This window comes from Astatotilapia calliptera, chromosome 12 (genome assembly GCF_964374335.1).
Source record: "Astatotilapia calliptera chromosome 12, fAstCal68.1, whole genome shotgun sequence".
Lineage (NCBI taxonomy): Eukaryota > Metazoa > Chordata > Actinopteri > Cichliformes > Cichlidae > Astatotilapia > Astatotilapia calliptera.
In genome coordinates this window covers 32,200,663-32,272,751 of record NC_137433.1, presented here as the reverse complement: position 1 = coordinate 32,272,751, position 72,089 = coordinate 32,200,663, and the positions used below count along the sequence as shown (strand labels likewise).

General features: G+C 39.3%; 1 protein-coding gene across 1 annotated transcript; it reads left to right on the top strand.

Annotated features, from left to right (window-relative positions):
- Positions 1-22,009: 22,009 nt before the first annotated feature.
- rtn4r (reticulon 4 receptor) lies at positions 22,010-68,013 on the top strand. The gene is made up of 2 exons (XM_026187261.2): positions 22,010-22,566; positions 65,930-68,013. Exons 1-2 carry the CDS (start codon positions 22,545-22,547, stop codon positions 67,309-67,311), a joined length of 1,404 nt encoding a protein of 467 aa, XP_026043046.2. The 5' UTR covers positions 22,010-22,544; the 3' UTR covers positions 67,312-68,013.
- Positions 68,014-72,089: the final 4,076 nt, after the last annotated feature.

The following is a 72,089-nucleotide window of genomic DNA, read 5'->3' as shown; positions in this document are numbered from 1 at the left end:
TTAGATTAACTGGTGATTCTAAATTCCTCATAGGAGTGATTGTGAGTGTGACTTGTTGTCTGTCTTTCTGTGTTTGGACTGCAACAGACTGGCAGCGTGGCCAGGGTACACCCTGTTTCTCATCATATCAAAGCTGGGACTGGCCAGATCCCCACTGTAACCCTACCAGAACAAAAATGGATGGATGGATTAATAATTTGAATTTTGAATTTTGAATTTAAGGCATCAAATCAACTATAAATCCTGGTGAGAGTCAATGACTAAAAACATCTTTTGCAACAACCAAGTCTAACTTATAAGACATTAAATAATAAAATGCCAGAAGGCTTTCTGGAGAATGAACAAGCATAACAAAGCACCTTGTTCAAGGGTACATTAGAGAGTTTTCATGGGCTAAAATGCAGTAAGCTTTCAGCCAACCTGCAGTCCTGTATTAATTAGAACTGTAAGGATGTGAGGATCACTGCAGTAATCTCATAATATACATACTCTACCCACACACAGAGAAAATCAACAGCAACCCCAGCAGTGACTAATGACTAACACCCACTTGCTTGGTCTAAAGAACACAGTAGCCACTTTAATTCAATGGATATGGTGCACTAATGCGCATTGCTTTGTTGAGTGCTGAAAAAAGACAGGCTGAACACTGGAAAATAGCTGAGCTTCTTAGACCAGAAACCTAAAGCTTTCAAATGCTGATAAGCATTCACTAAGTAGTGTCATATCAGTGGGGACCTCAGACCTGTCACTCATGTTTTTACCATCACATTGATTTTGTCTGACACATTTTCATCTAGGTACCCACAATTACAGTTAATAATGCAGGGTTCAATAACTGGACAGAGTTCAAAGTATTGCATAGTTTTAGCACAAGACTAGTGGATTAGAAGTTAGGCAAAAGTTGTAATCGTAAGCTACATTATATTGCCAAAAGTATTCACTCACCCATCCAACTCATTGAATTCAGGTGTTCCAATCCCTTCATGGCCAAGGGTGTATAAAATCAAGCATCTAGGCATGCAGACTGGTACTGGGATAAGATACCACCTGTTTAACAAGTCTAGTCATAAAATTTCCTCACTACTAAATATTCCACAGTCCCACAGAGTTGGAACAGAGCTTCCACAGAGTGGGAACAACAGCAACTCAGGTACAAAATGGTAGGCTACGTAAAATCACAGAGTGGAGGTTGGTGAATGTGCCACCAGTGGACTCTAGAAGAGTGGAGATGTGTTCTCTCTCTCTCCTCCCCCCTTTTTTTTCTTTTCTTTTGTTCTCACCAGTGAAAATTCTCGATTCCATATCTGTCAGTCCAACGTATGAGTCTGTTTGGTGGTTGCAAGGAGAGTGGCACTTGTCTGACAGCATTGTGCCAAGTTTGAGTCCAGGTTTTGGTCCAAGTCTGCCCCTTAGTTCCAGTGAAAGGAATTCTTAATGCTTCAGCATACCAAGACATTGTGGAAAATTTTATGCTCACAACTTTGTGGAAACAGTTTGGGGATGACTCCTTCCTGTTCTAACATGACTGTGCACCAAGTACACAAAGCAAAGTCCATAAAGACATGCATGAGTTATTTAGTTGTGGAAGAACTTAATTGACCTGGACAGAGTCCTGACCTCAACCCGACAGAGCACCTTTGGGATGAATTAGAGCAGAGACTGCCAGGCCTTCTTGTCCAACATCGGTGTCTGACCTTTTGAATGCACTTCTGGAAGAAAATTCCCATAAAGACTCCTAAACCTTGTTAAAAGCCTTTTCAGAAGGGTTGAAGCTGTTATTGCTAAGAGTGGCCTGACATCATATTAAGCCTATGGAATAAGAATGGGATGTCACTCAAGTCCATATGCATGTGAGGGTATGAGCAAAAACTTTTGCATATCTGGGTTGCGAACGAGAAAAAGCAATGACTGCTAGTACATATGTGTCTTAAATGTTTTGGGGTTTTTTTGGGTTTTTTTGTATTTACCACTGCAAAAATACATCCAAGTGAGGCCCTAAACCTCTGACTGCTGGATTTGAACAGTCACATTAGCTTGTGTTCAAGCGTCTGCTAACTCTTAACAAAATTTAAGTGTGTAATTAATATACTGAAAAATAAATCCAGGCTCTTAATAAGGCTGTCTCAAAGAAATAAAGGTTCAAAGTGGAATATAAAATTGCAGGGACTTTTGACTTTTCTAACTATATTCTTCTAACCTCAGAAAAGGTCCTTTGCCATTACAGCGTTCCGGATTTGATGTGCAATGTAAAAATGACATTAAAATTGTTTAAAAAGGAAGTTATTCAACATTTGACCCTCACCTCTTAAATTATGTGAGAAATGATGCACATGCACACGAATCATTCGATATGAAGGTGAGTTGCTTGGAAAACAGCAACACTTACGGTAAGACACAAAGTGTTCTCAGATGTGTTTGTGGTTAATAAACTTAACAAGCGAATGTAGGAAGACACACATTGTGCATTTACATACATAAAGCAAGTACTGTATGTTAGTTGTATGAAATGCATTTAAAACATCAAAGCGATTACATTGACTTTGTTTAGGAAAGAGCAATTGGGTCTGAGAGTATTGACTAATGCCTGCATTACGGATAGTTGATGCACCAGCTTTAGCGGTCAAAGGTGAACTTGCCCTCCTGCCCAAACCCTCCGTTTCCTTTTTCTGCTTGAGAACCATGCATCCATTTGTCTATCATGAGCAAATGTTTAAAGAGATAGAACCACTGCATTGAGTCAGCTAGTCCAGACAAAATTTGACAGCTATTTCTACCCTTTCTCTAAAGCAGTTCAGCTTGTTAAAAGTATTAAACTACGCTGATATATTTTGATGCAAGGATAATAAAAAGCTTCGTTTGTTTGCAGAAATTTACCTTATATTACCTTGTAATTAATTAATTTAAAGTTAAAATGTTCCACTTAAAGAGCATAAATTTCTGCCTGACTAAGCAGCTGCATTATGTTGTATAAATTAAACTTGATGAAAGGAAGATGATTCACAGTCATTCACAAACACGTGTTCAAATATTCTAGTTGTTCCATTTGTGCAGCGTGTTCTTTGATCTCATGAAAATAGATCACAAAGCTAAGACTGTTGTTTACTAGCATTAACAATTAGATGGAAATACGCCTCCTCCATGTGTAAAAAAAAAAAAAAAGGAGAGGTGGAATTGCCATTTTGCGTACTATCACTGTGAAAAAAACAACAACAACCAAAAACTGCTAATACAAATAACAACGCTATGGTACATAAGGGTGTATACATTAAGGTATTCTGCAAAACATTTCTTTGATGAAAAAACATGAGTAGTAATTGTCCTGTTTGTGGTTTCGTCCAAAAGATTGATTCTAAAACTTCAGTGTTGTGCTATTGTATGTATAACGACTTCTAAGCTGTACATTACCCTGTTTAGCTGGTGTGAATCACGCCTGAAATAACCTCTTTCATTATCACAGCATAATTGCAGTCAACAACATGGCATGATTAATCAAAGTGTTTCTCTGAACCAGCTGGAATTGCCTCTCTCTCATTTAGAGGAGCACATCCAATCATGACATCACAGGCACATCACAACAAATTAGACGAGGAGGTTTCCATCTAATGATGTTTATCGCTTGATGTGTAGATGTAGGGACTTAATCACATTTCCTTCACTTGGTGTGAAACTAAGTGTTTATCCTTGAGCTGGGCTAATACAATTGGTTTTAGGGATGCTGTTAGTGAATCATGAGTGGAAACTTATCTACAGAGAATGTTCAATTACATCCTGACAAGTAGGGAGGTTTCTCAAACTCCACGCAATGCTTTTCTCCTTTAACCCAATTAAAGGATTTGACGAAAACACCACTTTCATTATTCATCATAAAGCATGTCAGCCTTGTCAAGTAGGACTGCTCACAACCTGATCTAAGTGCTGTTAAACAAAACATCACTGTGAACAGTGAAACATGTTAGATACACAGATATTGGCCGCGGGTGCTGCCGGCTTGTTTTTCCCCCAACTCCTTCCAAGGATTTAACCCTGTGAAGATGGCCTGCTGAGATGACGGTAATTAAACTCCACATTTCCATTGATCTCCTTCATCTCTTCCTATATCCTCCCTACCTCCTCCCTCATTCCAGCTCACATCCCAAGGAAGGATCCTGAATAAGTAATGGCTCTTTCCGAGTGTGGGTGTGTTAATTGGCCTGTCTTTATGAGCGCTGAGTGTTCGTGCTGACCTTTTTCAGAGATAGCCTTTAGCCCAGGGCCATAGGCTTACAGAGAGACAAAGTGAAAGCTGTTAGCCATGGGATTACATCGAGGTGGTAGCACTCTACTCACTGGGGAAGAAGTCCGACCTTTGAGCTTGTTGTGTTTAGCAAACATCAAACAACCAATAATAGCTTAGTTTAATTTGTTTTTGATCAGGACAACAAATGATCACATCCATTATTGCATGTATGTGCTTGCTCACTGAGTTGATTATTTATACTACGTGAAAATACTAATGCTATTGCTACAAAGTTATCAAAATGCTAAGAAATTACTTCCTATTGGTTGGCATGACTCTATAAATGAGGAAAAGCCGTGATTGTAAGATACATGAAGGGTTTAACATGATGACATGTGAGAGATAGTTTTTAAATGATTTTGACTCACACACAGAGGAATATATCACTCCTTGACAGAAGGCAATTTGGACCATTTGTCAGTTTATTTTTGGGCTAAATTTGTACAAAAATATTTGCGCTTATGTGCCAACCGATAGCTCAGAGTACCCAGCCTTCTTGGAGTCACTGACTGGGGTGCTTGAGGGTTCTCCACCTCATCATCCTATTGGGCATCAGATTGTATCATATCATCAGATCTGCAGCCTTAATGTTCTGAAAACTCTGGTAAAGAGAGGACCTGAGCTATCCATTGATCACCACCTGGTGGTGAGTTGGATCAAGTAGAGGGGGAGAATGCTGGATAGACCTAGCAGATGCAAACGTATTTTAAGGGTGTGGCGGGAACACCTGGCAGAGGCCTGGGTCCAGGAGATCTTCAGCAACTGCACTTGGTGCCTGTTGTGGTAATCCCTAAATATATGTATACCAGAGGTGAAGGAAGTCATCAAGCTGAAGAAAGAATCCTACTGGGCTTGGTTACCCTGTGAGACTTTTGTAAACAGCTGATGGGTACTTGCAGGTCAAGTGGAATGCAGCTTGGGTGGTAGCTATAGCAAAAATTCAGGTGTGGGGGGAATTCAGGGAGGCCATTGGGCAAGACTTCTGCCTTGATGCAATTCAGGAAAACCGTCAGGTGACTCAGGAGGGGAAAGTGATACATGTGTGATACATGGTGTATTGTGAGGGTGGAGTGCTGCTGACCTCAGCTGAGGATATAGTTAGGTGGTAGAAGGAATGCTCTGAGGACCTCTTTAATCTAGCTTGACAAGCCTTCTATAGATGAAGCGGAGTCTGGAGATGAGGGGAATGATTTGCCCATTACTGACTGTGAGGTCAACGCATACCAGCTACCTCCTGTGTTCACTGAGATATTCAACATCTCTTTATCTCAGTCGGTGATCCCCACATGCTTCAAAGAGTCCATCATTGTTCCTGTCCCGAAGAAACCCCACCCTGCTTCTCTCAATGACTACCACCCTGTAGCCCTCACCTCAGTAGTGATGAAGTGTTTTGAACGCCTGGTCAGAGACTTCATCATTTCTTCACTACCAGACACACTGGACCCACTACAGTTCGCTTACCGTCCAAATCGTTCCACAGACGATGCCATCTCTCATCTCCTCCACACATCACTCACTCACTTGGACACTAGAAGGGGGAATTACTGTATGTTAAAATGCTCTTCATAGACTACAGCTCTGCATTTAACACCATAATTCCCTCCACACTCACCACCAAGCTGGAGCATCTGGGACTCAGCTCATCTATGTGTCAGTGGATCTCCAACTTCCTAACTGGCAGACCACAGGCAGTAAGGATGGGCGGACATGTCTCAGCCTCCACCACTCTCAGCACTGGAGCCCCCCAGGGGTGTGTTCTGAGCCCCCTGCTGTACTCTTTGTACACATACGACTGTGTGGCCACTACCAGCTCCACCACCATCATCAAGTTTGCTGACGACACTGTCGTGGTGGGTCTGATCTCTGATAACAACGAGACGGCCTACCTGAAGGAGATTAGGAATCTGGAGAACTGGTGCCAGAGGAACAACCTCCTTCTAAACGTCAGTAAGACAAAGGAGCTGATAGTGGACTTCAGCACTAAGCAGGAGAGGAACTACCAGACCCCCGTCATCAACGAGTGCCCAGTGGAGAGAGTGGACAGCTTCAAATACCTCGGAGTTCACATCACGCAGGACCTGTCATGGTCCTGTCACATCAACACCGTGGTGAAAAAGGCCCGACAGCATCTCTACCACCTCAGACGCTTGAGAGACTTCCAACTGCCCTCCAAGGTGCTCAGGAACTTTTACTCGTGCACCATAGAGAGCATCCTGGCGGGAAACATCTTAACCTGGTTCGGGAACAGCACCATGCAGGACAGACGAGCTCTACAGAGGGTTGTGCGGTCAGCTGAGCGCACCATCCGCTCCGAGCTCCCTGACCTGCACTCAATCTACAGCAGGCGGTGCTGGACCAAGGCCAGGAAGATTGTGAAGGACCTCAGCCATCCCAACAACAGACTGTTCTCTCTGTTGAGGTCAGGAAAGCGATTCCGTTCCCTGAAGACCAACACAGAGAGACTGAGGAGGAGCTTCTTCCCGCAGGCGATACGGTCTCTCAATCACACCACCACACAGTACTGACCCACACATATAGTTCTTACACACACACTGGACATTCTGGACATTGTTTTCACTTCATCACTTAAATCACTTTAAGCATATTTGCACTGCACAAGACATAATGTGGATTGCACAACACTGGTCACTATATTCTTCATTTCCAGTTAATACTTGTACAGCTGCTGTTATTGTGTATATATTTATTTATATTTCTTCATACATCCTTATATAGTTCTATACTGTGTATTGTGTATTTTGTTGTACAGTTATTTTATTTTCAACTTTAATTTATATATTTTATCTTATTCTTTCCCAGTTAAATTTGCCCTTCATTCTAATTTGTGTTGTACAGTTATTTCATTTTTAACCTTAATTTATATTTTATTCCTTCCTAATTAAATTTACCCTTTTTAATTTTTCATATTTATTTCCTATCTTATTCATAGCCTTTTCCTTTTTTTTTTTCTCTTTAGGTCACGAGCAGTTGTCTAAGCATTTCACTGCATATCGTACTGTGTATGACTGTGTACGTGACAAATAAAATTTGAATTTGAATTTATCAAACAATTTCTTTATGACCAGGTACCTGGGGTGGACAAGGTTTGCCTGGAGTTACTGAGAGGTCTGGATAGCGTAGGGCTGTGTTGGGTAAAATGACTTTGCAACATCATGTGGAGATGTTGGGTGATGCCTCTGGATTGGCCTTCCTGGGGAAAGACCATGCCAACGTACTGGAAAGGAGAGTTTATCTGTTAGTTGGCCCTTGGATGCAATAGGAACAATACGGTTTTTATCCTGGTAATAGAGCACTGAATCCAGTTTTTGGCCTCTCAAAGATATTTTAGGGTACGTGGGAGTTATCCCAATCAGTATACATGTGTTTTGTGGATATTCATCTGCATCTCTTGGCTTCTTGCTATGTGCCTTTCAGGCTCTGTACAACCATTGCAAGAGATTGGTCCGCATTTCCAGAAATAATTCAGACTCATTTCTGGTGGGTCTGTTCTAGAGCTGGGCGATATGAGATTTTTTCATATCACGATATGTTTTTTTTTTCATTTCAGGCGATAACGATATCTATCACGATATAAGCCAAATAACTATATTTGTAAGATTTAAATATGCGGTTGCTCACAAGTAAAATGTGAAATAATCAGCAGCTTGTTTTTATTTAAATATTTATTTCCCATAATAAGTTCAACAGGGTAGATGTACTTAAGGAACATGAGACTTTTTCAGATAAATAAAGGCAAATATTGCAAACTACACAAAAGGCAGCCACTAAAGCGTTTAAGTTTCAAAATAGAACAAACAAAACAGACTAAATTGTCAATTCCACTTAGAAACAAAATATTAATTCTAAAAATAAATCTTAGTTTGTTTTACAGAAGAACAGACAAAACTGACTAACTTTTGTCAATATCAAATAAACTGAGAACTAAAAGGAAATTCTCAATCTCTCCTTGTTGTATAGCTTAGCTTTTCAAACACTTTTAACAGTTACTTTAGTCTGACAAAAGCCGAATGACAAATTAGCGCTTCCAGTCAGAGACTGAGGCTACGTCCACGGGTACACGGGTATTTTTGAAAACGGAGATTTTCCGTTTTCGTTGTAAAAAATAATCCCGTCCACACATAAAGGCAGAAATGAAGGAAAACGCTGCTATGAACATGCCAAAGCAGCAGGTGGAGCTAGATTCCTAACCGTGCCGAAATGTTGGCCAATCAGAAGTCTAGAAGCCTCGGTGGGAAAAAGTAAACAAAGCTGCGGCATAGAAGCAGAACCGAGTCGTATGTGTGGAGGGACAGTAACTGTGTGTATATGTAAGCATTTAAACACTGCAGAGAGTAGAATTAACAGTAACAGTATTGTAGAAATTCATTTCACCGAAACAATAACGTGGCGCAGTGTGACGCATGCACCAGTTTATTGTATTTCCAGACTTGCTTTCGGCACAATTTACAGTGCACGCTACTCTGTTTCTTGTCAGACTTGAAATAGCCGAAATACCTTCACACTACGGAACTTCTATGGCTCTTCCGTTCGACAATCTCTCCGGCATTGGAACCATCATCTGTTTTCTCTTCGGTCACGCTCGGTTGATTTTTCTAGTCGGCACACTCATTTCCTCCATTACGCGCTGGCTCCATTACCCGCTGGCTGCTTCCCAAACAAACACACGTGCGGCTTGGCACTTGTGCTGTACGTAACAAGTCACGCGGACGTGACGCTGCGGCTGTGATTGGTTCGGCTCTGCGCTACTTAATTTGGATTGGCTGACCTTTTTTTTTTTTTTTTTTTGAGGACAAGAGCGGCGAAGTCTATCGCGATAGCTTAATTTCTCAATCGAGTAAAAGTTATATCGCGATACATATCGTTATCGTTCTATCGCCCAGCTCTAGTCTGTTCATAATTTTTATGGACAGAATTTCTAGACATAGCCAGGTGGAAGTTGGAAAAGGTTTCCACTTTGGTGGTCTCAGAATTTCAGCTCTTGCTCGTAGGGTGTCATCTTATTGTTGGGGTTTCTCTGTATTGTTGTAGGGTCCTTACCTTACAACATTAAGTGCCTCCAGGCAACTGTTGTTGTTTTTTTGAACTTGTAAATAAAATGGAATTAAATGGATGGATGGAAATTTGTTCAGTTCATAAATTTGTCTATAGTCTTTTTTTGTTGGCTGTTATCAGCAATGCAGATTAAAATTCAAGCACTAAGCTCATTGGTGCTCTTTGTTTAGAATATTAGAAGACCAGTTGCTCATTCAGAGATTATGTTAGTGTGAGTAAAAGTCCCTATTTCTCTTAGATAACTACATTGTATATTGTATTTGTATTGTCTGTTGTAAAATGCCAGCTGGCGTCACTAACATTTTAAATCTCTTCTATAAAAAATATCCTAAACTCACCCTCTTCGTAGAGTGTACCACTTCTTGGATAACCAAATTGAGATCCCTGGGGCTAAACCCCTTGTGACTTTCTATCAATTTCATAGGCAAAGCTGGAAAAGTGGGCAGATGTGTCATGCCATGCTCAGGGCTACCCAGCTTCCTCTTTCATTTCCTGCTGAGGGCTACTTTGAAGCGGCTTGTAGATGTGCAAGTTCCTTCAAATGAATTTGACTGCCTTATCTGAAATTCATTTGGACAGAGTACCTGTAAAATGGATAAGGAAGATCTGCACTGTATTTCTGGGGGGGAACAAAAGACATATATTTATATGTTCCAGTAAGAGGCTTTTCTCTTTTTTGATTGGAAGAGAAGATTTCTGAAGGAAATGAATAGTTTAGCCTAGACTGTAGATTACAAACAATCCGAGAAATACAGCATGTTTTGTTTTATTTTTTTATTTTTTAGGTTAATCGTTGTACAAGGGCCATTCTTTCATGGGCCAGCAATTTTAATGCTCGTGTATTATCTTTAAGCTTAAAGAAGAAAGATCTTGATTCTATCTAAGATTGATTATACTCTTTCACAAACTTTCAATATCCTACAGAAAACTGTTATTGTGAAAAAATTATAAACAGACCAGATTTAAACTGGAACATGCCACATTGGACACGCCATCAGGCAATCAATCTAGGTCTGGACCACACATTACTGATGCTGTACTATGATACCATCTATATATATCTAGAGTAAAAAGATCTCATTATATGATTTCACATTATAAACGTAGTAACTGAGTAACACACAAATTTTAATTTTCGACTGAGATGGATTGAGAGATTTTGACTGATAAAGCATACTGAAATAACTTTGTGGTATATTGTGTTACATTTACTGAAAAGAAATGACTTTAGATGGTAATTGTCTTGAGAAATACATGAAATCTGATTGTGCTGGAAAAAGCACTGCATCATTGTACTGCTTGTGGTGCTTTTCCTCAGACAAATGCAATGAGAGAGAAGAGAGAGAGAAAGAAAAGATTAAGGTCCTAATCCAATCTAATTCAGACAATGACATCTCAGCTTGTGAACAACAGAAGCTTCAAAACCGCTTGGAATTTAGTGGCAAATCTGAACACCCTTAATATTTTGATATGGAAATGAGTTAACCATTGTGTCTTACCCATTTCCTCTATGCTAGCTGTGGTAGAATCTTAGTGGGATTTACACATTTAAAAAAGAAAGGTGTCTTAGTTACCTAAAATGCCAAAACCTGAACATGTCATAAACAGTTTCTGGGGTTCAGGATAGGTTACATGCAATAGAAGCAGGAAGCAGTTGACATAATGCTGGTAACAGAGATTCCACTGAGGGAAATGAGGCAAATTGCTTAATTCAATTAAGAGATTTGTCTAATTGACTTTATCTATCCTGGAATCATATCAGATTTAGAAATAATAAGGAATGAGGGGGACTTTAAAAAAGAATTAAGAAAGCTTGTTTGTCAGCTGACCTTGTAGTTTTTTTTTAATCCAACCTATATTTACTCGCAATCCAAAGGAGAACAATGTGGCATATTTATGTAAGACTGACTTGCTGCTTTTCCAGGGCAAGTCAGGACAATTTGTCCTGCTGAGTGACTGTTATACAGTAAAACAAAAAGGCAACATAAAAAGACAGGTGTTTGATCTCAAGGGTGGTTGAGTAGGTTGTATGCAGTGACCCTGTACTGTTATATATGACTAAGAATAAATCTCTGTCCTTTATGAAATATTATGCTGAATAAGTCAGCCTGAGACAACGTTCTAAGTAAGTACAGGACAGAGCTACTGTATGTGCTCATGTACATTTAGGAGTGACGGCAATTAAAAAAACAACATTTAATTGTACACCTTCCTTTTTGGATAACACATTACAAGGTGAATGAGTCATTCAACGACATTTACAGTGAGACGCACAGAGATTTTTTGAGTGAAGTCCTTTAAACCTTATTGGATGGATTTTCATACAATTTAATACATTTATGATAAGTGCAAGAATATTAGTTACACCTGAATTTTCTAATAGTAAAATCACCAGTTCACAATTATTTCTTCCAGTCCTTTGATTCATGACTCACTACCTACAACATTTATGACACTTCCACCTGCTTCAGTTGCACATTGGTAGTAATAAGCAAATACTAGCATGTTAACATTTCCTCATAGTCCCACCTCTGTGAGCTCTGAGGGAGTGTTACATATTCAATCTTTTCTTTGCTATCAAAGCTATATGCCCGATCTGTGTCTTTTTTGCTGGCTTTCTGCCTTTGATAAAAGGAGGTGTCTTCTGTGAGCTGCTGCTGTGAACACTTTCTCACTACTGACTGCCTTTGTGTTGCAAAGTTGTTACCTCTCAGGACCGTGAGCAGCATGTTTTCCAAGTACCCCAACATCTCATGGAGAGCTGGTAGTTCTGAAGGCAGAAAAGTGCCAATTTCACACCCATTTTGTCTTCCCAAAAGGTTACATTTGCTAAAGGTGAAGCGAGGATAGATCCTATCAAATTCCTGCCAGTAAGAGATTGAACCCACTCCCTGAGCTGGAAGGAGCCATAGTGGGCCCTTAGATTTTCAAACTTTTATAGCAGCCAGGCTACAGCAAGGTATCGTGACTTCTGATAGTTCTTACCTTGAGCTTTAAGTGGTCCTATGAGGTTGGATCTCATTTCTTCAGAGCCCATCCTGAATTCTACTAACACCTCTTACCAGTTTGCAGTTAAGTTTGATACTTTACCCAGAGTCATATCATGATATTGGGAACAGAGATTGACATAAGCAGCTTTGATTAGATGGGCCTGACCATTGTTTTATTGTTTTATTGTGTGAAGGAAACAGGAACCTTGAAGGAACCTTATTAGGATGTCTAAAAGATTTTAGTATAAACTTGGTACTTTACTATAGGCCTACCTCAAAGAATGGTAAGCCAGACAGGCAAAGAATGATGAGCATATACATATATATTTTTAAATGTTGGCTATGCAACCTTTGATATAGAAAGTCTTAGAGTCACCTTTAGCAGTCAAACTCGGGCAACAACCCCCCCGACACATTATTTTTGGAACTTTCCAAAAGGTCCTGTGCTGGAGGGGTAGAACACAACAAAGGTTACCTGTCACCCTGGGATACATTGTGTACCTTTCCTGGTGGCTGACAATGGAGCGGGACACCAGAGCGTTTGTCACAGCCTAGTGACCCATTCAAACTAACGCTGCCTTACCTTTCCCCTTGTGAAAAAAGTAGTACATCACTGTTTGTGACCAGCTTTCCAGTAACTGATAGACAAGTTTTCTAATTATGCTCAGTGTATTCTTCATTCTATACTGCACTAAGGTAATGACATAGCTGAAGTTCGGATCAGAAGAGGTGCTCTGGCTTCATGTCCTGGCAGCTGCAATGCTGTGGGCTTCAGCTTATCTCTCCTTTTTTTTCTGTGAAGGGTCTTCTGTCCACCCATCGGTTCATGCACTCTGTATGGGAATTTCTTTTATTTATGTATTATTCACATTATTTTATTGTATAATGCCTTGGTGCCACTGGATTTTAACATGTCTCACACTCATACAGTTAGACAGATGGTGGGGGTCTGGTAAGGAAGTTGGGGGGAAGCAGACAGGTCCACAGGAAGAGTCTTTTGTCTCTTCGAGGACTCTGGGAGGTAGCAAGGGAGTGCGAACCTTAAGGTGTGAAACAGCTGTGTACTGCCTTTTGTTCCTGGAGAAGGTATTTAACTGAGAGCCATGTTAGGCTCAGTGAGACTCTGCTGACCGTCTGCCCCACGATCATGCAGGCTCTCCACCAAGCTTGGTTTTCTGTTCTTTGTTTTGATTAAACAATGTTAGCTACTGCTCACTGCTTGTCTGCAGGCTTTATTTAAATGGAAAACTTCCACAACAACTTACAGACTTATGTACAGCCTGAGAGGGAATACAAACTGGATTCTACTCCATGGTGTTTTGTCTCCCAGACTCTTGTATATATTCCACATGCTTGGAGTAGGCCCACATTGCTCAGCTCTGCTCCTATTGCAGTTATTCTATTGTTATCATTGTCAGGCACCTGTGCCCCTTTCCCAGGAGCATGGTCTGAAAGGCACTAAATTCCTAATCATATATGTGGAGGTGGAATTGTACATGATAATGTGCTAAAATGGCCCTAGCATGAGAGACTTGCCAACCACCATTAATCAGCCACATTTATTTACAAGACTGTCCAAAAGGGACCTACTACTGTGAGTACTGGCTCATTCCCTGTGGTAAAGGTGCTTAACCTTGTGGCTTCCAGTGTCTGCGGGACTATCCTGTGTTCCATGTGTCTTGTGTTGATCCAGTTTTCTGTCATCCACTCATTTTCCTCTTTCTTTACCACCACTTGCACGGATCATTGATGTCGCGCTTTCTTACTTGTACTTTCCTACATCTTTGATGCTCATTTCGGGAAAGAGGTATGCAATGCCCGGAAAAGTTGAAGAGTTATGTTCTAGATGATGTATTCTCATTTTCCCAATGGAACATCTTAAATTCTGCATTTAAATTTTCACCATCCAGTGAAACCTGGCAGGAGCCTAAAGGTGCTGGATATCTGATAGTATTGCACTAAGACAGTGTTTTTCTGTCATCCCAGAATCTTTGTATAAATGCCACATTTTGGATCTCTCATTCTCTCACTCTTACTGCCTAGGGCTGCATACAAACAGCCATTTTTGCTTGAGAAGAATGCTGGCAATAATAAAACCTGGAAATTCTATAAATCCTTGTGAAAGTTGCTTTAGTAACTTCCTTTTTTTCACCTTCCTTAGTGGAGAATTAACTTGAGCATTCTTTATAAAAGGAAAAAAAATAATATTGTCATTTCAGCGTCCTTGAGCCCAGGGTTCAAGTGAGTCTTAGATTTATAATGTTCTCTATTTGGTTCCTGCTTTGTTTATATTTTTCCAGTTTGACTTTTCATTAATATCTTGAACAAGTAATTTTTAGTTCCAGCATTTTTTTTTTTTTGTAATTAGAGTTCCTGAGACTGTGATTAGACTTTATTATTTCCATCTACTTTGTTTTCTTTTTCAGCTACTCCCAGTGTTCTACTGTGTCAAGTTCTTTTTAATTGCTTCCTGATTTACTTTCTTACTTCCTGTTTCTTGGGCCCTAGTTTTATATTTACTTCCTGTCTACCACTGACTCAATTATTTTCACCTATGTTTCATTCCTCTGAATAAACTTCAGTATGACTGTGACCATTTAAAACACTGTCTTCTCTTTGTTCTTTGTTGGAGTATCTGTTTGTCCTCCTTGTTTATTTCGTTTTGCCTTTGTACTGGTTTATTTTATGGATTTATTTAAAACCTAAACAGAGGTTCATTTCCTGTTAATTGACGTTTGGTCTCAGAGTTTGCATTTGGGTCTTCCTTTTAAAATTTATTGCATGCTTACAAAAATATACTGATAGCAATATCTAGGGTGCTACCACAGATTCTTGGAGCATGTGTCAAATTCATACTGATACCACAAAAATACACAATGATTTTCACAGTGTTTTCATGTAGTACACATGTGTTATGATAGAGTTTATCTTGGCTAGTGTGAGAAAGTCATGTCCATTAGCTCATTCAAAAATTGGCCCTCGCTAATTCACGTGCTGCATGCTTACAGTATAATTGACTTTATATTAATGTAATTTCACATATTTGTCAATATGAAAACCATTTCATACCCATTCATACATACCTGCTTAAAATTATTATATAGTATAAATGGTATGCAAGCCAGTCTTGTCGTACTACACATTTATCCTGTAAAGGAATTCATGCTTTTCATCCCATATTTAGTGGTGAGTTAAACAAATTACATCCTGGATACATATTTTGGGGACTGTAAAGTTAATTAGGGGTGACATACATTAATGCAAGACACAAAGACAAACAGAGAATGTAATATCACATTCACAGGGGATGATTAAGACGAAAAGCAAAAGAATTTGGATTTATAATAAATCTTTTTTTTAAAAAAACATTCAGATGCCAACAATCGCTGTATGTGTGACAATGTTTGTGCAAAGTTTCGCTGAGATTGGCTAACTCCTTAAGGAGGAGAAATTTGTGTATTTACTTACAGGTTCCTACAGAAGTGAATAAGGTAATTTCACAAGTGCAAATATAATTAATTAAGCAAAAGCTTCTTTTTTTTCCCATGCCAATGCAGTTACATTACTGTGCATAGAGAAATGCAGGAGGAAAAAGCCATGGCTCACATCTGCTATCTTTGCTTATATCACAGTAGACAAGCTCAAATTCACACGAGAGATGCACCAAGCCTGTGTTCATTCAACCATCACTTTTACTTTCTGTATCTATCCCCCCAACCCCCCTCCTGGCTATCAATTGAAAAAGAGACAAAATCAAGGTCATGCAACGAAGCACGTGGAGTTGTAGGAGAATAAATTTCCACATTCTTATGCTTATGCTGACAGTCTCAAGGAATGTAGCCTTGTCATGCCAGGTAATATATGACTAGTGAAGACACATGGCATGTTTGCACGGAGACCTCCTTCATTTTCACACTCTTTTCTTGTGCATCTCACACATGACACTCAAATAATATTGGAAATGATGAGTCGGTGGGTGCTTAATTCAGGAGTCAAAAGCAAGTCCAAATTGTCAATGTTTGAGCAGAGGAGAATCTAATTAAAACTGAAAATGGAACGAGAAGAAAGAGAGTGACTAAGAGAGGGAGGAAGTGAGTGAATCTGTATAATTACAGCTTAATGCAAACAACTCCACATTGTCTTTATTCCAATGAGTTAATGAGGTTACACACTAAAAAAAAAGAAAAAAAAACCCAATTCCAACACCGCTATTGTCTTCTACAGGCCACCAAGGAAAATGAGCTGTCACTCGATCTTAATGGCAACAGGGTTTTCACTCGGGCCAGAATTAATATCTGACTCTAAGGCCTAATGAGCAAGAGCAGGGGGAGCAGCACAAACTCTTCGTCCTGCAAGTTTGGAGAAGAAAAGAAGAGAAAGCAAAAAAACATAAAAATAAGAAATGAATGGTGCAGAATCTAATGGCAGTAGCGAGGGAATACATCGCTGTGATTGAATTCTTCTCCTCAAGGGCAATTTCAATTCAAATGTGCCTCATCAGCATGAGGATCAGAGAATTAACAGCATTCTCCAGGTGATTCACTTCACACTGTAAAACTGACATAATTATGTGATAGTTGTAATAAAATTGATTACAGTTCATTTCAGTGCTGGTGTCCAGCATCTGTGACTGCTGTCCATCAGTCATGTGTGATGTACAGTACATCATTGTTGACTGTCTTTTGACATTTTAGTAATATATGCTTAAACATATTTCATAGTGATAAACAACTATTGCTTAAGCAAGCATGTATATACTGTGCACACACTAAATAACAACCTTTATTTATGGTTTATGGTTTTGGCATGGTGTCTGCAGACAGCTGTTTCATCTCTGAGCAGCTGGGAATGTAATCTACAAATGTACAACCCCAATTCCAAAAAAGCTGGTAAGCTGTTTAAAATGTAAATAAAAACAGAATGCAATGATTTGGAAATCTCATGTTTTATTCACTGTAGAACACGGAAAACATATCAAATGTTTAAACTTTTACCATTTCATTGTAAAAATGTCAACTGAGCTTCACCAATCAGCAAAACACTGCCCCTACCCATTGTAGAATAATTTAGTAATAGTGTTAGTTAATGTAAAATTGTGAGAACTTTGACTATTTCCCCGTCTACAGTGCATATAGTTGTCAAAGTCTCTTTGTGCAAGGGCAAGCCTGAAAATCAGTATCTGATGCCCTTCAGGCCCTCGGGCAGCACTGCATTAAGAACAGGCATAATTCTGCCGTGGAAATCACTATGAGTGACTGCCATTCACAAATTCAGGTTATAGCTCAATCGTCCAAAGAAAAAACCTTACGTGAATATAATCCAGAAACTGAGGCAAAGTTGAAAACTGTTCTGCTGTTAGACAAAGACAAATTTGAAGTTCTTTGTATGTACGCTGCCTCCTTGACTAATGAGAAGAGACCATCCAGTTTGTCATCCACACTCAGTTTAAAAGTCTGTATCTCTGATTGTACGGGGGTGCATAAGTGCCTGTGGCCTGCAACCATCTGGAAGGGCACCATCATTCCTGAAAAGTATATAGCGCAACATATGCTCCCATCCAGATGATGTCTTTTCAGGGAAGACATCATCTGGATGCTAAATGGCATACTGCATCTATTACAACAGCATGACTACATAATAGAAATTTTCAGGTACTGAACTGACCAGACTTTTCACCAAATGAAAACATTTGGTACATGATGAAACCAAAATACAACAAAGAAGACAAAAGTGTCCCAAAAACCCAACAACTGTTCTCCACAGTTTGTAAGCACTTACAGACTGTGAAGTTAAAAGAAGAGGAGGAGTTATACATTGGTAAACATGGCCTTGTCCCAACTTTTGTGAGATGTGTCTCATTGGCATCAAAGTCAAAATGAGCTAATATATTTAATGAAACAGTAAAATGTCTCAATGTATACATTCAATTGGTTTTCTGCATTCTATAGTGAATAAAATATGAGAATTGGGTCTGTATTTCTTTTATATTATCATCACACAAGCTACCTTGCTTTTATTTCTACTTTTTAGGTTAGTTTTTAATTTGCTAAATAGAGTTCTCTAAATATGTCCGTGAAGGTTCTCAGTCATCCAGGTCATCGTAGTCTAAGGAGCTTGGAAAGAAAAACGTCTGGACTTCTTTGAGTTGCTTGAAGACGTTTCACCTCTCATCCGAGAAGCTTCTTCAGTTCTAAGGTCAAAAGGTGGAGAGTCTCAGATTTAAACCCAGTGGGAGTTTCCCCCCAAAGAGGGACAAAGGACCCCCTGATGATCCTCTACCTAATCACATGAGCCAAGGTGTGAAAGCGGGTGTGGGTCACCAGTTCTCTAAATACATAAAACAAAGTCTGCTGCTATTTCCTATAGTATTTGAAAGAAAGATGTACAAGTAAATCATCTCTTCACAACGTAATTTTTTTTTTAAAAAAGTCAGTATATAAGGTAATTCAAGGGTTCAATTTTATATAACACCAATTCAATCATTTTTCAGAGGAACAAAACCAGAACTTTCTTATTCATATAATATTTTTCACATACCACTTTCCAAAGTTAAAATGTGTATTTTTAATGTGAAATACACCAATGACCAATTTCAGGATTATGAGACACTTAAAATAACTCTCATTCAGCAACTGGTATTTAAAAAAGGCAGAATTGCCTTGGATTTTCTTTACCTATCATATTTCACAGACTCATACTGTGAAACTCAGCCAGCAGGGATTCTCACCCTGAGGAGGATTTACATTTTCATTCCTTTTCTTTACACATTTTATTTCTTTTTTAGTATATCCAAGCATTTTTACCCTTCCTAACCTCTGCTGTTGGTTTGGGAAACTTTTAAAAAGCCTATTGCCTAAAGTGACAAATGTACTAATCCAGCTCACATTTAGACTAGCAATGCACAGATAAGGCAAAGAATATCTCATGAAGGTAACCACCTACATCTTTATAACTATTGTAGAATATTTACATAGTGTTGAAAGTGTGGAAAACATAAGGAAGCGTTATCAGGCAGGGGAATGTATAAGCCATGGGGTGCCCTAAGGAACCTCCGTGACCTTTTTCAAACTCAAACATAACTTAACAAAAGTATCTTCAAACTGTTCATTCTGTAATCCAAAGTGTGTAAAGGGAATATGCTTTAGCTGTCATTCATATACTGTGATTAACACTGGCCCTGCTGTAGTTCCTGTGGCAGTGGAACACAACTAACTTTCCTATTACCAAAGGAAGTCATTTATGCCCCTGTTCTCCTTTTGATCTGTCAGACTTGGGATGAAAAGAATAGTAGAGTCTCAGCCTAGGGATCCACTGCCTTTGAGACTCAACAGCTTGACTCATTTCATTACTGTCATGAATTAAAGATCCCCAATCTCCTTTTTTTTCTATTCGCATGGCAATGATCCACTCTTAGTTAATTTACAGTCACTCGTTGTGCAAGGCCTCCAGCCTCAAAGCTCCCACGACAATTTACCTGCATCCTTTTCACTTGCTGGTGCATATCATTGTGATATACTGTAATAGGGTTGGCAGAGGACTCAGTAGTAAGCGTGCATGTTGTATAATGAGCAGAGGAAGTGAGAATAATCACTTGCATAGCATCCGTAAGTTCGTAGCACGAGAAGACGTCATGACAACTGAACCAAAATAATATTTTTACTGGAAATAAAATTGACTGGGGTTATATTATGGAAATATCTTGTGACCATGTCAACACTAAATGCTGTGACTTAATTAAGATCTCATTTCATATGCAACTCATGTCTGTTTCATGATATTTTGGTTCGAAGACCTAACACACACTCAACATTCTTGCAGTTCCTGTTGCTGTTAATACTGGGAAATGCAACTTTTTGTCTGCTCATCGTGATTAGTATTATTTTTCTGTGAAAAGCTTCCAAAACAGCACATGAAAAAGCAGCACACGAAAAGCATTTTGTTACCATTCACTCAAGGACACAAAAATGCATAACGTAGAAGTGCATGGCAGGATTATCCACAAACATGTGTTTGTCCACATGGATGCATTAGGATAAAGCATGAGAGGCAGAGACGACTGTGAAAGGTGACAGCACTTCCTTTCTGGCAGGGTGACCTGGTTCTCAGCGGGTTGCTGAGGCGGCTTTGGACTGTCTCTACTGGCCATCTGGCCCTGACGGTCTCCACTGTGAGCAAATACCAGGCTAGTGGCTCACCGACATATTCTGATAGTGTGATTCATTATTGGTGGTAGTTGTAAGCTTGGGATTAGCCTGCTGCATTCTCCATTACACTCAGCTAAACCACCCACCTGGCTGCAGTTTCCATTCACCTGCTCCCCATGGTAATCTTGTATCTTTTATGTCCCCATGTACGTACAATATTGTAATATGCAATGTGTTAATCTTGTGCCTGTATGTGCTGCGAATCAACAGTTAAACTGCTTTTCCAAATACAAATCTGAGAATGGTATGTGTAATTTTATCAATGTTAATTCCAGAATTTCTTATTGAAAACTAAATATAAGAAATGTACCTTCCACTTTAATTTCAACAGCTTCTCTGCCTGTGCTTACAAATACATTGCCAGTGTGATTGCTTGCTGTATCTAAGGCGAGGTGGGAGACATCATCTCGAGATGAGGCTTCTCTTTCTCTTTCTCTTTCTGTGATGCTGAAAATCAATTTTTGTGTCTGTCGGTAGGGGGCGTGTGATACCTATAGATAATAGCCCGCTGCTGCTTCTTCAATCCTCCAGGGTTTCAGCAAAACCCATCAAAGGTGCAGGCCAAAGACAAGGTGAATTGGTCTTCGAGCCAATCAGCGTTAACAGTGCAGTAGTTAAGTAGTTTAATCCTTTCGTAAAAATAAAGGTTATCACATCCGATACACTGAAAAGGAATTCATAATGATGGATTCCGTTGAAAGTATAAAGACATGAAAAAATATTTTAATTGTGTTTTCAATAGACATTTTCACCTAGCACAGTTTTGTTTTCATTGTTCTTTTTCTATATACAAAAGAAAACATTTCCAGAAGTAGTTAAGGGTCTCAGGTGAGCCTCAGGATTACAAATGTTATTGTAACGGTTCAGTTAACCAAGTAGAACTGAGATCTTTGTTTCTCACGGCTTTAACAACTACACCTACGTCAGGACAGCCAAACTGAAGTCCCCAGGAGGAAGCTTGGGTCCCTGCAGGAAGCCTGGCTCTCAGCCTGTCTTTTGGGGGTGTTTTCGTATGCATGTGCGTGCCTGGCCATGTCCGATCCAAATAGATTCGCCTCACGTCACCTTCCTACCCACCACCAGCCCACCACCCCTGCACATAAAACATTCATTAGAGCACAGCCTAGCACTGTAAGAAATGTCTCTCCAAATAAGTCATTAAGTATCAGATTCACTCTTTGATTCTAGGAATGACACCAGTTACCTAAAATTATGATTATTATTGTTATTTTCAGTTCAGTTTTGTTTGTGTTCAGTATTTTCTATAAATAGCCTCGGACATAAAATCTAGTCTTTCTTTTATTTGCCATGATTAATAGCCCATGCACTCAGAATTAGGAGGGATATTTTTTGCAGCGTGATACAGACCCATAAAACATTCATCTTCGAATTCTCTCTCTCCCTCTTTCTGTCTCTTTCCGCCAAACGCCCCTTGCCGCCCCGCCCTCCCTTTCCACCTCTCCGTGGTAAACGCACACTGGCGCGCACCAGTGCGACCGACAACCGTGCTCATACCACACACTTTTTTTCAGTGTACTTGGGAAATACAGAGGGGCAAGTAATCAGACTGGATATCTGCTGCGATTTCAAAAGATGGATTCAATACTCGGTTTTCGCCTGTGCCGTTGATTCTCCACTTCTGCGTTAACACTTTGAGCTCTTCTCCCGAGCTGTTTGCGCGTCCTATATTTGGGGAGGTGTCGACTGGTGCGTCGAGTCTACTGATCCCAAATTGGATGTTTATTGCTGACTGTTTTTGAATCTCTCGTCCACATGACTGAGCCAGGGTGCAGCTGGAGACGTGGCTCCCCACTCGGGAAGACCTACGGCTAAAGTTTGAAGGGTGCAGGGGTGCTTTAGTCTGCCTGTTTCCCGTCTTGCACTGGATTTGCAATAACCCATAAATTGCAATAATTAGCGGATTTCCTATCTATCTCCGTATACGTGGGATTCATTCTCGGAATTATAAAGCCTCTGGATTTCACTTTCATCTGAATCATGAAGACCGTTATTATTGATGGTGAGTACACATCAGACAGCTGGACACCTCTGTAAAGTTTTCACATATATCAGACAGTAGGATCCCGCTGGGTTACTGCGCACTGATAAAATCCACAACGGTGCAGTGTCACCGCTCTGTGGAGGACAGACAGAAAGATAAATCAGGTGTCCTAATTGGAGTTGACTCCGTTCAACACCCCCGAGGTTTGATTAAAATAAGGTATGGCTATCAGCATGACAATAAAAAAAGAATCGAAAGAAATCGAAAAATAAAGCCTTTATATACAATCAAATATAATTTTATTGTTGGAACGGAAGGAAAAAAAACTAGAAACAGAAGTGTCGGCTGTAAACGACCTTGAATCAGTGGCTCTTAATTGAGTCATAATTCGGATCTTATCTTGTGCGTGTCTTGCTTTCCCTTTTTGTATGCGTATGTCAGTGAGAGTGCGCACGAGAGAGCGAGAGGCCGTGTACTGTTTGCAGTGGTCAATATGCTCTGCATGATATCGCAACTTAAACCGGGCATCCGCTTCTGCCCGTCTGGACACTGTGGGCTGAGCGTTTGATGAAGTCTGCAGATGGTCCGCTTGGCGGCCCAGTAATACCGCTTCATTCCCCAGCTCCTTGGCTTATAATTGGTGTTTTGGTGGCATCGTCCCACTCAGGGTGCCGCCAAAGTGACGGGAAATTGGGCCTTGTAGCTTTCATGACTGGACTTGGAGCTATTCTAATGAGGGCAAGAATGCTTTCTCAATTCCGCCAGAAATGGTTAAGAATTTAATTTCTTGTCAGTTGTTTGAGTGTGTGTTTGTGTGCGTGAGGACACTCACGGAGAGCTAGAGGGAGGGTGGGAAAGGAAGGAGGATGCAGCACCTGGCGTGTCATTGTGTCTCTTCCTGCACCTGACTGTAACCCTGTGTTTTTTGTTGGTTTTTTTTTTGGCTTTTTTTGTTTGTTTGGTTTTTTTTTAGTGATCTAGTCATGTTTACTGCAGTGCAGAGTGTATAACACAGATATGACATGTGCTGTTTGGTCAGCAGCACCGAGGCTGTAACATCCACTTGGTTCAAATAAGATATTGTGGAAAATCTTAATTTCCACTTTGCCCCACCCGTGCATAGACTGCCCCAGCACTGTCACATGCATACACCACTGCCACAGTGCTTATGCAACATGCTGTACACACTCCATCTTCCTCATGTTCATGACTTGGCTAAAACTGCAGGAATAGGGTAAGAAAGCTGCAGATTATTGTGGGGATACAGAATAACTTTGCTTTTCACAAGTAACAAAATCAAAGAGGCACATCTGCTTGTGCATTCTCTTTGATATGTCACAGGGTGATGCAAATTCAAGTGCACACCCCTTCATTGGCACAGAATGGCTCTGGGTCCCTCAGACCCTACAGGCAACCTTTCATTACCCAACTGCTGGCATGATTTAGCACCACGCGTCTGACACACACCTATGTCTGATTTTTATTCATTTTTTTTTTTTTGTTTCTGCTGCAATTATAATTGGTATCCATCTCTCAGGCTCCTGATTTGGCTGAGAAAATATGGCCTGCCTTTTCTTGTGTTTAAAGTGTCACAATGAGGAGGGACTTTAATTTACACTCTTTTTCACCCAGTCAGCATATGATCAAATGCCTCTGTGGGAAAGCTGTTGCTTGGGGGTGCCGTCGCTCCCTGTCTACTGCCAGGCAAAGCCAATGAAGCCCAAATGAATGGATAAAACCATTATAGTGGAACTGAACGCTTTCTCTTTGAAACCACTACACATTTAGGGCATTTTTTTCCCAATTAGTTAACTCTGTTATTTTTTAGCAATGCCTTGCCAAAAGCTCTGCCCCATTTTCAAAAATAGGCCACAAGATGCATCATCTGAGGTGGCAAGATGATTGTTCTGAATGCATTAAGCTATGAGAAAATGGTGCTAATAAAAGAAAACAAATAAACAATAAAAAAACAAAGCTGATTTGCATTTCAGCATTAGGGGAATCCAACATCATGATATAAACTGACAATAAGGCAAGGCATCTTCCGCACCCTGAAAGGGAATGTGAAATTGATCCATCTTTGTGTTTGTATGGATGTTTATACAAGCGCAGGGGGAGGGCTGGAAGAGATAATGTGTGTGTGGGTGTAGTGTTCAGTTAGTTTATGGGGAGGTCTGGAGAAAGGAGAGGAAGTTAAGAAAATGAAATAAATGTTTTTGGGGGGGTTTTTTGATTTCTTTCATAATGTACTGTATGGATGGCGTGGCAAGTGAGAGAAAAATGATTAGGGATGTTATTTTGAATGCTGTTTACATCCGTGTGAGTTATAGAGTTACAGGTTTGTTTGGTTTTTGTCATATTAGTCATTCATGGTCAGCAATGAAACCAAACAACACTGTTGTTCTCTTGAGGTATTAAATGAGAAATATGCAAAATCACAATACACCCTCTGGTTACATTACTGGTCCACTTTGCTAGTATTGGGTTCTACCCCCCTTTTTTCTTAACAACGTAAGCAGGATGTAGATTCAGCAAGGTGGTGGAAACAGCCACCAGAGATTTTTGGTTGATATTGAATTGATAGCGTCATCCATTTGGTGCAGATTTGTCAGCTGCTCCATGATACAGATGTCCTATTTCACCACTTTCCAAAGATGCTCATTGAATTGAGATGTTGTTTTTAAAGGCCATTTAAGTTAATTTAACTCACTATCGTGTTTAAGAAACTAGTTTGAGATGATTTAAACTTTGTGACACGATGTGTTATCCTGCTGGTCTCCAGAAGGGTACTCTGTAGTCATAAAAGGACAGACGTGGTAAGCAACAATACTCAGGTAGGCTGTGGCATTTAAATGATGTTCATGCCCAAAATGGGAAAACATGACACCACCACTATGACAGGATGGACCCGTGCTTAATGCCAAATCCTGATTCAATGATCTAGATGTCACAGGAGAAATCAAGGCAGTGTTTTTCCCGTCTTTTATTGACCAAATTTAGAGATACAGTCAAAAGTCTCAGATTCCTCTTCTTGGCTAACAGGAGTGGTACCTGGTGTGATCTTCTGCTGCTATAGCCCAGTGTGTTCCAAAGTTCAGAGTCTTGTGCATTCAGCGATGCTCTTCTGTATACCTTGGTTGTAATGAGTGGTTATTTGAGTTATTGTTACTTTCCTATCAATTAGAACCAGTCTGGCCATTCTGACCTCTCACATCAACATGGTGTTTTTGTCAAGATAGCTGCTGCTCACTAGATATTTGTTCTATTTTACAGACTATTCACTCTTTACTCCTAGAGATGTTAATATGGGAAAATCTCATTAGATCAGTAATTTCTAAAATATTCAGATTTATAATTATTAAATATTCTTATTTTGATGTTTTGATGATACACCGGTTCAGAATCTCTCATTTTCGTTCTTTCAGTTGAGATGTGGTGACTGGGATGACCCATAGACAGGGATGATAAGTTAATTCAAACCACTGTAATAGAATGTCCCCCAACAGCATAAAAGAGCCAACTACCCCCTCACTGTAGGCATGAAACATTGAAGGTTTTTTTCCTTGAATTCCTCACCTGTCAGAACAGGAGTCAGAACAGTGATGATTGATCAAGTTTTCATGAATATCTCCACGTCTACAAATTGTTTATGCTCGAAAAGGAGTAGGATGAAGTTTACACTTTTCCTGTTCCTACACCCTTATTTCAAATTCCATTATTTACAAATCAATATTCAGAATTCAACATTATATGATCCATACATTTTAACTATATACAATTCTACACTCATATATAATACACACATAAAACAATTTAAGCTTGTAAACCAAAACAACAGCAAACTACATTTTTACATAAACTAAGCATAACTGGCAAAATCTGAGCTCCTTCAAAATAATCTCACAAAGCTCAGAGATTTTGCCATAATGATGATAATGATGCATGCAAGAAGTCACTGATTTACCTCAACTGAAGGAGGTAAACAGGAGGTGTTCTTGCCACTTATTTCACATAGTGACCTCGGGATTGCCACTGCACACAGGGTTTGTGGTTAAATACACTGGTGTCACCCGTTTAGTGGTTCATGGTTCTATGTATTTTGGTTGCAACCTTTAGTTTCATCACAAACGGATGTTTCATTCAAAGTAAATGAAATTTCAACATTCACCTTTTCAGCCAGATGCATATTTAAATGTCTTAGCAAAATATACTGTTAACTTTTTAATAATAGGTATTTAAATCATGTTGAAAAGACTTTTAATCTCTCTAATTATGACTAAAATTGAGTTGTTCTCTTCATGTAACGCACTGCTGGGTGATGTAATGACATCTTTGGCAGAGTTTTTGAATTAAAATAATAACAAGATTTCCCATGCAATTATAAATTTCTATAAGATCTGAGTTTGTGAAACGTTACAATAGATCAATTTTATCATACAGTTTCTCAACGTCAAAGGATAAAGATGTCAAAGTTTTATGCTACGGAGCTCGGTTGTATTAATGCCTTAGTTACAGTGACAGATTCCAGCAGGCTATCTGAAAGTGGATCTGCGATGTTCACTGCATCCTGATGAGCGTGCTCCTTGAGGGGCTTCTTTTAATTGGCCGCGCCCTTCAAGTAGATCTGCATTTGTTTATACAGTACATGCACACACACATTCAGACTCCCACTGATGCGCACACGGGCATGCTGGCCTAAGATATCCTTGGAACCATCCGCTCTAGGTTATCCCAGTCTCACAGCCTTTCACTTCTAATCAGAAAGACAGAGAAACTAAGTGGATAAATGAGCAAAATTCTATTTGTTTATACAGAGGAAGCTAATGGGCAAAAATATAAAAAAAGCAGTTGAAATGAAATACACTATTCCCCCAGATTACCAGTTCTTAATCCTCTCTGTGGGTTATTATTGTACTGTCAGAATATTTGGAGAGAGAACCAGCAGGAGAAATGCAGTAGTTTTTAACCCCCACTCCCTACAAGTCTTTTTTTTCACATAACAAAAAATAAATTAAAGTGTTGGCCCTTGTCTTGAAGATGGTGTGGGGGAAGAAGGAGGGCCAAATGAATTAATGTTATGCGTGTATATGGTGTTGACGCAGGTGGAGTCTTTATGAAGGGATTTAGTTACATCTTTTTACAAAAAATAGAAATCCACTTTGACACCGTATTATAATCCTTTCAAGGTGCCTACGCATAACAGAGCAGATCACACCTTCCACTTTTACTTTACACAACACTTTATAAAATGACAAGTGAAATTTGCACACAATATTCAGTTGTGTTGACCCAGCAGTGATACATACTGATGGGAACTCTTTTTTCCTAAAGATTATATGGATGAAGGTCCTAGTATGCACAAACTGAGCTGCCTAATTTGTTGAACACAATGCCCATCTCACTCTGCTGCAGTGTCATCTTTCATTCTGTGGTGTCACAGTTGTTTTCGCTGCATCTTTGGAACACACAGTGCCCACTTTTCTGTTTGTGTACTGATGAAAGTTGCATGGATGCGCTAATCCTATTGCAGATGCGAAAGGGTGCGATGAGCTGCTTGAACGTCAGTGACGCTGATTATACCACAATGGGGAGGCTGACTGATGGCCTAGTAAATTGTTAATTAGACAGAGCAGAAGCCGCTCTTAAATTAGACGCATGAATGGAGCCGTTGTCAGCCTTATAAGTCAACCCTGCTCTGCTCCTTTTCTTGCAGGCTACAGTGACATTCAGATAAAGCAGCTGGTTGATCCAAGATGTGAGCAGTGTAAGGCGAAGGGTTAGCATAACAGATCAACACCATAGTGCATATATAGCTAGAATCAGGGTTTTCAGGTTCAATTTTTGAATATCATGGTTTTGAGCTGTAAAAATAACTACAAGGATTGGAGATATAAGTAAAAACATGATAAATCCTATGGCGAGTGATTCCTGCATGCCCAGGTATTGCTAAAGGACAAATTCCAGCTCCTATAGATCAACAGCTGAGAGCTTAATTGCTGCAGAAAAGGAGTTCTATCAGTAGGTATCTTTAGTAAAAACAAACCGACATATAATTAGTAATATTGTGCTTGCATATATGATATGCAATCTGCACACATTCATTACTGGCTGATGTGCATATTCTACAGCAGGACTATAAAATGTAAATGTAAACTCAGTTTTACGATGTAAAAGTTTTAGAGAGAGAAGAGGAACTTCCGATTTCTTTTATCCTGAAAGAATAGCTACATTCTTATTTATCACCATATTCATTTCATAAGCGAGGTCCTTAAATTACCCCTCATTATCCTGATCGAGTCAGCCTGTGTTTGTCATTAGATTGCAAACTTAACAGATGGGAGCTGGTGTTTTGATGCAGTCTTACTGAATGTCTGGTACCACATTGTTGAGATGCTTAAGCCAGCGGGGTCACCTTTCTCTCCCTTTATGCATTGTTGGATTTTGTTCTTCCTTTATTTATCTTCATTCAAAGCAAAGTTCTTAACAATCACTCCAGGGTGTTGTATGTGAAGGACACATACTTTATGTTGAAGACTGCATATATTACCTTTCTAAGGTGTTTTTTAGCAGTAAATACGCACCCTGAGTTGACAGATAGATAGATAGATAGATAGATAGATAGATAGATAGATAGATAGATAGATAGATAGATAGATAGATAGATAGATAGATAGATAGATAGATAGATAGATAGATAGATACTTCTGTTTGAGATAGTGGTAGAACAAAGGCTTTCAGAAATTCTGTGACATATTATTCTTTACCTTATATTGCAAAACCTTCACAACAGCAATGCGTCTGCCTGTGAGCTTGGTAGTTCACCACTGAAATATGTATTGGGAGCCCTTCAAAAGAAATAGGTCATTACTCCCCGACTCAGGGGAAATTGATCTGTTATAGATGTGAAAGCTCATTCTGTAGGTGCTAAACATATATAATGTGTACCTGTTCTGGCAGCTTTATACAAGAATTCCACAGTTTGTTTGTTTTTTTTTCGCGTCTGATAACTTTCTTTCATACACAAATCGGTGTCCTCAATGTCTGGTGGGAGTGAAAGGATTTGTAGAGCAGGAAATGCATAATCCTGCAACTGCGGCAGAAGGAAAGAGTTTCTAAACATACTCACAAGCATAACAGTGGAATCAATGAAGATCCCACTCATCTGCTCCAAGAAGAGTACCCTATAACCTTCACTTAGAAAGAACAACACCACTCTTTATCTGCATGTAATTGAACAGGGCTGACCTCACAAAGCAAACCAAAGTATGATGGAGAGGCACCCCTCTCCAAGCTAAGATGTAAGGTCTGTGTTGAAGAATGTTGACAAAGATTTAGGTTTTGCTCTCAAGTCATTTTAAGTCCAAAGTAGATTATTCTTATTAAAATGCAAATCTTACAAGTGTGCTTCACTTAATCTTTTGTTGTTTAGCATGTGTGCTGAATACATATACCTTCCTATTCCCTTACCTTACGTCTTTCTTTTACTTTTACTTTCTCCCACTTTTCTCGCAGTGTCTTGGTCATTCTTCTGTCTCTACCTCGATGTCTTTACCGCATACACATTGTGGCGTATATTTCTGTCTACACTCTCAGGTGTAAATGCTGATTATCTCGTGTAGATATCAGGCCATGGCAAATTAAATGTGACCGCAGCTGGCCTGCCAGGACATCCATTATAATGATATCTGTAATCTGCTGGGTTCAGGGGAAGCGGTGTCAAGGGGTTGGAAGATAGTGGGATGATGATGGAGGGGGATTCAGTATGGTTCCAATGGCTGGCAGGAAAATAGAGCACATGGATTTCCACCACTGATGAGGTTCAAATTGACCATATGTCATCCATGGGTTTTAAATCCTACGATCAGAATAGCATCCAAGCCTGTAAACACACCGTAAGCTGAGGTTGTGTACAGTATGTTGAATTCATTATACTCCTTTATTTTGTCTACTTGTACCATCTAATATATAAATAAATTGTGGTTTCAACCTTTAACTTTTGAATTTTCTGTCATATCGGTCAAGAGTGTATGGAGCTCTTTGTTTAACCAAGTGGTCCAAATCCTGATAACTTATTGGTTCCTTAGATTATATAAAATACAGCATAAAATCTGCATTCTCTGACAGTCAATAGGGAGCAATACCTAGGGCTGAAAAATAACCAAAAATCTATAAATATCTAAACGTAAACTTCCCTAATGACCTATGATCTCAGTTTCTAATTTCAAGCCTAAGTTAATTCAACATGATGGTTATTTAGTAAATAGATGATAAAACAGGTTATGCCTTAGGGCAGCGGTCCCCAACCCCCGGGCCTCGGACCGGTACCGGGCCGCGAGAGTTGAGGCTCAGGTGTGAAATGTATGGTTTTCAGGGTTTTTATCGGTTTTCAGCGTTATTTTGTTATCGTTTTTATCGCTAACTTTTTTTCCTGGGTCTTTTCACATGTGTTATGAATAAATCTTCTTTTTTTTCAGTACCGGTACTAGTTTTATTTTGTTGTATTTATCCACGACACCTTAAAGACCGGTCCGTGAAAATATTGTCGGGCATAAACCGGTCCGTGGCGCAAAAAAGGTTGGGGACAGCTGCCTTAGGGCATTTCCACTTTGTGACTGAAAAATTGGTAACATCACGAAATTGCCTAACTGGAGTCCAAAAATCAATTGCTTTAAGTAAGTAAATTCATTTTTATGTACATACCATTATTTATTCCAGTTAGAGCTGCTGATAAAATGAAAAAACAAATAAACAAAAAATCCCAAACAAGCACATTTTTTAAAGATTTTAGGACCTGCAAATATTTTCTCTCTACTATATTATCAGTCAGTGAGTTTCCGAATGGAAATTTATCCATTTGAAGGTATTCCTGTTGATCATACTTGGGCACTGTGCAAAATTGAAATAACAGTATTTAAATCCCGCAGTGTTGCATTTTGACACAACTCTAAGTGTAGAATAGAGATTAGATAAGTGTTAAAAAAAAAAAGCATGGAGTCCTTTGACATTGAGCATCAGACAGCCCAAAGCAAGAATTGATTTGATGAGCGAAACAGAGATATGTCACTTTTGCGGTCACATCAGCTTGGCTGGCTTTCCAAACCCTCTAATCTAAAATGGTGCATGTTTTCACATGCCTGTACATGTTCCCAGCAAAGCCTATCATCACAGCAATTATTCCGGGGGGAGAGATGAGAACTGCCAACACTCAATCTCCGAGCTGTAAACAAATTATGCCGAGGGGTCTTGATGATGGCTGTGTGAGAAACAAAATAGTCTAAAACCGATCTTGATGGTCCCACTGTGCCATCTTGGGTCTTCAACCAGCAAGAGTGTGCCATCGCTAGAAGGAAACTGGCTGGTTATAGCACTGCCTTCGGAGGTATGGAGTATCTGTGTAGCATTTTTTTTTTACAATGTATTTTGCATCACTATCAGAAGTACAGCGCCCACTCCACTTGCTTGGATAATGAGTTTTGACAGATCAGTCCTTTCCTTTGTTAACATAAATCAAAGCTTGAAATTTGCACCTAGCACTTTCAAGAAGTAATTAATAGATATACAAATTGCTGTATGCGTCCTTAAACATAATTTATTTTGACACAATGGCAATGAGTCTGCGAAGGCTCACATCATTTTATAATTAGTTAAACAGGTGGTGCCTTGTATTTTGACCTGTCATGTTTAAGCTCTTTTGTCATGTGGAATTTTCTGGTTTTCAATAAATCTTCCTGTGGTTTTGCTATAGGTAATTGACAAGTTATGTTTTCTCCCCCTCCAAAGCTCCCTAGGAAGGCATTAGCATATTGAGTTTCGTGCCTGACTATGAAGTGATTCCCACCATGCCTTTAAAAGGCATCGCATGAACAGGCAGCACATTATACCAAAGAGAAATATGAGACAAGAGAGAGAGCATGCTCTTCCTCCACTTTTTCTCTCAGCTCATACACACTTTAGCAATACAAGTTCAACACCTGCACACATACAGCACATACTTGCACGGACACATGTTTGCTGCTTGAATCCCCCCTCCCGCCCCCATTACTTGCTGATTCATACAAGGTTTAGCAAACGGACCATATTTTCGGGAAGGGTGAGTGGTACATGTTACATTTACATTTCCCACAGTTAACTCTGGAGAAAAAGCCATGAAATAGTTTCACCTTCCTCTCCAAGTTAAAGACACCTGAGCCGTTCCGTGGTTTTTCCTTTGTTTATTGTTGTTTACTCTACCGTAACACAGAAATTAGAGCTGGAAACTCTATAGACTCCATCAGCAGTTCACAATCACTCAGGATTTATAATACTTGGCTACTGGAAATGCACAGAAATTAAAGTGCTGTAGTACTTTCCGAAAGTCAATATCACAGTTAAAATCTAATGTCAACAGCCCACAGTGTCACAAAATACATTATTGAGCAAGCTAAATACATTATTTCTAAGTGCATGCAGTGTTGTTGTTTTCTTTTAAAGCTTAAGAGTGGGACTTTTCCATTTCACACATTCATATTAATGAATGTTCTTTACATTTAAAGCATTGCACAATTAGTACACACAATGCTGATTGAGTCTGTCAGCACCAATAAATCACTAAAATTTCTCATGCTCAGTCTAAAAAAGAAAGTAACAGATAACAAAGACAAATGTGGGCTTTCCTCATTATAAAAACACTTTATTAGCATTTGTTTAGAACTCACACTGCCAGAAGGTGCAGAAGGGGGGGATAAAAAATTCCAAACTTTTAGGATGTCAAGATGCTTTTCAGGGTTTTCACTCACATTAACATGAAGAAAAAAAGAGACGTACTCTTAAGCAGGAATTATACTTTCCATGTCCGCGGGGGTCTGCCCAGGTCCTAGTTACATAAGTTTAGCCAACAGACAGTGCAAGGGTTTGTGTAGATGTCCACGTGCCTGCCTTTTTTTTTTGTGATCTCACTTACTTGAATTGCATTACAGTTCCCAGTTACACATGCTCCCTAGGCAGCTGACTTCCACCAGACACCAAAGAAGTATAACAGGAATGAATGCCTGGCTGTCGAATTTTCACCTGTCCATGTCCAAAATGGAATATTATCTAGGCTTTGCGTCAAATGCAGTTATCCTTTCTGTAAATATATTCTTCTGGAAAACTGAGATGTTTTTTACATTAAACGTAATGCACTACATTAGATAAAAATAACAGTGTGAATTAAAACAATGAATGCAACAACAGAATAAAGCTGTGAATAGTTTTTTCTATTGAAGTGTTTTAGTGGGGGGGGGGGGATCATAGCTATGTGCCCTCATAATAACATGTGTCCTGCTACATTTGTGATTAGTTCCTTTGTGAGATTTTTTAGTCTCTCTTGCATTTAAATAAATAAATAAATAATTTGTCAGTTCATGTAAATTACTCTTCATACTTCATACTAGCAGCTTTTTATTATCGCACAGGAAACTAGGTATTTAGCTTTGGTCTTCCAGGTTTTATGTTGAGCCTATCCCAGCTACCATAGGGCGAGAGTTAGGGTATTCCCTGGACTTTTTGCCAGTATGCATGCATAGCTAACACAGACAGTCACAAATACAGCCCACATGTACAGCCAATTTAGAATCACCAATGGATATAATCCCACTAACTGCCTGTCTTTTTGACTTTGGGAGGAAACCAGAGTTCCTGGAAAGAACCCACATACACACAGGGGGAATTAAATTTCAATTCAGTTCAGTTTTACTTATATAGCGCCAAATCACAACAACAGTTGCCTCAAGGTGCTTTATATTGTAAGGTAAAGGCCCTACAATAATACCAAACAAGCATACTCCACACAGAAAGGCCCCAGCCAAATGATGCATTCTAACTCAGAATCATCTTGTTGTGCTGCGCTAATCACCGTACTACCCAATAGAAGTAATCTGAACACTTTTTATTCATATAGCACAAATTCAAGTTAACTCAGGGCATTTTGAAGCATTATAATACTTTACATAATTATAAAGGAACCCAACTATTCCCTTTGAGCAAGCTCTTGACAACAGATTAATAAGTAGAGACCTCCATCAGACCAAGACTGAGGTAGGGTGGCCATCTATCTTGATTGGCGGGGTAAGCGGAAAGCAAAGAGAGAAATGATGAGCACAAGCAAATTATTAAAAAATCAAATAGTAACCATCCCCAGATTGGGGAGGCCTATAACTGCAGATTAGGAACATGCAGCTTCAGAGCCAGACACACTTACAGAAAGTTACAAGGAGACAGAGGAAAGCACTACAGAAGAGTTAATAACATGCAATAGTGGCGATTAAGGGTTTTTATATAGGTTCAATAAGAAAGATCTATTCTGTCATATCTATCTCCATTCCTTTTTGTAATATTGACCATTTTTGCTGCTGTTTTTTAACTCCCATTTTTCCATTTAAATGAGGTTGAATTAACCTCATTGAAAATGTCAACATTATACCAGGTATTGAGCAATCTATCTGCCCTTGTTCTCTCAGCCCATCAGCTAGGCCCTAGTCTCTGTTAAATTCATTGTTATCTGTCGTGCTCCCTTTTGAGCCATCTGTCATGCAACCTCGCTGTAATGTTGAGAAGATACATTTCATAGTATGTTCTTTTCTTCCCAGTCATGTTACGCAGCTATATTTTTGGTAAACCAGAGATATTTGATCTACTATCTACTAAACTCTTGAATACTGGAATATTATTTCACATCGATGGCAGATTTTCCAGTCTTCAGCAGCTAGTAGTTAGTATTATTAATCTAGCTCGTAGTCTGCATTGTCAGTTCTCAGTTCATTCTCAGATTCTATCAGTCTCCAGTCCTGCAAGAGCCCAGCAGTTGTGTTGAACTTGCTCAGAGTTCCCAAACTAGGTTTCTTATCATCAAAAAAGACTGAAAAATTCACCCCAGCCAAAGCACAAATGCAAAAGTATGAACCACCCAACCCTACCCTACCCTTGCCCTTCCACCAATAAAGCTGGCATGGCACCATCTCTCTACGCTGTAATGGCATCTGCCCCACTCATCTGGTGATTCTTATGTATGATGTATGATTTCTAAAACATTTCAATAATAAAGGGCGTTCTGTCTTATCTTTCAATGTTATCATTTTTAAACTCTATCTCAGACCTTTTATCGCCATTTAATCACAGTTTGTCCAAATCTTAGTTTATCAGTATTCAGGCTGCTCCATCAGAATCGGTGCTGCTACTTTAGCAGCTACACAGGAAATGTTATCCTAATCTCTTAAACATCTGGGTCACTGCTGGTCATCTGTTGCTAACATTTCATGACTCCTGATTCTGATATCAGCCTCTAATCACAAGATCTTTCAGGTCTTAAGATTCTTGGGGTAAGATCAGCATATGTTTAGTTTATTGTTCACATTTGTCTATTTTCATCATATTTATTTTTGTTTGGTTCACCTGTTTCTCGCTGTCTTACAATCCTTTAATGACAAACCAGTTACAGTCTCTCGTTCTTCTATCTTCTGACAACCTCTGGGCAAAGGCTGTCATTTCTTTTTCTCTGGCCTCTGACAGTCAATCAGAAAGCTTCATTTTTCACCCTCTGCCTCCTGACATCCTCTAACCAATCAATGGCCTCTTTTCTAGCCTCCAATGGCCACCAGCCAATTAAAGGCTCTAATTTCTCGCTTTCTTTGACCTTAAACAGCCTCTGGATGATCAAAGGCTCTATTTTTTTTTCTTTCTGGTTTCCAACATCTTCAAGCCAATCAAATGCCCTCATTCTCTCTCTGGCTTCTTTTCAATCAAAGGCTCTTATTTCGTTCTTTCTCTGTCCTCCAATGACTGCCAACCAATCAGAAGCCTACGTTCTTCCACTCTCTCTCTCTTTCTTTAGCAGCCTCTAGCCAATCAACGACTCCCAGTCCTCTCCCTGTGACCTAGTCAGCTAGCCTTCTTTGCAAGATTTCATCTTCGCTGTCTTTAATCTATTTCTGACTTCTTCTCTCATCATAATTGTAACTGTTCTTTATCTGTCATTTTTCTTGACTTTGCCTGTTTCATATCTTTTCTACTCTGGAGATGAGATTTCCATGCTATGTTAAGACTGCCCCTGCTGTTCTCTTTTAGGTCCCGTTATAATCCCCTACCTTCTTCTGGGATTGTACACTATGATCTATCAAATTGTCAGTAATACTTAAAATTTTGAATCTTCACATTTTTGCTGTTAATATTGCTCTTTTATTCCAAATGAGCCCCCTTTGCTGAAATTAAGTTTTTATGTATCTTAATTGAGGAAGACCTGTACTCTCACATATGTCTTGGTCATATCTAAAATGCTTCATGGCTTTTTCTCCAATACCTCTCTTTTCCCACAAATTTGAATTGAGCTTTAAATTTTAATGTCACTACTTGTATCCAAAAAACAAATCTATCTGTGAGCTCTGAGCCAATCAGCCCCTTCTCCCACTCAATGCTCCTCCTTATTTCCACCTTATCAATTGTCAAATGTGCGCTGTCCAAGTCTCCATCAGCCATCTGCTTACTCTGCTCCACCACCCCCGTTTGTTTTACTCTCGGGGTTCCAGTCTCCATTGCCTATCTTCATCTGGGATTTGACTGCAGGATGTCACTTCTCATTGAAGTATAAAATTTTGCATGCTCATATTTTTAAGCGAGGAAGGGAGGTGGGAAACAAGTTATGAGTAAATGTAAATGAACAGCCAAATTTAATGTAGGGACACTATTCCCTTAAAGACTCATAAACAGGTAAGAGAGCAAGTATACGTTCATAAATTTTTTGGAGGTCAATTGTAGCATCACAGCATTTCCTGATGACAAATTCTATCCACACACAACATTATCATAGAGCACATTTTATTTCAAAAGCCATAGCATCATGCATTAGAAACCATAAACAGCCATTAGCTTTTTCCAGTGTGAAAGCACTGCACCTCACCACTGGCTAGGCAAGGCATTACTCAGCAAATGGAAACTGGAGACTGGAAACTTTATTGCAGATGAGTGGATGAAAGGAGAAATAGTTTACTGACATGAACTTTATGGGGCTCTTTTCTTCAAGGCTGCCTCGTTTACTGAATCTGTAGGGTTTTTACAGGGAAGAGCTTTCATTGGGCAAATATTGTCAAGCAAAGCTGAAATTATGTTGACATGTTTGAGTTGGCAGTGTTACTTTAGATATCTTTCTCTCTTGAAATACTGAAAATATAGGCTCTTATTAGGTTTTGTTCAATTCTTACACTTCTGCTAAACGACCTGTTTTTTGTCTTTCACATCATTCCAAGGATATGTTTACTTAATAATTACATGAAGATAGCTCCTTTTTTTCTCTTGATAACAGACCCTTTCAATGTTTCATCTGCTCCAGTAAAAACTTCCACATTATGTAAGTGACATTGAAACAGCTCTTCTGCAATGATTTCTCTGCCAGTACAGGAACACACTAATTGTCGTTTTCATATCAGTTCAGTGATTGAGCGCTGTCAGTATGTGATTTTTTTTTTAACCTTACAATGGGTTTATCCAGCCCACTGACATTACTATGCAAACTATCCTCCTGTGCACCACCTTCTCAGTGAGATAAAGTTGGAGCCGTGCATACTGGGACTATATTACATTATCGACTCCTTATCCACTTAACAGGAGAATCAACTCCGTTTACAACTAATTAAAGTCATTAAAGGGGGCACACAATAATGCATTTTTGCTCAGATAACAGAAGTACGGGTGGCAGTGGCAGCTGGGCTCATTCTACCAGCAGGTCAAGATGAGAACAATTAACTGCATATTAAAGTCGCAGTGTGACATGTTTGAGACAAGTGAAGATGGTGAATTCGGTACAAAGTGCTGATATGGGTGTCATCAAAACTGTAACTGATTGCTTCTCTACTTAGCACCTTTTAGCTCAAAAGCCCTATGTTAGGATCCATTAAAGAGATTCTATATCTGTAAAGAAACAGCATTAAATGTTTTGCCAATCACAGTATAAGATTTGTGGCTCACTGTGTAACGTCAGTGTTAGTTAATTTCCAAGCATTCGCAGACATACTTTTTGAACACTCAGATACTACTGCTGCTTTTGTAGCAGTACTTTAGAGCACAAATAGCTCTTGGGACAAATTATAGGTTACATCATTAACATTTACATAAAAATGCTTGGCAAGTTTTACCATGCATTATATGTTTCTACTTTATAACATTTTCATTATCTACAATTCTAATGGAGGCTTATGCAGGTTAAATGCATGAAAGGCTTGCATAATAGCTTTGACTGTCCACAGACAGATGCTACTTTTCAGACATTACAACAGCCTACAGCCTATGGGCAAAAAGTGTTCCATATAACCTACTTTAAATATACAGTACATATTCCCATCATAAAAAACTGTGGTGAAGGTCAACATTTTTTAAGATCCAGGGGGAAAGGTAGAGTATGTATTACATACATTACATAGGTAAATATTCAGCGTCCAGATGTCGATTAAAAAGACAAAACAAAGCCTGGTTTCTAACATAAGGAGCAAGATGAAAGGAGAGGCTTTAAGAGTTCCTCCACCTAAGGTAAGCTGTTACAAAGCTGAGTCTGCAGTTATCTCATATCCACTGTGCTCAATACAGGAAGAGAGGAAAGGGAAGAGAAAATAAGGGCTCGGCATTCTGTTGCCAGATTGACTCCATCTTCAAAGAGATATTAACATAGCACCAGTTTCCTTTTATCATCCTTTAATTTCAATGATGCCAACCCAAATTAACATGACTGAAGCTCAAAATATCACAAACACAAACGATGGAGAGTAAGATTAGGAATAACAAAGAGAAAGGTATGCATTTTGAAGACAGTGATCTGCCTGCCAAACAGTGTCTTACTCCATCACTGAGCAATCCTAGGTCATATTGTCTGAAATTCTTCATTTCGTTGACCTAGTCATGTCAAATGATGTTTCTATGATGACATATGAACTATTATTGGGCAAATACATTTGTATTAGTAAATTCCAAAGGTTCTAGTTTTTCTTTAATAGGATACCCTGGTGACAGTACTGTTTTATTGGTGAGGAAAATGTGCTACAAAAACACTCCAAGTAACTGCTGTAATGACTGTTTTCCATGTCGGGGACATAGACTACAGTCTTGCAGCTGTTCTCTACGCAGTTTGTTGAAAAATTATCTTCTGATGAGGCAATGTTTCATTCCAAATGTGGTGTGGAAATTAAAAAAGAATTAAGCAACTTGTTTGGAATACCAAATAGAGATTTAAAGAAAATTGAAATAAATTAGTGCAGGCTTCCTATAGGCTGCTTAGATCAGTGGAGAAAAGGAAATACCTTATTCTGCATCAACTTTCATTTCACATGAAAACATGTCTGCGAGACAAACAATCTCACTATCACTCCCACTCCTTATATATTTAATTGGCCTTATGTGTCTTGGAAAATGTCCTTGAACATTCTGCTCTGTTTGCATCTCAAAACTTGCAGTAAATTTTAAACATGTCATCTCAGCAGGACCAGTTGTCCTCCTTCCTTCACTGCGGAGCTACCCAGCAGCATAATGTTAGAGATCGAGTGCTACAGCAGCTTCCTAAGCCTCTCAAAAGAAGATTTCGGCTGCTCTTTCCCCATGCTACATTGCTGTCGCAGACATTGCATGTTTAAGATAAAAACAGGGAATAGAGGATCTTGGAAGATGATGTAGTAGGGCTGGCAATGGCACAGAAGATCAGACTGCAGTGGAGAACTCTGGGAACTGAGTAAGACAGAGTGAGGAAAAGCATGCATACTAATATAGCCCTCAGCATTCTTGTCTCTCTTTCACTACTTTGCATAGAGGTCTTTACTTCAACTTTATATTTCATGGCTTTCATTTAATGATGCCTCCTACACTATATTCCTCCTTTTGTATAACTTCCCCACTGAAGCAGTCATGAATCACAGAGCTGAGGCTTTTTTCCATTCTATGTCATCAATATGTCATCCTAATTCATATACAACTACCTATACCATAGTGTCAACCTGACAGAGATGTTGGTACTGCATAGAAGTAATTTACCTGAGGTATAATGTGGGTAATAACTGACACAGCATATTGGCTAGGGTAATTAACTAAGAAATGATGGTAGTCACAAGATAAATGACAGTGTGTCTGTGGTATTTCTATCATTAGTTGCATACTGTACTAGAGTGACAGTCTGAGAATGTGCTTAGCGTGGCTTATCTATCTGAGAAATGATGATGAAAGCAGATGAAAGTGATGGACGCTGGGTTTTCTGTCAGCTTGAAGGATAATGATGTAAAGTTCAAATGCTCCTGGTCATATATAGGCTTAGAATTTTTAGATAGTCTAGTTTTTTTAGTAATGCCAATATTATCCACCCAGCCATTTTTAGCCACACTGGAACTAAAATGAGATTCCCAGACCTCCCTGTCCCCGGGTACCTCCTCCTCCAGTTCTTCCAGGGGAATACTAAGGCCTTCCAACACTAGAAAAAGGAAGTTGAGCATGCATTGTATTATGTGTCCAACTTCTAGTTGGACACATAATACATCACTTAAGATGTATCCAATAGGCTTTATGGTCAAATACTCGAACGACCATAGCTAACAGCTTTAAGTGTGGAGAAATATTGAAAGCGCTGTCTCTAGATGACTGCACTCCTTATCTTATCTCTAAGTTTGAGCCCAGACACTTTCAGAGGAAGCTCATTTTTGACGCTTGTATCTATGATCTCATACTTTCTGTCACTAACAGCAGCCTGTGACCAAAGGTGAGGTTAGCAAAGCAAAGAAAACAGTAAACTGATTACTGTCAAATGATGTTTCTATCATCCCATATGAACTATTATTGGGCAAATACTTTGGTTTTAGTAAATTCCAGAGGTTCTAGTTTTTTTTAATAGGATACCCTGGTGACCATACTATTTTATTTGTGAGGAAAATGTGCTACAAAAACACTCCAAGTAACTGCTGTAATGACTGTTTTCCATGTCGGGGACATAGACTACAGTCTTGCAGCTGTTCTCTACACAGTGTGTTGAATAATTATCTTCTGATGAGGCAATGTTTCATTCCAAATGTGGTGTGGAAATTAAAAAAGACTTAAGCAACTTGTTTGGAAGAGATTTTAAAGAAAATTGAAATACAGCTTTATGTGTGGAAAAACATTGAAAGAGCTGTCTCTAGATGACTGCACTCCTTATCTTATCTCTAAGTTTGAGCCCAGACACTTTCAGAGGAAGCTCATTTTTGACGCTTGTATCTATGATCTTATACTTTCTGTCACTAACAGCAGCCTGTGACCAAATGTGAGGTTAGCAAAGCAAAGAAAACAGTAAACTGTTAGCTGTCAAATGATGTTTCTATGATGAACTGACAGCTCTTCTTTATGTTTAGTGTGTCAGTCTTCCATACTACTCTTCTCCCACTTGAGACAAGAACTCTTCCCCAATCCAAAATGGATAATAGATAATAGAGCAATATTATAATATTTCGGTCAAAAACAAAAACAAAAACAAAAACACCCATCACAATATTTAGAGTAAAAACCTTGAAAAAACCCCCACTAGAATTGGCAAACGTAAAATATACAGTAAGGAACTTCTAACCTAGCACTATAGCTGTAGCCTATCGCTTTTTATAGCTGTTTAAGTTTTAAATAAAAAAGTTGTTTTCAGCTGTCGATGCCATTCTATATGATATTATTATATAAACTGCAGTTTTGGCCATCGATCTTTAATAGTAACATGTTAATACATATAATAATAATTTTGTAATTCATATTTTTTTATTTCATAATTTTGTTTTTTAAACAGACAAAATGAATAAAAAAAATATATACACTTTTGTAGAGCCCACGGTGTCCTTTTTGGCGATTAACAGGTAAAAGCTGAACTATATAAATATAGTTCTGTTATTAAGGAAAGATGTAGACTCTTCAAAAATTTGTTTATAATTAGTGTGCCATTGCTCATAATGGTTCATATGTTTCTAATTACTCAAATTCAGCCTGTAACAAATGTATTTTGAAAGCCAACTAGAAATAATCCCGATGACAACATTTGTCAGTTTTCCTTAGAGTTTGGAGCAAATCCAGTTCAACTGTTTGGACACGCTGAGTCGTTTCTCAATTTGGTATCAAATGCCCATCTGGAGGATAATCAACATCAAATTGTTAAGCATACACACAAATTCCATAGACAAGATAACAGTAACATTTAATAATTTGCCTCGTTAACAATCAGTTACTTTCACTTTCTTTAGCGATTCTTCAGTGTATATGATTTGTTATATTGCGTTCTAATGACTAATACGCTCTAGTAAAAGCAAAATTAGTGGAATGCACCTTTATGTTCAGAAGATTCACTTCTTTTTGACACACCTTTCAGGACTCACTGATGAGGAGTCCCATTAAGTATTAAGTATTCTCTTGGCTCTCAGAGGAGGCGGACGCACTTTTTCTCCTCTCCCTTATCTTCCCTGCTTATGTCCTTGTCTAGTCTCGTGTTATTTGTATTACTTCTCCCTGGAACACTCTCTCACAGTCTGTTTCTAAAACCTAAAGAGAATTATGGATTTGATCAACTGGTCTCTGAATGCTATTGACACCCTTTTCTCAACGAGAAGTCTGAGAGTGCCCTGGAGGTACTTTCCCTGCCGGATACACGATGGACGGGTGGCAGAGGATCGTGTGCCTGGCGGGACTGTCGATCGAGGACGCTGAAGATATCTACCTATTCGGAACCATGATAACAGGGTTCTTGCTGATCGGAGCTGGCTTGGCCCTGGCTTATCGGAGAATTAAGACAGCGGAACCGGCTGTTCAACCCCCCCCCCCCCCCCCAAGGCTGCCCGCTGGGATTGAAACGATGGGACGAGGCACGACTTCTCAGAACGGGCTCATTGAAAGCAGCATGGTTAAGACCTTGGAGATGCTTACAGCTGCTGTGAATACTCAGAATAACACCTCTGAATGTATATTGGGTTACATCAAGGAGAGGCCTGCTCAAAATAACACCTTTGAGCGAAAGTTGGATTACATCGTAGAACAGCTCACTGTGAGGTCTCAGAATCGGCTCTCTGAGCAAAAGAATGACAATACCACGGAACGCAAGTTTGATAACATCATGGGAAAGCTCGGGGTTCTCCAACGGGAGATTGAGAGACCAGTGTCAGAGTGTTAAAGAACAGCTTTGAAATTCTCATGAGTTGTTGCAAAAGAAAAATTACCATCATAATCCGGCTACCCCTTCGGCTCCAGCTGTGGGCTCAAGGCTGGAGCCGAACAAAAACTCCCTGATAACGACTGTGTTGAGTCTGTTCCTTCCCATTCCATGCAAGGCCACCTGGGTTGGCTGGAAGACTGTTTACTCAGCCTGGCAGGGCAAAGGACACCGTCTCAGCTGAACTATGGACACGCACACACATACATATACTGATACTGATAAGCACTCACTGACGCATCACCCTCCCTACCCCGGATCCAACGCCACCTCCAACGCTTACCTCCCCTCTGATGTGGACATCGGGTCAGCTGGAGGCGCAGTCGAAGATTGCAGCGCTCCCAGATCAGATGTACACACTGGAACACTTCCCCATGTTGCCTGTCCGTGTTTATTGTGCTATGGTGTGTTGATATCTGTGCATTCCTGTATTATCCTTCTGTGTTACACATTTCGATGTTTTTTTTTCCTTGCTACCTAGCTTGACCTGTCTCCCCAATGTGATGTTTGTGTATTGTATGTACGGGCGGCAAGTTCTGTCATCTCGGTTGGGGGCAAAAGACCTGCAACTGACAAATAAAGGCTATCTCATCTCATCATCTCATCCCATTAAAGCACTGAGTAAAACAGCAGTACTGTACTATGTTTACTTGTAACTTTCATATTAAAATGCTTTGTAGAAAGAAATCCAGCCTGTGAAAGAAGGATGGTATTTTTGAAATGATTACAGTGTGACAAAATTTAACTTGACTTATTTGGGGAAAACAAGCAGAATCCAAATGGCAGTACTTAACTATTTGGTTTGATGTTGGATAGAAAATGTCAAAATATGGCCCTGAAAAAGAAAGTAAGTCAGAAGATGGCATGATATCTCAGGCTAAATATGTTCACACCACCAACACAGTTCCAGAGTTTCCCAACATCATAAGACAGGCTTTTACGTCACTCACAGGCACATATTCAGATTTGGTTGACATGCGTAGTCAACAGGTGCAAGAACGCAACAGCTGCTGCTTGCCTGCAATGATGCTGCCCTGGGGAGCTCACTGCCAGAGCTGGTTTGGGTTCATCACACATGCTTTTTCCCCCCTTTCTTTTCTTTTTTTTTTAACCAACTGTAGAAGCCATGATTTAAAAAAGGGAAAGCAATAGTTCTGTTCCCAGAGATGGGGTAAGTGAACTGATCTTTTGTTACTTTCATTTATTATTCAGGCATCTACGTGACATTTGTTTCCCAAAGGTATGAGCAGATATTGGTTTTTATAAGTGAAAAAAAAAAAACCAACTGAAATAAAAGAGTTAATGGCAGAATTCAGCTGATTTTTGGTTTTCAGTAGCAATGGAAAACCCAAACATTAACACCTCTTGACCTCCTCAAATAAGACAGATGGATATGTTCTCCACTTAGCTCCATTGGTGCCTATTTAAGAAGCCGCCAGTCTCTGCTCTGTTTCATCTGAGCCACGGAGGGACAATGGCTATTCGAGTTCAAATGATTGATGTGGTCTCATCTCTCAGACTGTCACACGCTGCTGATGAGTAGATACTTTATCGACTTCAGTGTGTCAGAGTGTGTCTAGTCTTACTCTTTTAAAGACCAGAATCCAAATGGTGACCTCAACCCTGATCTTAAAAGCGTTGATTTAAGTGTAATGTCCCATCAGATAAGTTCTCTTTGTAAGAGAACATAGTCTTGAGGATAAGGTAGAAACCATAAGAAATAGTCCTGTGCTCTGTACAAGACCACTGACAGAAAAAGAGATACTAGCGTTTGAATAATAGCATTAGCTAAGGTGACAAGATTGCACTGATATTTGCTTTTGATGTGGCATCTTCTTTTCTTTTTGGCTCTTTTCTGCTGCAAAATATATCTTGGTCAGCTTACACTGAACAGCAAGCTTCTTATAGAAATTGCTTTCTTCTTCTATGCACATATGAAAAAGCCAAAGTAGAAGCTATTTCAAACACAAACAGGCCTGATATTACATTTAAATATACAAGAGGATTTCCTGCTGTTGTTTGCTTATCCTTGCTTTGTGCTTCAGTTTAGGAAAAAAAAAATTAAAACTGTAATCCACAAAGTCTCTCTTTCCTTGCAATAAGGTGATGGCTTTGCATTTTCACTCTTAAGCTCTGTCGGCTGTATCAGAGAGTGGCCTCTACAGAGGAAATTGTACAAACCCATGTAATAGCCCACTTCGCTTATAAAGGGCAGGTGCTTATCTTGTCCGTATAAGATCCTGGTCAGCCTCGTCTGTTGTACAGAAAATAAGTCATAACCTGCATGTTCAGCTCTGTGTCAACCAACCATCTCTAGGCTGGCGCAAGCTCTCAAGTGGAAAGAAAAGAAAAGAAAAAAAAACAGAGGGAATAATGTGGAAAAATCATTAAATGCAGTGCTTTTTAATATGAGTATCATTTTTTTCTTTTGGTGGCTTTCTCTCCCTTTTGTATCACGTACAGTGTGAAACAGTTATAGTTGAGACAACCAGTTTATTCCAGTAAGTGATGCAGAAAATACTTCGATAACAAAAAGACTAAAACTTGAAGGAGCAAGGCAGCAATCAGCAACTTTTGATCAGGCTTGATTAAGAATTTTGCTACAATGTGCTACCAAAGCATTTGGTTTGTATTTCCGTTACTATAAAGAGATCTCACATTCCTTCCTGTATTCGTGGCACTGCTTTTCTTGTCATTTTAAATAATCTCTTTTATTTTGGCATTTAACCTAACACAACTCTGAATCGTAGAATTTGAATTGTGAAATTATACAACCGGAATAAGCAGCTTGTTTTAACACAGGCTGTTATTGCATGTAGGTGTTTCCTGCCATAAACCAAGAATTGGCCCTCGTGAAACAAGAGTTTTGATTGGAAGCCAGTATAAACAGTCAGAGTTTCCAGTGTATTTATTCACAGACTGCAGAGCCTTGGGAGAAAAAGGAAGAAGAACTATTAAAAACACCACAGAGTAACATAACAATAAGATTGCACCATTTAGGCCCAAAGGCATATGTATTAATAATCAGAAGAATTATGACATTCTGAAACAAGTGACAGGAGCAACAAGGTAAGGAAGTGAGGCAAAGAGCAATGCAGAATTGTATCCGTGCTAGAGATTATCACAGCGCTGTGCTGATATGTTATATGATGCCTATTTTGTTCAATTATATTTCAGTGATTTCTAATGTAGTGTTTTATGGTAGTTGAGTCACATTAATCTTACAGTGTCTCAATCTAATTTTGTTTTTATTAAACAACAGTATGTCATTTCTGTAGTCGGAGCATGTTCAGTGTGAATGGTTTTGTGTGTTTTCTTTCTTGGTGTTGGCATTTCAGTGTTGAATCATTGCACCTTATTAAATCAAATCTGCTGCTGGCAATACAAAATGGAGAATTTCGAAAGACGAGCGGAAGAAGGTCTCATTAATGGATTGCATTCTTTTTTTATCTTTCAAATAATGAATCTTTCTATTAATGTAGTGCTGACTTTGATGTCGATCCACAAGCGTATACACCATTAGTCATGAAACTGTCTACTTCTCACCATATTTAGCCTTTTTTTCCCCACTTTCGCACATAGTTTCTTCATGGCTTTGATTACAGACAGCTTTATTATTTATTAACATGCATAAATCCAGTTACAGAAAATATCCAGAACCTTGGAGTCGAATTGTAACGGCATGTGTGCCTGCATGCATATATGCAGACAATTCCAGTGGCTGCCACTACAGTACATCTTGAACCAAGAAAGAAAAAGGCACAAAACAGTAATCGAAACAAAAGAATGTTTCTTTGTTAAATAAGCATCTTGAAACAATATCTGTTAAAACAAATTAATAATAATAAAGGAATATTTTTAGATTGTATTTTAATTGGGTTTAAGAAACCGAATATCTTGCTGTAATTTTCTAATACTTTCCAGTGTGTTGTTCGGATGTCATAAGGGAGTGGAATGAACACTAGGGGGCAAGCTTAAGCCTTTCTCACATGTCCAGAGCATATTTAGGCATTTGAGTCTCTTCTTTTCTCTTCCATCCTTTAACACCTCATGTTGTGTGTGTGTGCACCACGTACGTGTTTGCTTCACAGAAGAATAAGCTTGTGACAGCCCGTGAACGTTTGTTTGTGTGTTTGTTTGTGGGTTTGTGTGTGGTGAGCCAGCCACATTAATCTTAATCCAAAACTAACGTTCGTCACTTAGTATTCTGATTGAGGGACATTGTTCGAACGTCTGGCATGTTGGATTAAAAATGAATTGCATTCCCAAATCTTTCCTTCTCTCTTTCTTTCTGTGTGACCACACGCAATGTCAAATCTCTGTTGTTGCTGGCTGCGTCTTCAGACATTCTAGCGTTTCCCCCCTTATTCTCCTCTGCTTGGATAGTCTGTCTTTGGTCTTTTCCGTTGCATAGTGGTTACAATCTTTCGTTCTCTCCCTCATCTCCTGCCACATCCCACTGGCTTCCTTTCTCCTGCTCCTTTGCTATGAAGAGTCTCTCTTATTGCACTGCAGCTCCTTTGCAGTGTCTGCCTCAATTTCCATCATTCCTTGATGTGCAGTGTCAGCTCAGGCCTCCTGATCAAATTCTAACAGCTGATGACTGCTTTCATCCCCTGTTTAGCTGCCCTGCATTTGTGCAGTAGCCTCCCTGTTTCCCACAATTCTTTGCTAATGCAGGAGTGGTGGCCGCCTGTGTCTGCTGGTCTGTCTGCTGTGTTGGTCTGTCTCTTGTTTGTTGCCAGGGATTGGGGAACAGATGGTGTGCTACGTTTTCCCCTGCAGAGGGTGAGTTCTACAAAGTGCATCATTGTGCAAAATGGGTTTTGCTGCACAAATTTCTTCTACACAGTGTCATATTTGAAAAAAAACAACAAAAAAACAAAAACATTACCACTTTATTATATGCTATATACAACTTTCTCTTTTGGTTCCTTTACAGTGCAGGCTTTTTAACTTGTTTATCCTATTTATTGTATTAAGAAATATTTATATGTCTATAAACATCAAACAGCAACATTTTTTAAGTCTTTGAGTGAAATCTTAAAGAGCTGAACATCCGATGAAAACTCAAGAGAGGCTTGGGAATTTCTTTGTGCTAAAGTAATGTTGGATCTATAGTTATTTGACAATTCCAAAGTTCTTTAGAGATTATATACTTCAGATGATCTCCCTTGACAATACTGCTGTACCAAGAAATACATTTACAGGAAACCAGCACCAGTTCAATCACGTATGCAGGACTCCCCTCTGGGAGGATGAGTGGGTTTAGTATGGATGGTAACTCTCAGGAAGCAGCACTTCCTTAATACTACCAAGGCAGATTAATTCATTTCCTGCTAATGATTGTTGCCACTGATATTACCAAAGCACACAAATGGCAGTGATTGGCAGGATTGGGTGATGTAACCTGTAGGCCCTATCGTACAAATGGTCAGGCCAGCTGAAACCGTGTCACTCACCGCAGAGTGCGTTTTTACAAAAAAAAAAAATCAGTTGTGTCTGGGCTAGTGCCAGGCACTGTGAAGCAAAGATTAAAACTCTGCTTTCGCTAATCATAACTAAAACCATGGGATTAGTCATTGGAGATAGAGTCAAGGTCCTTGCCCACACAGCTAATTGAGCTCTTATCTTGGCATAGACAGTAATAGCATTAATCACACATAGCATGTCATGTTCACATTGTAATGCTCTTCTTTCTGGGCTACCAAAGAAAAGTTTTAGAGGTCTACAGATGGTGCAAAATACAGCTGCTCGCATTTTAACAAGAACTGGGAAATTTGAGCACATTAGCCCTGTTCTGAGATCTCTGCATTGGCTACCTTGTCAGGTTCGAGCAGATTTTAAGGTCCTGCTGCTCACCTACAAGGCTTTAAACGGATTGGCACCTTCATACCTCTCCGACCTTTTACATCTTTACGTTCCATCCCGTGCTCTCCAATCTCAGGACTCTGGCCTTCTATAGGTTCCTAGAGCCAGAAAAAAGACAACTGGAGAGCGTGCTTTTTCTTTTCGTGCCCCGTTTCTGTGGAACAACCTCCCTCAAGATGTTAGGCAGGCATGCTCTGTGGAAGTTTTTAAAACTAAGCTGAAGACACATTTGTTCACCTTATCTTACAAGTCTTAATTCTATGGCTTTTAGATTTTAAATTTTTACTGTTTTTAACTTGTATTGTGTCTTTTACCTGTATTGCTATGTATCGCTTTTATTATTATTTTTATCTTTTTAGTTTTAAATAGTTGCACAGCACTTTGTTTGAAAGCGCTTTATAAATAAAGTTGTTATTATTATTATTATTATTCACATGGATATGTGGAAACTGCATAAGCTCCCAGTGAGCTCTGAAAGTCCATGGTGCTTTGTTTTTAAAAGCCCCAACCGCTTTGTGAAAGTTGTAAATGTGTATGAAGATTAGCATTTTGGTTAAGTTGAGTTTGTGTAAAATCGTAGAACCAACATTGACACATTAAGATTTGTTGATTTGTGTTTATATGTTCAATTCATTGCAGCGCTCTTGCATTTTGCCAGACTAATGGCAATCTCATAATTTCTTTCTTAGAAAAAACACAGAGCATCTATTTTCCTGTTTACTCTGCTTCACTGGAGGTCATTTACCTTAGTTGCAGCAGAAGTGAAAGCGCAAACATAATCTATTGTTAACCACTGCAGTTGCTGCACAGCTGCTATTTATAGATGCCCTGGAGAAATGCGCTGCCTACCTGTGAAGATGAATGTAGTTACAGTACTTTTCTTTGTTCTCTGTCATACTTGTTTCAAAGCTATTATGTTCTTTGGAAAATGTGCATAACCATCTTCCATTGTCATGTCAAATTTTCCTCAGGAGAGTGCAAAGTTGTTCTTGTTTCTATTCGTATTTCCTTTTTTAAATTACACAAAACTTTAATTGCCAGCCAATGATGGTGTCTATGAGAAAGCCCTAAAACATGAGTGCTCACATCAGTGTGCACTAGTAAATTAGCATGACAGTGGCAGGTGGCTGCATTGGGAATGTGGGGGAGGTGGTGAAGGAGGAAATACAGATATGAGCCAAGCACAATGATTGAAATCCCTGCTGTCAGGCGATGGCTGCTCAGGTAATGTGGCACCGCGCTCCTCTAAGCAGAATGCAGTCAGTAGGAGAGTCGACTTTAGAGGTTTTCAGATGAGGGGGGATCAAGCGGTATTTTGTCCAACGCCGTCTGTCTTTCTCTTTTTCCTTCTTGTTTTTATAACAGGGCCACATGTTCAGCAGCATGCATATGTGAACAGCATGCTAAACTACCAGCTAATACAATTGCATAACATGAACAGAAGCCGTGTATGTAAACACAAACAATCAAAGAATGTTAAATAGAAACGAGGATTAACTTAAGAGACTTGATGGCTTCTTAGGAGTAGATTCTGGGATGTGGAAATGCCAAAAGAACAACTTAGAGCCACAGTTCTCAAAGTGTGGCCCAAGAACCACTGGCAGCACTTTGTAACATTTTCGTGACCCTTGACTATGACAAGCAAGAATGCAGTATGTAAATTATAGTCATCTGCAGTTCATATTCCTGCCTTTCAACACACATAAAAAGATATAACAAACACTGTGCTAAAGTATCTGTGCATTTTTGTACATCATTATCACATCTTGATCTCAACAAGTCGCATGATAGGGTGAGGCACGGTCTCACAATGGTTTCACCCCAAACCCCTGCTAATAATGACCCACACTCTTTTTCACACCTTGGCTCATGTGGTAAGCCACATGATCAATAGTGGGTCAACGACCCTCTTAAGCAACAACTCCCACTAGGGCTTAAATACCTGGGCCTCTCCACCATTTAGACTTAGAACTGAAGAAGCTTCTCAGATAGGGAGGTGAAACATCTTGAAGAAACTAGTCCAGTTGCTTTTATTTCCAAGCTCCTTAAAACGCACGGATCATAAGAAATTCATTTTCACACACATCAAATTCCCGTAAAGATAACATGTTGTATTTAGTGAGTTTTGCAGCAACTTACTAATAATTGTTTGTCATCTTTGGTGAAGTGACTCAAAAAACTAAAGTAAATTTGCAGGCGTCAGCTGTTAAGCTATATGGTGTGAGATTATATAAGACAAACACAGACCTGGGATTGAGGTGGCTTTTGAGTTTTGCATATATACAAATTGAACCTACTAAACTTACAATGTGATGCAATTAGTCAGATAAATCTCAACACAACAAAACAGGCACATAATATAACACAATATGAACATTTTTCTCACTAAAATCAACTTCTAAAGTAATTTACCAGCTACGTTCAAAGACACTCAACATTCGTAGTATTCTTGCAGTGGTAGATCAGTTAATTCTAATCAAAATATTTGTGCACTGTTTAATTTTGGGACGTATTGGCCAACTCACTTTTATTTTATCCAACAGCTCCCTCAAACTCATATTCTTATATTTCGGTGCTGTGTGATTCTAAAACTGAGACTAGCATACTTTCTAAAATTTATGTAACACATAGTGTTTGCCTCGCTTTTAACATTCTAAACGCTGGAGTGTTATAACCTGAAAAAACGCTAATAGCACTGGACTACTGATTAAATGGTAATCTCACATTTTGCTGCATTGTGTAGAGCATTAAATCAGAATTGTTGGGGCATGGATGAACCAAGAGTACCATTAAAAGGTCTGCAATGCATTTCTATTATTCAGACATATCAGGCCCATTAGCACAAGAACTACAAATGGCATTCGTATTACAAGCCACTGAGAGCTTACAAGATGGAGCTCGAGGGAGAAAGGAACAGCTGAAGGATGCAGTTTAAAAATACCAGATTGTTTTTCTCCAGGGCTGGAATGACTCATTACCCAGGCAGCAAAGCAGGAAGTCTTGTCAGTTGGGTCATCCCACACTACAGTGACACGCAAATTGCGCCAGCGCATCATTTACAGTGTTACAGTTATTTTGGAACTGTGACAGCAACAACAATACACACAAATACTTGGATGCAATTTCATATAAACAGATACACACACATACACACCTGTGTTGGAATCCGGTTAAGTGATGTGTGCAAATTGCTTTAGGTTTTTGGATTCTGGGAGGCAAGCTAAGGTTTCAGGTGGCCGCCATATGCTGGTGTGTTTATCCCCTCTTCTCAACTCGTGACTGTTTTGTTCAGAAGGGAGGGGTGTAGGCTGACCAACCCATTGCTCGGACACTGCAGCATCACTGAGCCACTAGTGGTCTGCCAGTCTGGTCTTATTGGATAGTGTGATGTGATGCAAACTTGTGCGCATATAACCAAGTTTACACTTCCTCTCTCTATCTCTGGGAGCAGCCCAGGAATTGAAGAGGTTAGAGGGCGTATTGGGGGCATTCTGACATGGCACTCAGCCTTGGATCATCCCTCACCTGGGAGATAAAGAGCAGGGATGATGACTTCCCAGCATGAACTGAGCTTTGGGCCAATGCTCGACCTTTTCAGTAAAAAAGGTTACTGATCCGTGGAGGCCTCTGATGTAAAGAACTGCCCTTATCAGGCCAACAGGGAGGATGAGGTGGAGATAGTAGACAGGTTGATGTGAAGAAATTTAACTGATTCTGGGTTTGGCTAATGTCTCTCTGTTTTCACCCCTTTTTTTGTTTTCTGTTCTTCCTTCCCCGTATATTTCTTATCTGAGCTCCCCTGCAGGAAAATCCATTTTCCTGCACTAGGCCACTTTGTCTACGCAGGGTGCGGCGGTACTGAGGCGGGTGGTAAATAATGCACATCTCTTTCCCCTTTCATTATTCCAAAGGAGCGAGTGCTTGCTTTAAGACGCTCTGTGAAGTGCGCTTATTAAACGAACCAGGCTTCAGCCATTTCTTTTTGTTTTTAGGGGTCGAGGTTAGGAAAACATGTCCCTAAAAAATATCTGTAGGAAAGGCCCAGTATCCCATTCTTTCCTACTCATTGAAACTAAAGAAGATTCTAGATGAAGGCCTTTGCAGAAGTTGAGATCCTAGAATCAACAAATATCTGCTCTGTTTCAGAACAATAAGATGGCTAACTCGGTGTTTTGTGTTATGACATTTACATCAGAAAGTTTGAAAGGCTTACTTATCCTTTCTGTCTATTTTGCATTCTCACAAGCAAAATATTCACTTTGAAATGAAACACTAAGAATTTATTAGAGAATGCCCCTTTTAAGTCATTCTGTTCATATGCAAACAAATGTGGTTTTATTATTCACCTCTTATTTTCATAAAGGCCTGCAACTCCACTCCATTTGTATTCCATTTTCAAGTAAATTGCCAGCGGTTGTCATTTTTCTTTTAAGCACAGTGAGTTTTCTACCATCTGCTTTGCCTCAGCACATACTGTCAGTGGTGAATCGACGGATGCTGGCCAAATTCTGCTTCAAACCTCCAGTTTTCACATGCTTTGGGTTTAAGTGGAAGGTCTAGGATGAAGAATGAATCAGATGTATGCGGAGGCAGGGGAAGATATGAGATCCTATACCTCACAAATGTCAAAATCCACCTACATCTGCTCACAGACAGTATTGCTGCCTCCACAATTATTTACCGGGTTTTCAATAGTTTTCATTACGCAACTAGATTCCAGCGCATTCCTCTGACAACACTATTTTTGAAAGAATGGCCGGTAAAAATCCAATGTGATAGGTGCAAAACATTGCTAAGAACACTGCTGTTGTTTCAGGGCAGAACAGCAGAAGTAGGCCTCATGATATTGGCCGTAATACATTTGCTTGCAGGAACTGACTCAGAAGATGAAAGGAAGGGAGAGGTTTGTCTTTTTCAGGTCAACATGCCTCCAGGGCTGCCTACACATCCAAAATAGATGGATCTACAAGGAAGCTGGACAGAATTAGTTAATGCTTGCAGTCTTCCACAAAATTTTTGTATTTCATCATTTTCATTTTCCTGTGATTTCTTATGACTCATCAGACATCTCTGTAGTTCCTTTACTGTGTGTCTGATGAGTCATACAGAGGGAATAAAACAAGCTAAAGAATAAGTGCATGAGATAATGGATACATAATTCCTACCCTAAAAGAACACATGCAGTGATTGGATCTGCTGTAAATGATTGGAATCAGTTAACCTGCTGACATTACGGTATGAGTCAATAGTATAAATATTACATGCCTACATACAATTACACAAACCCAGTGTTTTATATCATGCAGCAAACTGGACATTAGCTTCCCCCCTCATCTTATTTTCTGGAACTCCCATATTCATCTTCTTCCTCTTGGGATCTCATTGATTTCCTTTTCCTAGAGGGCAATTAAATGTCATTAAAATGTTATTAAAATGTCATACCTTTTTTAAGAAGGCATGGATCTTACATTCCGCATGATTGCCTTTTCATCTCTTTCAAAGGTATACTTTCTTGTGTGTCATATAGCTAAACAATTTGTTGCCAGATGACAGCTTGATAACTGCTGCGCTGTATGACAGATATCACAGCGAGCTCTATCATTTTGTCTGTTGAGCAGTCTGTGATTTTACTGAGAAAAACAACACCACCCGACTTACACTGTTTTGAATCGTACTGTTGTGCTGTGGTTCAAACATGCTGGTCAGCTGGGGCCCTGTGTAGGTTTTTCATGTTCTGTACCTGCGTGTGGCTTTCCTCTCACAGTTCTAGGGACCTGCTGTCAGCTTATTTGGTGACTCTAAATTGGCTGTAGGCGTGGATCTGAGAGCAGGTATTTGTCCTTCTGTGTTTGCCCTGTGTTTGAATAATGACTGATAAAAAAATAAATATTAAAACACAAAAGCATTCATTCATTTTTATAACATAGTGGAAACAATTTATGAAAAAGACTAATGTATTGAAAACCTAATGATGATATTGTAAACATGCTGTTAAAAATACATTTGTACATATTCAACAACAACATTAGCAGTCATTTGTGTGACTTCAACTTATTCGCAAATTATTTGCCTGGCTATCTATTGACTGCTCCAGTTATTATTCTCCTTTTATCTGCCTTTTGCTCTTCACCAGCGCCTAAGGGAAAAATCTGTCTCTTAAGCTGCTAAATGCTCTACCATGTTCCTAGAGCCGCCTACTGTGACTAAAAACATTGCTGATGAGAGAAGTGAAACTTAACAAAAAACAGATAACTTGCAGACAAACTATTTGAATTTGCCGAGGAAAAAAAAGGCTCGAAGGGGGAAAACAAAATCAAAACTCAGTAATCATATTCTCTGGGAGCATAACAACAAGAAATTCTTCACATTGTTATACAAAAATGATTTATATTACTTCAAAATCTAGAACTCTGCCTCCAGTACCATTTCTGAGGCTTCAGTAAAGCATCTCTAACAGATGAGACTAGAAGATACCCCTGCCTCAAAATGAATGAAGTGAAGTAAATCAGCTGTTTATAGACAAATGTTTTCATTAGATATCGATAGTTTTCAGTTTAATTATGTCACCACTAGTGGAGTGTAGGGCACATGTAACAAAAAGCAAAGCATTTTTTAGTAGCTGACAAAAGTACCAAAAAGACTTAACAAAACATGAAATTAACAGTAACCAAAAAAGACAAAGAATAGCACAAGCACTTCTAAGCTTAAGTGCTAAGTATCTAACATTCATACACATTCACACTCCGATGGATGCATCGGAGAGCAACATGGGCTTAGTATCTTGCCCAAGGATATTTGGCATGCAGACTGGAGCAGCCACTGGAGCAGATCGAACCACCGACCTTCTGGTTAGTGGTTGATCCGCTCTGCCACCTGAGCTACAGCCACCCCATTTGCCACCCACAATGAAACCAAATAGAAAATGAAGTAATAAAGATAGAGCTCAAAGAGCACACATTAAACATGATACAAAAGAACACAGAGGCAGTAAACAGATTTTTAAAGTAACAAGAAAAAACTCAAAGTACTGTAATATCCATGGAATTGGCATCATGGGAAATCAAAACTTAAACTAACATTATTCGGACATCAGCAATAATGAAAACAATCTGAAATTACCAAATAAGAAACCAGAACCCAGAACTCAAAATACTAGTACACATGTAAAGGGGGCAGGACAGTGTACCATTTCAGCTTGAGTGCCTGACATATCACTGTTGTGATTAACTTTTTTAATCTGCTAAAAACACATTTTACATGTGGTTACTAGCAATTGTTTGCTCAAATCTTCTGCGCATTTGTGTATGTCTTAATAGGGAGATCTAGTCCTGGAGACAACTAGTGTGATGGGGAACTATCACAAAGTTCTTTGATTGGTATTTAGATGTCTGAGGAATTCGTACTGATTAGTCATGTAATGATGTTGCAATGTAGTGATGACTAATGGATTGTGAAATATCAACATCTTGACAGGTGTTGCGACCAGTGTGAGATGGTCTGTAGTTCAAGCAGGCTGTAGAGGATAAGCCTACGCTTGAAGCCACTGAGGTGTTTGTTGGCGGGGGTGATGCGATATCACTGGTACAGCCCAATAACTCCAGCTGTACTTATCTTGACCTTTAGAATCTTTATTCCAACACCATTTTAACATAACAGCGCAGCAGTTACAAACAGTTTGCTTCCTCCCAAACAAAAACACCTGGTGTTAATTACATGTGTCTACCTTAAATACCTACACATAAACACACCATACCAAAAAACCCAAAAGGTGACCTCTAGCAGCATACATAAGGTATCAACCCAAAAATGGCTCCTACACGGGCCTTTCTTCTTTCCTAGTTTCAGTGCGAGGTGATTGAAGAGGACACATTTGCAACCAGCCTGCATAGTCAGCAGGCCAGTATAGCAGAGTGCAATATTGCAAAAGTGGAGAAGACTGAAGAAGGTTAGATAACACATTATGGCAGTAAAAAGGGGTGTCAATAATGGTTTGTCTTCAGAAGTATTTTCAGCCTCATTTTCTCTACCTATCACCCCTAGGCATTGAAATACCTGTGTCATTCATTGCATTTTCACATGAATGAGAAATCTGCCAACTGAAAATACCAGTCTCTGCTGTACACCCACCAATGAATTACCTCAGAGTGACTAATGTATATGCTTGCAATTTTTCGATCATTGATGCAAGGGTTTTGCAAGGTTAAGTTGAGCGCCTGTCTCAAGAACAAAAACAACAAGGTGGTAGGAATTCTGAATTCCTTGCTAGTTTTCCCTACAGCTACTCATTTCTTCAAAGCAATTCTCCCAAACAACTACATGGATTACTCACAGAATGACGTTTGTTTTGTCTAGACTGGGCAAAGATTAAGCGCTTGTTTGGTGCATTTCCCCCCAATTGTAACTCACACAAATGCAACAATTTATCTAGAGCTTGTTTCTCTTCAACAAGCACAATCATTGCTTGTATAAGAGGGCATCTGCCAAACATAGGAATTTTGTAGTAATGAAGCCATCAGAAAAATGTTGAGTGGTTAATGTTTGCACCCACTTTACTTCCAGCCCTGCTAAACACAGTATACTATTCTTTGAAAGCTCAAATTTGCCCACAGCAAAGACAGGCTACAATGACATCAAGCTGTGCAACCACTTATTACCGCATGTTCTCAGCTCGACCAAACTGTGTTTCATCATCTTTAGATGCAGCAATATATAGGGTCGCCTGTGGGGGCTGTCACTGCTTTGACACTTTCAGAGCAGAGCAGAAACTTTTTGTTTTTAACACTTAATGTGTGATGGTGTCATTATCTGAAGCTTTCGTTTGCATGGGCTGTTATCCTTTTCAAATAATTGAGAACAATATTACTAGTGATACGTTATTTTCATGCCACGGCAATACATTAAATGTGATTGTAGCAGTCTCCATCAACTTACACATGCAGGACCATGACTTGTTTTTTTGGAGTGGTAAATATTTTATTGCATTCAACATGATGTGCGTCCACAATAGACACTCTGGAAACAACATAACTTATTTAATGTGAAACATCTATGACTCAATAAATAGAACTGGTTACATTGCAAACAATTAAATACAAAAATCAAAACAAACACAGTTTGGACCATGCAAAGTACTTTCTAAATCATAGTGGCAAACCTTAGGAAACATCCATCCATCTATTCATGATTAGATGCATTTAAGAGTAGCCTAACCTAACACCCATTAATGATAAAAAAATATTAAAAATTACTGACAAATGCAATTAAACAAACACTGCACTCATTGTTTTATTAGTTTGGCTCTAAACTGTTGTTTAACCATTGTTTTGAATTTCATTGCAGAAAGGATTTTCACATTAATCCTCTCAGGTCCTTCATGTCTGCTCTGTTTAAACCCCCCAAAAAGAATGCATTGTAAATGTTGTTAACACCTGCGCTAAAGTCTAGCTCAGAGCAAAACAACATCTAGGCACATGGGGCATGTACTGTAGCTGCTACCCTCATTTATTTTCTTTCCAGCTATGTGCAGATAAGGTAAAGCCTCATACACTCTGTTAAGCAAAAAACTGCACTACTGGCAGTCTGCATGGCACAAACCCTAAAGTAGGCCATTCTGAATTTTTGGTCTTCTGTGGCTCAAGGAGTGCATCTGAACTCCTTGAGTCCCCCAAAGCCAACCCCACCACACACACACAAACACGCACACTGCTAGCATTATTTTCAGTTAACATTACTTGAATTACGCATTTTGCATGGTTTCACACAAGAAAATTGTCCATGTCTGTGACATGTGGGGGTGGGTATAAAGCTGAATTTGAGCCATTCTGCAAAACCTCACGGGTAGACTTGACTCCTAACGCCTTCGATGGAACATTTCATAGTGAGTTGTAGAAGCACTGAAGGCCACTTGGTTTGCTGCCAACATACAATAGAGTTGTGAGGAATATGCCATTTCTGCCCCTTAATCCAATGGCACTTTGCCACCACTTCACAAATATTTCATTTTAGTGGCATTCAAGCATATCTAACTCTATCTTAGCTATCATTAATGCAACTTGGAAGAAAAGGCAGTACCATTTAGTAGATAAACTGACTGATAGTTGCAGAAGCACTGTAGAGTTGCACAATCACTGATGCAAGAATTATCCATCATATACTAGGGGACATGCCACCAATTGAACATGTCATTGACTATTCAGTATTTATCTGCAATTGAACACAGCACTGCTTAAAAAGAACTGAATAATGTTTTTATGGCTCTCAAGGAAACATTAAGTCATGCCCTCTTATAGTATTACATTTTGTTGCATAAGCTGATGTTATAGTTTTGTTATATGTAAAATGTTCTTGGCATTTGAAGTACAAAAAAGCATTAAATAAAAATAGAAGTAAAAAAGAAATGCTTGAAAATATTTATTGTTATAGTACGTGTGCACATTTTTAGTTGAGTATTTTTATTTATCAATTTACTTCCACAGCGGTATACAGCGCTAACAGTTTGCAAATGTTGAGCCTAACACAGTCTCGAATGATATCCTGTTGAGTGACAATTTGAGCAGCTATGAGGTCAGTGCATCATTGAAGGGTCGATGGTAATTTGATGGCAGTTGTTGAAAGGGAGAACTCTTCACCTCCACTTTCCCTTCCACTTGCTTGCCAGTCAAGCAGGGATTCGATCCGACGGCCCTCTGATTGCAAGCTCAGTCTCTAACTGTCAGGATCTTGCCAGCCCACTGCCTTTTGTTACTGCTGCCATTTCTCAGTGGTTTGACATGACCACCTATTTGTCTACCACAGTTAGGTTTAGTCAGAAGTATTCAGTGCATGATGCATTGCCATTTATTTTAAATTTCTCCAGGCAATAAAAGAATGTATGTAAATGCATATGCATGCAAATCTATGCAGGCCCACCTTTTTACATACACACACCATTGGCTGGCTCAGTTTTTTCCTCTGCCTGCCGACCTCCGGTTCCTTCAGTTATTCATGAGCCATCTGTTTGGGCAAGTGCTGTGTCAGATGTGTGTCAAACAGGACCTCATCTGTCCCCATGTTCGTCTTCTAATTGTGTGCTCATCTGGTTGCTAAAGCTGCCACTGGTGCCCCAGCAACACTATGGTTAGCTGAGAGACTCCAGCTGAAGTCTCTGGTCCATAGTGCCCTAAATAACCTGTTTGATCTGATGTGTGCATCTTTATTTAAGATTATAGCATCTGGTTCATCAATATTGTAAGGACAAGCACAAATCTGTCTTTGTGTATTTGTTTTGAGTTTTTGTGGACATTCTTCTGGGAGATTGGTTGAAATTGAAACAGGTCCACATCCGGATGCAGAAAGAAAGAAAAAGTTTTTCAATAATAAATACTAAATTGCCTTTTACAAAACTTTAAAAGTAAATGTTATACTATTTACTGCAGGTTATGTGAAAAAAAAAAACTTTTGGAATATATAAGTGAAGAACTTGACTTACAAGTAAGACTAACACCAATGAAAATCGAGTAACAGATGAAAAGTGTCTCTTTTGAAAACTATACTTTCAGTGACAGAGTGATTATAGTAGCATTAAAAAGGTCAATGTGGACTTCAGATCATAACTTTTTTCCATATGAATATGCCCTTCCAACCAATTCCTCTGCAATTCCGTGAAGCTCTTGAAAGTGAAGACCATTTCTTCTCCTTAATAAAACTTTTCACAGGCTTATGAAGGAAAAAAGGTTCAAAGCAAACTTAAATGGAATATCCTCCGGTTCTGTCATGACCGAGGGACTATAGGCTACCCTGTAATTCTTGCTTTTCCTAAAGCATTACTTTGTAAAAATCTCTACAGCAATGAAAGTTTTAGAATGTATCCAAAGTTTAAACAGACAAAAAGAGAAGCTTTACAGAGAGAAATGTAATTAGTTTCTTCATATAAACGTTTGTTCAGGTTCTTCACATTCATACCAGTGTGCTGTACATTGGTTTAAACTATCAAATCATGTCAAGTTACGTTATTTATGTAAAATAGTTAATAGTGATGATGATAATAATAATAATAATAATAATAATAATAATAATAATAATAGATTAAAACAGAAACCACTTATTCCATGATACACTGGGGTAAATGGCAATAAATTGAATGTGAATATGAAAGGGCCAATGACAACAGTATCAGCTATCAGGAAATCATAATGATTTGTGTTACAATAAAATCTTTCACAGCTTTAGCCATGTTAGAAGATTAAGATGGTTATAGCGTCTATCGAATCATAAATAAATGATTTGCTGCCTGGAAAAAAAGAATAACAAGAGGAAGGCAATAAAATAAAGGGCAAAGATATGTTGATTACAAACATTTATGATAAATCTCAAACAAATGTATTTAAGAAAGAAATTTAGTAGACAGAGCTGTCATATTGCTTTGTAATTAATACCAGAAGGAAGGGAACACAGAGCAAAAATAGTCAACCCCTGAGGATAAATTAACACAGAAAGACGTGGTGTCATAACACTTACACAAAAAGTTGATACAGTAGAGTTCCAAAAGTCAAGATACACTTTAAATGACAGAGGGAAAACAAATAAACGCATAAACAGCATCAAAGTAGTTTTGTCTTTAAAAAAGAAATAATGAATTTGGAATGTTTTCTTAGTGGTACAATATAGTTTCATATCTATGTTTTCACTTTTCATAACAGTTTTCTGTTTGTGATTTGTGAGTAGGCAGTGCCTCAAGTTATTGCCCTATATTACTCTATAGCTCAGATTGTCATTTCTAGTTGCATAGGCTTTGCTAAAATTGGACTTCATGCAACTGTCATATCAACCCGGTATCCTAAAAAATATGTTTCCATACAGCAAAACTGCATTTTCAGTTACCTTTTAAGGGTAACATATTTTCTCCCTGCAGCAGTATGACTTTCTGCCAGAAAGGTAGCGGTTCCCATTATAAAGACAGACAAATTCTGTATTCAGAAGAAAAGGGGATGGTGGCGGCATCAGTAAAAATGCTGAACTTTCTCCCAGATCAGGGTTTTACTAGGCACAGACATCAAAACTACTTGGTTAGATTTAGGAAAATATCATGGTTCAGGTTAATATATACACCCTTTCACAACATTAACCACATCTTTAAAGCTTCTTCATCATTTTTACCATGTGGCTTAAGACAGAGATACAGTACGAAAGCAAGAACGTGTTTGTCAAACATTGTCAATGTATTTGGAAGTGAGAATTTAATTGGGAAAATGTATCCGTGAAAAAAATCTGCATTCAATAATATAAACTCTTAAATCAGCAGCGTACATTTTGCAGAGTAAATGGTGAAACCTCTGACTCTAATCCCACTCTAATGACATCAGTTATTTGATTATGGAAGCAGTTTATTTTATGTGAACATAACCCTACTATAATTTTTAGGAAAGAGGTCTAGTAGTATCATCCACAGTTTCTCTTCACATTGATATAAAAAAAATATGCATACAAAGAGGGATTCATGGAGAATACATGACCTTTCAGTCAGGGACCATTGCTCTCATATGCAGTTCTTCTTCTCTTCTTCTCTTACCTTTCAAAACACAATAATGTATAATTTCAGAAGGAGGCCAGGAGGTCCCTCTGGAGAACTACTGTGATTCATCTTTGACAGAGACATCACTTTCACTCTGGGCCAAGGGGATAAGACTGTCATGTTAGCTGTCCCCGCCCAATCCCCAGCCCTTCAAAGCAAAGCCACCGTGATGAATCTGAAGCACTCTGAATTTGCTGTCCCAGTATGCCCTCTGTGTTCCTTGGAAGGTCCAGAGCATTTAAATGTATGTTGTATTTTAAGACAAAGGAGCACCAACTCCAAACATGCCAGAGGCACATGAAAATGAGTGAGAAGACTGGCTAAGTGACTTCTCACTCATACAATAAGTAAACAAAGCAGTCTGCACCCACTCATACCTCTCTTGCTGACAACTCTCTGTTTTTGCATTCCAGTATTGTATCCTCTAGCTACTACTAGGGTACTGATACCAGTATTTTTGGATGGGAGTTGGCTGCTGATATTGTTTATCTACAACACTGACTGTTTTCACGATTTACTTTCTCAGAATATTGATTTGTTTTTTCTTTTATCACAATCCTGAAATTCAAACAATAAAAAGCTTGACATATTTTTTGCATTTCTTAGTACGTTTCAGTCCAGGTTTTAAAGACTGCCATTCAAAAAGATGGGTGAATAAAGTGATACTTTCACCTACAGAATAGCAGCCAGTGAAACAGACACTGCAAGACTAGTTTTTGTAGAATACATGGATCACCCCAATAATGAAAATGTAAATAGAGGTGCTGGTCTTGGAGAGAGAGAAGGTGAAATGATGTACTTGACTCGGGTGTCTCTCAAGAGAAAACAAAGAAGTTTGTCCGCGCCTAAACAGACTAGAAGGTTGCTATTGTGCAATAATATAGCTCTTAGAAAAGAGGCTACTGGCAGGGTATGAAAGCGGGAAAGCTGTGCTCTGAGCCATGTTTTGACAAAAGAGATAGTAGAAGATTAAGAGTTGAAACCAAAGCTGGCAGAAGCTGATAAGGAATGGATTTTTCACCATAACCTTGTTGTATTTTGTGTCAACAACTCCACAACTTGAACTCAACAACAACATCAGGACAGCTCCAAAGCATACTTTTTTATGTAACGTTTCAGATTATTGTGTATGACTCTCTGTAGAGTGAAAGGTGAAAGGTCTGACACTATGACATCAAATACTTGATTATGAAAGTGTAACATAATACAAAACTGCCAGGATGCTATGACTGTCAGATTTCTGGTTATAGTGTAATTGGTCTGATCCAGTGAAGATGCATTTTGGAGTTCATGACATTGTGTGGCATATGCTATCTTTCAACAGATGCTAACAAAGACAAGACATTATGCAGAGAGCTGAGGAGCCCAGGCTTTGACATGCAATGCGTGGGTGGAAATAGCCTGTTAATGAATAGACAGCAGAGAGAGGGAAAAAAATGAAGACGGCATAGGAGATACACGAAGCGTGCCGTGCGATAAAATATTGCTATTGTTAGGCAGTGCTGAGGGAAAAGTGCTGCGATGCAGAAAGAGTGGAAAGCCTTGACAGCTTTCCGGTGGCAGTCTGACGGCTGAGCAGGGAGATTGCAAGGAAAGTGCAGCAGAGGGCTGCTGTCAGGCCACACCAGAGCTCCGTTTAACAAGGTCCAGAGATGAGCTGCACCACAACACATTGCAAGGGAATGAGAAGAGGGAGAGTGAGGCTGGAGGGAGGGCTGACTAAGGCTCATGCATTTTCCAGAGGCTCACTACCTGTCATGCCTGCAAACCTGGGATTCCTCACATGTGCATGAGAGCAGAGATTGGAAATCCTCAGTAAGAACAGGAGCTGAAGAGGATTCAGAGATTTAAAGGAGTACCTGCCATTACATGATGATACTAGACATGCTCTGACACTTTGACACCTTTATCGCTACGTGAAGATATATCAGCCCCAATAGATACTTTATTTTTACCTCAGCTGTTCCTACAACAAAATAATGTCAAAAGTCATTGTTTACATGATTGAGCCCACTTCAGTCATTGTCGTGTTTAACAAGTTCATGCTAACAGTGGCGTCATGAATATGCATTACTTTAAACATGGATTTTTACAAACCTCGTGGTGTGTCATATAATATGTCCTGTAGCCCATTTCCACAATGGCCCTTGGCATCAATCCCTGGCATGAAAGCTTCTTTGCAATCTTCACATTAAATGTCAGTTTCTAGACGATCAAAACATCTTTAGTTGTGTCCCCCCCTATTAGAGCAAGCTAATTCCATACAAAACACACCCACTCAGTTTTAAATGAGACTTCTTCAGCTGCTTAGGTCTTTAAGTCATCAGAGTCATCAGGGAAGCAATGTGTCCCCAGATCCAAATAACATGACTGTTGAATTTCATGCTGAATCTCTGTTACGAAGAGGATTAGGTTTTCTGTAGTAATGTGCTGAATATTATACTTCATGCAATTAAATATTTTGGAATTTGTCTGTTTTGTAATTTGCTGGTGTGCACTGTCACATTAACTGGTGGAGTCTTATTTTGCTTATACAGTAACATCCTGTCACAAAACACAACATTATCAAGTAGAAACTTCACAACTGTTTCAGCCACAATTTTCATTGCTCTGCATCAGGCTTGTTTCTACATTTGCTGTGTGATTGAAATCTACTTATTGATTCAAGGGTTTTTGTATGTTACAACCTGACCTGGAGACATTTGTTTTTACCTATTTTAGTAAATCTTTCTGCCTACGTTAATTACTAATCTACTGATGATTTTCTGTCTCCTTAGGGGGGCGACTCCTTTTTCTGGTGATGTGGCTGAACCTTGTGCCTCAGACTGACAGCTGCCCTGCCAAGTGTGTGTGCTACAGAGAACCCAGGCCCACTGTGGCTTGCCAACAACAAGGACTGTTTTCCATCCCTACTGAGATCCCAGCACGGAGCCAACGAATATTTCTCCAGAGCAACAAGCTGACGGTGGTACGCTCCACCAGTTTCAGTTCTTGCCATAATCTTACTGTTCTCTGGCTGTACTCCAACAACATCAGCTACATTGAGGCTGGAGCCTTTTATGGCTTAGAAAAACTGGAGGAACTGGACATTGGAGACAACAGCAACCTCCGCACCATCAGCCCAACAGCCTTCCGGGGCTTAACTAAGCTGCATACCCTTCACCTGCACAGGTGTGGCCTGTCAGAGCTCCCTGTTGGGGTTTTCCGAGGAATGTTCTCTCTACAGTACCTTTATCTGCAGGACAATAACATTCTAACCCTGCATGATGACACTTTTCTGGATCTTGGTAACCTCACCTATCTCCACCTGCACAATAACAAGATCAAGATAGTAACAGACAACATGTTTCGAGGGTTAATCAATCTGGACCGGCTGCTGCTACACCAAAACCGGGTTATTTATGTCCAACCCAGGGCTTTTAGTGACCTCGGTAAGCTGAAATCCTTGTTCTTGTTCTTCAACAATCTTACCGTCTTGACAGGGGAGACCATGGACCCACTGGTTTCTCTCCAGTATTTGCGTTTAAATGGGAATCAGTGGATTTGTGATTGTCGGGCCAGAAGCTTGTGGGACTGGTTCAAACGTTTCAAAGGTTCCAGCTCTGAGTTGGAGTGCAATGTCCCCGAGTTCCTGGCGGGAAAGGACCTTAAACGACTGAAAAGCCAAGATTTGGAGGGATGTGTGGAAACACCTCAAATCCAGACCAATCTCTTTAGCTCCAAGCCACAGTCTGGAAAATTCCTTTCCACTGAAAGCCCTGTGGGGGACACCATCCCCAGGTGTTGCCTTGGAGATAATGACAAGTCCTCTATCCTGTCTGGAAAGAGTCGCCAAATCACTAACAACCCCCTTAAGGAAAAGGAGAACATGTCCAAAACTAAATATAAGGATCCAGAAAGAACAAAAAATGAGACCCAAAACAAGCAGAATGATGGACCACTAGGAACCTTGTCGAACACCCTGGAAAGGTCTTTGGAAAACTTAAACCCTGACCTTATAGACAACCTGGAATCATCCACAGCATCAAACAAAAAGAAAAAGAAGTGTTCCAAAAAGCCAAAATCAGACACCCACTGCATCAAAGGTCGGGGTTCTAATTTGCAAGTGCTGCACTTTCTCTTCATTCCCATGACCTGGATATCTCTAGCCATGTCTTAGGACTCCCGCTTTCCCTCAGAACACTGGACTCAAGAATGTTGATGCTCATGACAATGATACAGAAGATGCAGTGGCATCTAAGGCTGGCAGTGACTAAAAGGAGAGGAGTCACTTTGACCCAACATTGCTGAGGAAAAACAATAATGAAGACGTTAGAGTACATTTAACAAAATGGATGCCTTTACAGAACACTACAGATCTAATGTAAATAATGAATTGGTGCCCAAAATTGTTTGTTCTCTATGTACTCAACTGTACTGTGTCTAAGCTACACTTTGGAGACTCCTCCCTTTCCCTCTCAAAAGCTTTTACTGCTTAGACAGACCACTGGAAGACGAAAAAAAAAAAAGACGAAAAAACATAAGAAGAAGAACACTCGTACAGGAAATCAGAGACAGAAAGCACACAAAGAATGTTTGGTCTGTTTCATGAAGATAAACAATCTCTCCCCATTATTTATTCAAAGTCATGCATTTGTTGGGTAATGTTTTGGTTTTTTATGTTTATAAAAAAAAAATGTTTTGCCTCCCCTGATTTTAGTTATATTTTCATGACAGAAAGGATAATGGATAGCATTTACCAAAAAAACAACAACAATGCTATCAGTTTGTTCATGGAGATTGCAATGGAACCATAGATATGCATTTTATTTTACTTGTGTACAAGTATGAATATATTATGAATAAAAGTTCTTATTTCTTAGATGTTGTTATTGTGTGGTGCTTTTAAATATAGAGGACAATTACTTTCTATCCAATTTTTCTAGATCTGAAGTCTAAGTTTTACGCTATCATTTGAGAAAAAAAAAAAGAAAGATTTTCTCTATTTATTATAGATGTTGGAAGGGTACAATTCTTATCAAAAAAAAAAAAAAGGAAAAAAAAAAGAGTCAACTGAAAATTTTATTCAACCAGGTTGTGGTTGTTTTTTGCTCAGCTTCTTCAAAGTTTCAGCATTGTGATGCTCCACACAGTCCGAAGAGAACCTGCTAGAGCAACAGCAAAATTATCCTGTGAGTGACATAGTTTTCAGACTTTTTTCACTTTATTTCTTTCAGGTAATGGGCCCGTTTATTTTGACTTTGCTCTCATAATGATGAAGAAATTTTTTTTTCAAAAATTAGTTACAATGGAAATTTATTTTTACGCCCGTTGTTCCACAGTGTGTCCATGTAACTACGATTTTCTGAAAAATCACACAAATCAGTGGATAATCTAACATACATGCATGCAGTATATCTACAAGTCTTTAATGATTGCGGCACATGTAGTATGATGATGTTGAATGATTCGCTTCAGGCAGCTTACAAAATTCAGAATATGATTAGACCTAGTTTTGTATATTACACTGCCACATCCCTCATCATTTTGATTGAATTATTAAGCAATGTATGAAAATGCTGCAAGAATATTTAAAAAGTGACTCCTCGCATCACAACCTTGACTTTGAAAACAGAAGAGACCCTCAAGGCATCTTATTAAGAACTGCTTTGCTTTCTTCACATAGAAAATACAGTATGAAATATCTGCATACAGAATAATTTAAGCTTTAAAATGTCTCTATGTCATACAGCTCTGCTGGGGCTAGTTGCCTGTGGTAGGCCCATGGCAGCTTGTGCACAAGGCCAAGATAATGTGGAGTTATATTTATCACTAAATTAAGTCAAGATCTTATCATCAGCCGTACATCTCTTTTTTGCAAAGTAGAAAAAGTAGAAGGCTGGGACTCCTGCAGCTTTCGGCTGTCATTGGTTAACCCTAAAATCTAAAAGAACTGAAGTCAAAGTCAACTTTATTTGTGGATTCTGCCACATGTACAGGACATACAGAGAATAGAAATTGCGTTACTCTCAATCCCTAGATAAATAGCAAATGAACATTTAAATATATTTAAATATAAAAGTGATTAAAAATGCAAGTAAAACAATTAAAGAGTAAAAATTTAAATAAATACAATTTTACATATAACAAGAAAGCTATACAATATACAATATAATGGGTAAGTGACATTGAGTGTAAAAAGAAGAGGGGGAGGTGAGAGGATATTGATCTTAAATAGGAATCAACAGGGAAATCATCAAAGTCTTTCCAAAACAAGCTGGCTTCCCTATGCTGATACACAAGCAGGCTGAAAGGGTCCCAGTAATTGTACGTGACTTGATCAAATCATATGTGTATATCTAGCCAGACAAACAAACAAAAAAAAGAAACAAGAAAATTTGGCATTGAGCTATACTGTAAAATCTAATTAGTTCAAAGAACTCAAAAAAACTATGCAAACTCGTTGCCTCAAAAAAAACGAAGTAAAGGTTACGTAAGATGACTGTTAGGACAACTTATACATTGCAAGTCTGCAGTATTAAGAATAACTTGATATTTCTGACTGTACAATACTAATTGTTTACCTACTGACAAACATTTCAAGTTCAACTAAATGAAAAATCAATTTGTGGTAACCTGAATATGATTAAAAATAACATACTAACACTTTCTGTAATGATGTTAAAATCAGCCCAACTTTTATTTTCAAACACAACAAAGTATAACAGCCAACATACTGGACACTATTCTCATGAACAACAAACAATTATATTGCCATCACTGTTATAATCTTACAATGAAACAAAGTCTCAGATGTAATTATTCTGAAAATAAGTTTAGGCCTACCACAAGTTTGTTTTGTACTTACATTACTTATATAATCAAAATAACATATTTGTAGTTCTGTCACATGTGCAGTCTCTAATTTAAACAACACATTTGTTTTTCATCCCAACGCAGGAGCTGGAATGTTGTAATATTTTAAGGATGGCTTGTTTCCAGTCCAGGCATTACTGCCTGAATGACTATCATGGATCGAGGTGACCCAAATGTAGGTGCTGAAGAAAGTCTTTAATTTCCCTTAAGTACAGTGGCAGTGGATGTGGGTTGGAGATGCAACGAGCTTGAACCTGCAGGCGACCATCTTCACTGACCACACCATCTGTGACGGAGGACTCATCTCTCCTGTTGTCCTGCAAGCAAACAATCATATTTTTTGGAACATGAACTGCTGAATTGCTTTCTTAAAACATTTTTTCTGCATTTATAGAACAGACCTCAATTTAGACAATCTCAGGCTCCCTCCCCACCGGAGAGGTGACATTCAATGTCCCACTTGTTAGTCTGGATAGCCCTGACCACCACCCGACACACAATAATGTCATGAAAGCATCATTTTAAAAAGGGCTATGCAAACATGGCCAATAATTTCCATTCTAATGATGTGCAAAATGATTTGGGCACAAAACAAATTTTTCTGTTAGAAAACTTGCAGACTTCACTATATACAGTGTAGACCCTCTAAACTAAGTTTGGGGGATGTGATCTTTCAAGAAATGCAGACCAAACTGTTGTTGTTTGTTTACTTACACAGCATGTCTTGTAGAATTAACTGGAGTCAATAGCAACAGCATAGTGCAGTCATATCTCAAGTCTAATAACAGAAGACAGGAAAAGATCAGTGAAGAAACAACTTCCCCAAACCAAAGCACAAATAAAACAATAAGTAAAACAGGCTGATCTAAAGTATGATTAAAGTTCAGCCTGATTAATATAAATGTCACTGACAGTTGCTAATATATTGGAAAACCAAAATACTTATCACTGAGTTGATGTCTTTCTGTCCAACAGCAGGAGTGCTGGTCCCGAGCCGCAAAGACAGTAAGAAGCCAGCAGATGGAGAAATAACAGAAAAATTTTTAGAAGCTGATTTGATCCTTAATGGCTGTGCAATCATTGTAACTTACAACACAGAAGGTCAATGTAGACCCATCCATCCATCTTCATCCACTTTATCCGAGGCCGGGTCGCGGGGGCAACAGCCTAAGCAAAGAGGCCCAGACCACCCTCTCCCCAGCCACCTCCTCCAGCTTATCCGGGGGAATACCAAGGCGTTCCCAGGCCAGCCGAGAGATATAATCTCTCCAGCGTGTCCTGGGTCTGCCCTGGGGCCTCCTCCCGGTGGGACATGCCTGGAACACCTCACCCAGGAGGCGCCCAGGGGGCATCCTTGTCAGATGCCCGAACCACCTCAGCTGGCTCCTTTCGATGTGGAGCAGCAGCTGCTCTACTCTGAGCCCCTCCCGGATGGCCGAACTTCTCACCCTATCTCTAAGGGAGAGGCCAGCCACCCTTCGGAGGAAGCTCATTTCTGCCGCTTGTATCCGCGATCTCGTTCTTTCGGTCACTACCCACAGCTCGTGGCCATAGGTGAGGGTAGGGACGTAGATCGACCGGTAAATTGAGAGCTTCGCTTTTACACTCAGCTCCCTCTTCACCACGACGGACCGGTGCAGCGTCTGCATTACTGCAGCTACAGTCCCAATCCGTCTGTCGATCTCCGGCTCCCTTCTCCCATCACTCGCGAACAAGACCCCGAGATACTTGAACTCCTCCACTTGGGGCAGGAACTCATCCCCGACCCGGAGTGGGCACTCCACCCTTTTCTGGCTGAGAACCATGGCCTCAGATTTGGAGGTGCTGATCCTCATTCCCGCTGCTTCACACTCGGCTGCGAACCGTTCCAGTGCGAGCTGGAGGCCCTCACCCGATGAAGCCAACAGAACCACATCATCCGCAAAAATCAGAGATGAGATTCTGAGGCCACCAAAGCGAAAGCCCTCCGCCACTTGGCTGCGCTTAGAAATCCTGTCCATAAAAATTATGAACAGAACCGGAGACAAAGGGCAGCCCTGGCGGAGCCCATCACCCACCGGGAACGAGTACGACTATTGCGAA

Excerpts from the sequence above, each read along its gene's own strand:
- rtn4r (XM_026187261.2), top strand. The coding sequence starts at position 22,545 with ATGAAGACCGTTATTATTGATG. Across the intron at positions 22,567-65,929 it reads GAAGACCGTTATTATTGATG|GGGGGCGACTCCTTTTTCTG; the intron begins GTGAGTACACAT and ends CTGTCTCCTTAG.